Source organism: Camarhynchus parvulus, chromosome 3 (assembly GCF_901933205.1).
Source record: "Camarhynchus parvulus chromosome 3, STF_HiC, whole genome shotgun sequence".
NCBI classification, from domain to species: Eukaryota; Metazoa; Chordata; class Aves; order Passeriformes; family Thraupidae; genus Camarhynchus; species Camarhynchus parvulus.
In genome coordinates this window covers 109,601,741-109,662,649 of record NC_044573.1, presented here as the reverse complement: position 1 = coordinate 109,662,649, position 60,909 = coordinate 109,601,741, and the positions used below count along the sequence as shown (strand labels likewise).

Genomic DNA, 60,909 nt, shown 5'->3' with positions numbered 1-60,909 from the left:
ACAGGTAATTCGTGCACTGACATTTTCACATGACTTATTTGACCTGGAGAGAAAACAAATGTGTTTGCAAGTAAGAAACAAACTGCAAACAGACCCCAAAGGAGCCTAAATTCACCAAATGATGTATGGATGGGTGAGAAATAATCCACCCACATACAGCTCTGCGGTAAGGATAGAGGGGGAAAGGATTTGTAAGGATTCATGGATCAAAAATGCATAAATATTGGTTAAGTGAGCCACAAAGGTTTCAGCAGAAAGCCTCAAGTTTAAAGCAATTAAGAAAAGAGGGGGAAGAAAGATTAATAACACTGGCTTAAGGACACACATCCTTCACTTACACAGCTACTGTGCTGCCTCTGAACTAATTAACCCCATTAATTAATGGGGGTTCAGGTATCAACCCCCTGAGAGCTGATTTTTGTGGAGGTAGGGGATCTTTTTGCCAACCCTGATCTGAGCTGCCATACCCAGGCTGGACCTTCAGCTGGAACGTGCAGCCAGAGCTGGCCAGGAAAACCCAGAGGGAAACATTTCCTGCTGTGAAAGGCTCTCCCATCCAAACTGGAACATTTCAGGAGAGACGTTGCTGATTTCACTGAGGTTGGCGTTTTTTCCTTTTTTTAAAGAAAAATAATGAGGGGAAGGAGAGGAAAGTTTTCCTGACTCTGTTCCATCCTTTTTATCAGAAGCTAGGACTATAAGAAGGTGCCTCGCGGCTCAAATCCAGGCCGGTGCTATCTCACTATTTGACATTATTTGTCATTTGGGGAAGAATTTCAAAATGTTTAGATTTCGTTATGGTTCAAAATGAAGCCCCAAACTCAACTTTTCCTCCCCCTCCTCACCAAGCAGTGTTTGCCACCCTTCCCCAGCCACATTTTTAGGGTCTGCAGAAATCCCCAAAACAGATTTTTTTGGGGACAACGTCTGAAGCGCAACCGGGTGCTGCATTTGCTCACTCGGATCCAGCCCCAGGCAGCCTCTGCCTCCCCTCTACGGGGGAGTCCTGTCCCTGCCAGCTCTGGACGTCACATCTCCAGCGGGTTCTTCCACCTTGGACGTTGTGCTGAAGGTCAGTGTGGCCAGCAGCCCCTGCTTTCGCACGCCGCCTTCGCCGCGCGATGCTGGGAGGGGACGGGATGGTCACAATATTGGGAAAGCTCAGCCCAAGCAAGAGCAGGGTTTATAAACTCCTGGCCTACCCCGCAGGCTTGCAAGGTCGCCCCTTATCTGAGTTTGCAGAGGGTTTGCAAAGTGCTGGCGGCCCTCCAAATATGTTTGGGAGGTTTTTTTTACTCGAACCTAAGGCTGCCGGACTCCCACGTTTGACATTTTCCAAGTGCCGCGGGACGGCGAGGGAACAATGTGTGATTATGGCAGCTGGCTGGGATCTGCAGAGCTGCTGGCTGAGGCTTTCCTAGAGCCAGAGCAAGTGTGAAGGCTCAGCAGCCCTGCAGGAGCCACCTTCCTCAGGGATGCTGCAGGGTGGGCAAAGCCAGTGCTCACCACTTGGAAGCCTTTAAATTGCAGATGGAATAATGAAGTTTTGCAAACCTTTATCTCTGCCTGTACCTCTGCTTTGCCTGCACCCTTGTGTTGTGAGATCCTGCAAGATGCCATGTGCTGTTCAGCCCCATTTAACAAAGAAATGAGAGAAAAAGTGGCCACATGGATGATTTGGGGTCCTAAAGGAACTCATAGACTCGAACCAGGGCTTCTCCAGGTCTACTCTAACCCCTTCATTGACTTTTTTTCCCTTTTGTGCCTTAATTAATCCATTAGTAGCAAGGGCTTACCCTAATTAAAGAGCTGGATTCACTAATGGACGTGGTCAATATTGCACAATAATGTAAGTGAGCTGACGTGCCCTTATTCTTAGCTGGGAATATTTCCATTATTTGAGGGGGAAAAGGGAAGAGAGGAAAAGCACGCTGAAGACAGATAAAAATACAAACTCACTTGTTGTTTTATTTCCCCCTTTTCTTCCGTTTATCTCACTGGAAAACTGAGTGTGCAGGACAGGGAGTAAAAGAAAACAAAAGAAAGAGGAAGGAAAACCAAAAAACAAAAGTGAGTGTTTCTCCTTCTTTCTCAAGAAAACAAGTCCAGTAAATTTCTTCCAAAACTGTTTTCCACCCAACAGCTGCCTGCACTGAAAAATAACTTTTTTTGGAGGAGGAATGAAAGGAGAGGAATGACTGGGGAGAAATGGGATGTGCTTAAATACAAATTGCACTGGAAGTGCAAAGGGGGTTATTAGTCAGATAGGGAGGATTATTTTACATCTCAACCACCTCCACAACCACGCGTGCAAGCGCTGCATGAAATGTTGCCTTAATCATCCTGGTCAAAGTCCTTTGGCTACAAGCAAGGCCTTGTTGTACTGGGGATTAACAGCGGGGAGAAATAATAAGGGATTCTATATATACAATTTTCTGGCTTTGGTTGGAAACCCCAGGGTCAGAGCAAAGCTCTGATTTCAAACAACTGTATTTTGAGTGATCCTGTTTATCCCAAGTGTCTGCTGAGGCTTTGACTCCGAGCTATTAATACAAAATAAATAATTTTTGCACGAGCTGTTTTTACCTCCCTTGCCAGAAAAACAAAGCAGAAGCGACACGTGTGAACAGCACAGAGGCAGTGAGGTGGGGCCTTGGGCTTCTGGGAGTTTTTAGGCTGCTGGATGACACATGGAGCACTGCTGGCAGAGGATGCTGAGGAAGACCATCAGCCAGCCCAGTGAAAAATGCTTCTGCAGCACACATGGCATGGTGGGGGGGTTCCCAAGGTGTTTTATGGCATTCTAACTGCTGATGTTTGAGGGAGGGTCTGACCTGACCCTCTGTGTGCAGTGTGTGAGCCCACACGATGCAGATATGCTGGTACAATACCTGGGGGTGTTGCAGATGCATCCACAGGACTGTCTTTCAGGGGCTCAGTGAAAATGTGGTTTTTTGGGAAGCAGGGATCCCTCAAAGACTCTCATTACCTGTGGTGTGGGACCCATCCAGGCTGGTGGAATGCACTTGGACCCAGAGTATTTGGATGCTCAGGGCAGGGAGCAGGAGGTCAGGAGATAAAGGCAGGGAATCCCTGCTCAGCTGTGCCCCCAGCAGATGCCAGGGATGAGCTGTATTTGCACACCTGGGGCTGAGCCCCCTCCCATGCCAATGCCTGCGCAGTCACTGCCCACTTCCCTTCTCCAGCTGCTTCCCTGATCCCCTTTTTGCAAATTGATGTCTTGAGCTCACCAGGTCTCTGCACCTTGGTGAAGGATTTCAGGTGTGGTGATGGAGTGAAATGGGAGGGAAGCTTAAATGGTGCCAGGCACTCCAGGAATGAGGGCCTCAGGGACAGGAAATAATCCTGCAAAGCCTCTGCAGAGACCACTTGGCTTCCTGAGGTGTACCTGAAGGGCAATGTCCTGCTATTGTTCTCCAAAACACACTTTAAAGTCTCTATCACTTGTTGTGCACCTTGTAATGAAGGGGCTTCATGCGGGTTTAGGGGTTCAGAAGTGAGGGTGGGACTGGGGGCACCAGCGAGGCAAGGAGAAGGCAGCTGGTGAAGGTGCCAAGTGATTGCCTCTCAAAATTCCAGCCCTCAATAACAAATTCTTCCCTGTGAGGGTAGGGAGGCCCTGGCACAGGCTGACCAGAGAAGATGTGGCTGCCCCTGGATCCCTGGAAGTGTCCAAAGCCAGGTTGGATGGGGTTTGGAGCAATCTGGGATAGTGGAAGGTGTCTCTGCCCATGGCAGGGGGTGAAACTGGGTGAGCTTTAATGTCCCTCCCAACCCAAACCATTCTGTGATTCTGTGATTTACCCCTGTCCATGTCAGGAATTCAAAACAGCCTGGGAAAAGAGGAAGTCCCTGCTCCCACCATGGCCCCTCCACCCAAATAAGCCCCAGATCTCTCCCATCCGTGCTGGATGTGGGTCAGGCAGGGATGCAGCTGACCCCGGGGTGTTTTCCATGCTCAGACTCACACAGGTACAAGGAAGGACCTTCAAAGCTGCTGCCCCAAGGAGCTGGAGTGCAAGGCTCCCCCAGGGCAGGCGGGGGAGGCACTCACTGCTGCAGGGACTGGGGAGGCACTCACTGGAGTCTGGGAGCCTGCAGGGAGAGCAAGCAGCTGGACAAGTGCCTGGCATTCATGTCTGGGCCCTGTCCCTTTGGTGCTGGGCTTGAAGGATCTATTGAACTCTGTACTGATCAACAGAGAAAACTACCTTAAATTATCAGATTACATAAAAATACAAAATTTTTTAAGCTGTAAGATGTCCAAGACAGAACTGTGTGCCACAGTGGTGTGAAATCTCTGTTAAACTACTGGGATGCAGAAGCACACAAGGCTTTAGATACCCAGGTGCTTCTTAAAGGAAAAAAAATTGAAGATAAGGATTTAAACACATCCATGTTGATTCTGGTTCTGGATATCCATTGCTTGTAATCTTCTCTATTCTTTTATATTCTTATATATAAATATAAGAATATTTACAGATAAATCTATTAAATATAATATATTTATTATATTTATATATCATATAAATATAAATATATTATATATTACAATATATACTATATTTATATTATAGATTACAATATATAATGTATAATATATTCTTATATATAAATATAAGAATTCTTACAGATAAATCTATTACATTTATAAATCACTGCAAGATCAACTCCATCTCATCTTTTCCCACCAACATCTCTTTCCAGTTTGGAGGAAGGAAGTGTGAGCCCAGTTCATCACTGCCACAAGTTACACATTTCGGTTTTCCATGTTTGGCAAAGTCAGGGCTCAGCTTAACCCTATTGCAAAGCACCAGCTTGATTTCATTGTCACCCCTGGAGATCCCAGTTACCATGTTAACAAGGCCTGGATCTCAAATAGCACCTGGACATACAATAATGTAAATAAATACCAATAAAATAACGTAGATCCTGCCCATCATTCCTGACGCAGCTCAGGATTTCCAAAGGAAAACTAGGAATAACCCAAATCTGGGGTCCCACCAGTGCCCAGGCAGGAGAGCAGAGGGGCCAGCTGGCTTTCCATGAGCCACAGGCATCCATTAACAACCAGCTCCTGGGCTCCTCTAAGTGTGCTCAGCCTGACTTGGTTTTATTGGCATCACCCATCTCCCAGTAAATGTGATAAGAGAGGCTGATTAGCCATGGCCATCAGACTGGGCTCGGAACAAGTCTCCAGCTGGGCTTTCCTGACCACATGTGCTTCCCATGCCACACTTCCAGGCCCAGGAGGCTCCAATGAAGATTGTCCCTGGACCTCATTGTTTACTTTTAGGCCAGCATCAGAATTAAGACCAATTTAGCTGCTCCTTCTTTTCCTTTTGTTTCTTCTCCCGGCTCAGTCTAAACATGCATCTTCAGAAAGAGACATTTTTATTGCCAAGACAACGTGTGATAAGGAAAGATCATCTGTCTGCAAGAAAATGACTTCTGTGGGGTTCAGAAAGTGGTCCCAAGGGGCTGATTCCAGCACAGGAACAGCCCCTGGGGGACATTAAGGAATTACAACCCTCCCGATAAGGCACTTTTCTTTTATAGTTTTTTATTTCATAGCAATAGGCACAGCTTACAGATAAGGGCAACATACATTTTGTTTAACTAGGCTCTTGTTCCTTGGTGTGGGGCTCAGAGTGAACTGGCATCCATCAAACTCTTTTGTGATTTACATGAATACCTGATTCTCCTGATAAGGGAAAGTGTAAGTCAACACAGTTCTGTTGTAATTGGGTGTTACCTGTGCAGATACTGAGCTGCTATCTCGGCATCAGCTCAGAGCCAGCTCCACTTTACCTTTCCTTGCTAGGTGCACAGAGAATGCCTCCTGCTTCTGCACTGGCCCCAGGTGTTGCAAGAAGCTGCCCTGGGTGCTCTCAGTCTCATCCACAGGATGCTGGGGATGCTAAAAGTCCATGAGCATTCAAAGAGTGACCAGAAAAAATGACAGAATTAAAATCCCCATCTAAACCCCAAATCCCCACTTCTGGTTCAGCACAACCCTTGGCACCTCTCTGTGTGTTCTACCAAAGATGTGCTACCAGATTCTTATTTTTCTGATATAATTGTTTATCTTAGTAAGCAATATTTCATGTTTATAGTATAAAATAAATATTCCTAAAGTTTGTATGACTGTAGCAATCTCGCCCCTCGGCATACCAGGACTCCTTTGCAGTAGATGATAGGGATACTAAGACAACTCAAAACATGAGAAATTTGCAGCCTAAAATCAAACAGAAACAGATCCCAGTAAAGGATTTGATGACTTCCACAAACCAGGGCTTCTCAGAGGAGAGTCTGTAGCTTCTGCTACCTTTAATGAGATGTCAGTGCCCAGGAGAAAACTGCTTTACTTCTAAAAGCACCTGGACTTCCATAACAAGAATAACCTGAAACAAAAAAAAAAAACAAGGAAAGAAAGACCACAAAAGGCCCAAATCTCCTACCTCTGAGCCTCTGAGAGCCAGAGGATTGAAGAAATTAAATGTAAATCTAATCAAACCCACTCATTTTGGGTAAAAAATTACCCAGAGGCTGCTCTGGGTTTTCTTTCTGCCTGACATCTTCAGGAGAGTTGAGCTCAGGAACCTGAAATAGAGAAACAGAGTGGAATTTGTCCAGGTTTTAGTACCAGCCTGCCACAATTCTGATCTGCCTGGCCTAAGTGACACAAAGCTGCAGGGCCCTCTCAGCAGCTGCTGGTGGAGGGGTCAGGAGACCAGATCCCAGTGAGGTGCACACTGGGAAGACCCCAAGGGATATGGATATGGGATATGGAGTGGATATTTGGATGTATCTCCATCCCCAAATCCAAAAATTAATTGGAGCAATTTGCCAGCTCCGAGCTGGGACAATACAGGAACACCCAAAGGTCTTTTATGAAACCAAATTATCCTCTTGAAGTTGCATCACCTCTTTGCCATGAATGGGCTGCTCATGGCAGATCTCCCCAAACCCCAGGGATATTCCTTGTGCTCATCCTTCATGGCAGATCTCCCCAAACCCCAGGGAAATTCCTTGTGCTCATCCTTCATGGCAGATCTCCCAAGATCCCAGGGATATTCCTCGTGCTGTGCAGGATTTTATAGCAGTACTGAGAAAGGCAGATGTTTAGATATGCATTTCTATAAAATGCATATTTCATATGTTAATATGCAGGTTTAAGAGGCAATTTCCTGGCTTAGTCTAATTCTCCTATTAGATGTTTTCCTTCACACTCCACCTTCATGGCAGATGTCCCCAAACCCCAGTGACATCCCTGTGTCAATCCTACACCACTGCCCACATGGAAAAAATGTTGTTTTCTGCCAGCAAACATCCAGGGCTGGATGAATGAGAGGGGAGGCAGAGCAGATGCAGCCTTCTTCTTCCCTGATATGGGATCCAGGACTCCAGCAAGAGTCAGATTCAAAGCCTGATCCCTCCTCAGCCTCCCCATAAACTTCTGCTCAATGCAAAGCCTTGATGGTGCCTCCTCATTTGGGGTATGCATCCCTTAAAACACCATTGTGGCCACATCTGGCCAAGACCCCTCTCTGTGGAGCTCAAAATGGGTCGGGTGGGCACCTCTGGGCAAGGGGAGATCATGGCTCTGTTGGCTTCAGTTGCCCTTGGAGCCTGGGAATATTTGAAACTGGGAGAGACCTGGAAAAACGCTCCAGCCCATGTGGTTGAAAAGGCTGTGTTGGCTTGTGTTTATGAGTTTAAAAGAATTTCTCAGCCACTTTGCTAAGAGCAGGGTTTTATGGTGGTACTAAGAAAGGCAGATGTGTAGATATGTATTTATATAAAATGCTGACTGTGCCAGCACAGGAGAGCTCAGGTTTAAGAGGCAATTTCCTGGCTTAGTCTAATTCTCCTATTAGATGTTTTCCTTCACACTAAGTGAAATTCTGACTGAATTAAAGACCCGCTTTTCCTCTTATCTGCTGCTGCTCTTATCTAACTCTGAGGAAAGGCTGGGAGCAGAGACAGCCAGGGCTTGCCATTTTACAGCTCTCCTTCCCACTTTTCCCCTGGGCTCACATCAAATGCCTGGAAGATTTGTTAAAAACCAGCCTGTTATGCTCAACACAACCGTACAAAGGGAACAGTAATGGAAAAGCCACAAAGTAGATCCATTTCCTGAATATATATTTTTTTTTTTTTCCCTAGGGAAATCTCCCAAAATCTCCTACAAACCCCAGTGAAATTGTCTCCCTGGAGCAGGGACCATCCTTTTATTAAAAGATGCAGGTCTATTCACTTGTGTGAGTCTCCAAGGGCATCATGAAAAAGGAAAGAGTAAAAAAACCCAATTCTGCTCATTATTTATTGTCACTGCTCCTTTTGGGGTCCTGAGCCAGGTCAGTACAACCAGCAGGAGCCAAGACGCCTCAGCCCCCTCCCTGACTCCACCACTGACTCACTGCTGAGCCCTGGGCAAGTCCCTTCACTTATTTCCATAAAATCACAAAATAATGTGGGTTGGAAGGGACTTCTTAAAGGTTTTACCTCTTTCTCAGCAAAGTCTCTGCCTTGATTACAGAGTTTGTCAGCTTTAAGGGAGCAGGATTTGTTGGTCCAGCACCAAACTGCTTCCAGCTGATCCTCTTCATGCCACGGTGAAGCAATGCTTGTTCTTAACTAAGAACCATCTTTTGTCCTTGGATTTTTCTCCAGAGTCTTGTCCCGCTGTTATTGAGTTTAATCCGGTTTTTCTCTAAGCCCTCCCTTGTCCCAAGCCTCTGCCACCCTCTGTGCTTGAGTGTCCCAGACTTTGCAATGGAGTTGGCTCTGCCAAGAGCTGCACTTCTCACTCAGCCCAGCTTTATCAGGGCCACATTTCCACTGTGTGACATCTCTGTTCCCTAAATTCCCAACACACTTCCAGGCACAGAGGCGTTTAGAGCCCTTGAAACCAAAGTAGCCACCCTCCATTTTGCTCACTTGCAGGTTTTTTATATTTACCCCTAATTCAGAGCCCCTTCCAGGGCCTAAAGCGGCTCCAGGAGAGCTGGAGAGGGACTTGGGACAAGGGATGGAGGGACAGGGCACAGGGAATGATTGGATATTCTGCTTGTCCTCCCAGCCTCTTCCCTCACCTCCTGGCAAATTTTAGGAAAATATCCTCCTTTTATTCTCCCCCTCCCATAAAACCCAAGAGAAATCTGCTTCCCCTGAGGCTGTAGTGAAAAGGGATGTACAGCATGATGAAATGATGGCTGCTGGGTGGACATGCCTCTTCCCGCTTGGAACAGATACAGATCTGGCCCAAAAATTCCACAAAAAAAAAAAAAAGTTTAATATCTTTAATACACTGGTCTGATTTAAAAAGAAACAGAAACCTGGAGTCAAAAAGCAGGTGGGTTTTATCACCTCTTTCATTATATAATTTGGCTGGAATGTCCTTCTCTTTTTAAGATGAATGAACCTTCTTGCTGACAGCAACTCCCTTACTTTCTGCTTGCAAACCAAAATTGATGGGATTTTAGGGGCTTTTCTGCTAGGAAAAAATAAAATACCTTCCTCATTGGAAAGTGTGTTCACCTGTGGTTATGAAAAGCTCTGGAAAACCAGAATAGCCTTCTGGGGAAGTTACACCATTTAGAGTAGAATCATGGAATGGGTTGGGCTGGAAAAGAGCTTAAAGATCACCTTGTTCCAATCTCCTGCCACAGGCAGGGATACCTTCCACACTTCCACCTTCCAGGTTGCTCAGAGCTCCACCCAAAATGGCCTTGAGCACTTCCAGGGACGGGGCACCCACAGCCCAGGACACTTCTGGTGTCTCCTGTTCCAGCTTAGGATAGCCAGTCCCTATAAATTGGGCCATGAAAAGGACAGTTTTAGGGGTCCTGGGATCAGGTGAGCACCCCTGCAGCTACATCAGGGCTTGGACCTCTTCAAAGGTCACATGGATCAGATTTTGGGCACTTTGGTCAGTGCCAGCCAAGTGCGCATGAGCCCCATGCTGGATCATCACAAGCATCACCTCAGTGACAGCTGAGCAGGGATAAACCTCTGGATTCCTGGTATTTGCTGCGTAAAGTTCTGTTTTTAGCAGAAAATTTGTGGCTTAACCTCTACACAAATATCCTTCCAAGAACAGGTATGAGGACTCAAAGTCCTCCATCCAGCACAGCATAAGCTGGAAATCTTCAGAGCTTTCCTGAACAACCTTAGATTCTTTTATTAGAAAATAAAATTTTCATTTCTTCTACTTCATCACATGGGCCTGAATAAAAATACAGAAGCCAGCTACATATTTTCTTTAGACAAGGCTTATCCCAGACAGCTGGAGCCTGGACTTTGCTTCTTCCCATCCTGTGGATTATGCAGGTTTTTTCTTGCTCCAGCAATAGCCTGTGCTTGCTAGAAGCCACCTCTGCATTTCAAGGGCTCTGCCAAGAGGACAGGAAATTAATGAAGTTTAAATGAAGAGCTGCTCCCTCTTCCAGCCGTTTGATCCTTTCTTTTGATTCAGTAAAACCCTGGCAGAGGACTCCTGATCTAATCACGGGAGCTTGGACTTGGTGATCCAATTACTGCCAAGTTTCTGGACATTTGTTTCTCCTCTGATGAGAACATTTAAAGGTGTGAACTTTTCAGGGGCTGTCTCGGCTCTGGGATCTCATTTGGGAAAGGCAGGAATAAAGTGCTGTGATTTTCTACAGATTTGAGCTGTCTTCAGCCAGTCTGTGAACCCTGATAGCCAGTGCTTATTTCTGCTCTTACCTACAGTTCTCCACCCCTCTGCCAAGCCTGGCTTGAACAAATCAGTCAATGCAAATCTCATCTGGAGGGACGTGCAGCCAGCACATTCACCCAACCTCATTTTTAAAGGGGAGGCTACAGACAGATAACACAGAGACTCTTTTCCAACAGCCTTCTCCAGCCCAGATGTGCACAAGTTTACAAGAAGCAGTGGCCATAAACTAAAACACAAGAAGTTCCACCTCAACATGAGGAAGAAATTCTTCATGTTGAGGGTGGGAGAGCACGGAAACAGCTGCCCAAAGAGGGCCTGGAGTCTCCCTCTCTGGACACATTCCTGCTCCTGGTGACTCTGCCCTGGCTGGGTGTTGGACTAATGACCTCCAGAGGTCCCTTCCAACCCTAAAAATTCTGTGATTCTGTGGAAGCTGGGCTGAGAATTGATGATTTCATTTCATGAGAGAGTGCAGGACTTCTGCTCTGCCCATTGATTTCCCAGCATTGTTGCCCAAACACCCTCACGTTGCACACTCAGTCTTTCACGTCCGAAGGTTGCCGCAGTCACCGATCCCACCATGCAGGGGAAAGAGGCTCCCAGGGTCTGCCTGTGAGATAACATCACCCCAGTGACTCCCAGAGCCTTTCTTGAGGTGCCACTGCCCAGTGTTTGCTCATGTCCTGCATTGTCCCCAGCCCTGATAACTCCTCTGGTCAAGGCTATCAACTCATCAGCGCAGCGGCATCAGCCCCCCACGTTTGGACACCAAACCCTCTCTGCTGATAGACTTATCCCTAATCCCATTCAGGACCTTTTTGATCAATGGACAAATCTCTGTTTGTGTGGCCAAATCCCTCCTGCCTTGTCTGTGGGCTGGGTGTGGGGATAAATGTCCTCAATGTCTCCCTGGGCTCCTCGTGCCATCTCAGATCCTGACGATGCAGAGAGCACGTCGCAGTCAAGGCTTAACCTCACAGGGCTTTTTTACCTTTATTTGAGCAGATGGACAGCTGAGGTCCCAAAAAAAGGGTACTGTGGCCACTGCAGAATCCCAGGACAATTTAAAATTGAGCTGGGAATTCCCAAAGTGTAAGGACATCCTTCTCTTCCAACAGCATTGCACCAACTCAGGGTGTTTTTGTGCTGGCAGCTGAACACAGAAGCTTTGGCCAGAGACACTTTTCCATCTAAATTCCCAATATCTTTTTAAAGACGTGACCATTTTCTAAGCTTTTATTTACCCAGCAACCCTCTTCCAGTCAGTGGAGAGGAGATAAGGACATATGAGGAGACCTTGATGAGATCAGGACCCACCTGACGGGACAACAATGGGGTGGAAAAGAAGAAAGAACAAAAAGGAAAAATAAAAGCTCTTGATGATCCAGGCTCAAAGAGAGGACAAATCTGAAAGGAAGAGTTCTCCCCTAAATAATTCTCTTTTATTTCTTTCACAAATGTCAGTATAAGGATTTGGGCTCCAGCATCAAACCAGCAGCAGAGAGAAAAAAATTAGAGAGGGGGAAAAGAGAAATCAGAAAAAAAAGAGAAAAATAGGAAAAAATCTATATACATTTTCCTTACTTTTTTTTTTGACCCAAAATGAAATTGATCCCAAATTACAAAAAAAAAAAAGAAATCCCATCACCAACAGAAGATGTTTGCACCACATGGTCAATATTGGCGATCAACTACAAGGGGAGGAAGCAAAGAGAATTTCACAAAAGGCTCTGTCCTTGAGGCCCAGCTGGATCCTCTTCAGATGCTTCCCAGTGGTGTCCAAATTTTTGTCAGTAACTGGGGGAGAGGGACAATCATTGGAGGTGTCCGGGGGGCGACTGGATGTGGCACCCAGTGCTCTGGGCTGGTGACAAAGTGGGGATCAGTCACAGGTTGGACTCGATGGTCTTGGAGGTCCTTTCCAACCTGAATGATTCTGTGATTCCATGATCCTCTGGTGTGAACTCGTGGCATCTTAACTCCCATCACCTCTGATCTGGGGATGAAATCCCAAGGACAAAGGGCAGGAAATGAGGCAGGTGCAGATGAGGCCCCAAGATGTTCTTCACACAACCAACCACTGGGAAATGGAAGATTCTGGGGTGTCATCAAAAAAACCCGTGATTTGATCCAAATGGGACATGAAATGTGGAAATCCAAGAACCATAGAACCATGAAATCATAGAATGGTCTGGGTTGGAAGGGACCTCAAAGTTCCTCCAGTCCCACCCCAGCCATGGGCAGGGACACCTTCCACTGTCCCAGGCTGCTCCTGTCCAACCTGGCCTTGGACACCTCCAGGGAGCAAATCCCCTGTTCTTCCTAAGAGATCCTTGCCTACAACCTGAAGGAACAATGCAACCCCTCTGTGATGCTGGAATTTGCTCAAGAAGAGGTCAGTAAAAGAAACACCTACAAGGGGTGACAGTGTTATAGAAAGTTTGGCCTCGTTCATATTCATAACAATGGTAGAAACAGGAATCTGATGCCAAAATAAAAAAGCATTGGGGACTTTTCATATATCCTGGTATTTGTGATGGAGTTCTGTGGTTCTCATATTTTTAATTTTCCATGTAAGAGGAAAAGCGAGGAAGGAATAGTTAAATACAAACAGCTCCATTGTTTTTTGGCTTTTTATTTTTTCCCTTTGTGTATTTTGGTTTTGCTTGAAATTATATAAAATGTAACAACTTTTGCCCCTGATGTGGTTTTCCCACTGCACACTGTGAACAGTCAAGGCTTTTTTAAGGCTGAATTCTGAAAATGTTCTTTATTCTCTATACTAATCACCCTCCCCCAAAACAACAAGTTGAAGAATTCAGTTTTTTTCATCTATAATTAGTAAAATTATTAGAAACATTTAAACTTCTTGCTTAGAGCAGTTCAAGCCCAGCTTTTCTTTTTATTGAGTTGAAACAGCAATTCATCCAGAAAGGTCTTAGAATTTTATTTTCTTAAAGCAAGCAAACCAACCAAAACCAAACCAAAAAGCCCAAAGTGAAAGTAAAATTCAATGAAATTAAAAAGAAAATTAAAAAAACCCAACTAATAAACTTTGGCGCTTCGTCCAGACAGAAACAACAAATAATGAACATTCCAGTTTGCTGGTTTTGTATTTCCACCTCTTCCAGATGGAACACAAATAACATTTTCTTTGATTTTGGGAGGATTTTCCACTAAAAAAAAAAAAAAAAAAAAAGAAAGGCGTTCTTTAATGAGTTCTACTTCTTTCATGTGTGCTTTCCTGGAATGAACATTACACACGCAGTTTTACCACAGATCGGATGGAAAGGTGTTAAAAATGAACCTTTATTTTTATTTCATTGTCAGAAGAAGACAGTTCATCAGGAGCAGATATTTTGGGAAGGAGCCCTATGTGAGCTGCCTGCAACCATTTATCCATGCTGGTTTAGGTATCTTTGGGTGTTAACAACTGGAATATGCTCCAATGCCTGCGGTGTCCTGCTGGAATTACAGTGAGATTTCACAGCTGTTCTGCCAAAAATTCATAATCCTGTGAAAAGGCATGGGACTAAGTGCTCTGGGAGGGATGGGTCCTGTCCTGGATCTACTGTCCCCCAAAAGGCCTTTAATCCCCCTTCCCCTTGTCTTCCCACAGAATAAGATCCACCCACCCTGCAGTGCTGCTGGGAGGCTTCACGTGGTAATCTTTATAAAGTGCCATGGGATCTTTTGGAAAAGAGAAAATAAAAAGAAAATAAGAAAAAAAGCAGGATCCAGCCTGATTTTGATGTCACACAGCAAGGAGTGACTCCCAGGGAGATATAGATGATCTGTGAGTTCCCTTCCAGCCCAAACCATTCTGTGATTCCATGATTTTGTGGCAAAGACAAGCTCAGGAAGTTATCACTGCAGAGCCCAGCAGCCACTCGTCATTTATCTCCTGGCTGCCAGCGAGGATGACACTGCAGGGACATTTCTCCAGCCCATGGAAAGAGCTGTCCCTTTGAGATGTCTTTGCCTTGGCCAGAGACACTTTGGTACTGAACCAAATCTGAACCAGACATTTGGTGCTGAACCAAATCTGCTTTGTCCACATTGGCCCTGGTGGGCAGGACAGGATGGAGCTGAGCCTGAGCTGCTCTGTCATGCAAACCAAAAACCAATTTCTGGAGAAGGGAATTCTATGGGGAGATCTTAGAGCCCCTTTCAGAGCCTAAAGAGGCTCCAGGAGAGCTGGAGATGGACTTGGGATAAGGGATGGAGGGACAGGACACAGGGAATGACTGCTCACTGCCAGAGGGCAGGGATGAATGGGAATTTGGGAAGGAATTCTTGGCTTTGAGGGTGGAGAGGCCCCGGAACAGGTTGCCCAGAGAAGCTGTGGCTGCTTCTGGATCCCTGGAAGTGTCCAAGGCCAGGTTGGATGGGCTTTGGAGCAGCCTGGGACAGTGGAAGGTGTCCCTGCACATGGCCAGGGTGTGGAACTGGGTAATCTTTAAGGTCCCTTCCAACCCAAATCTTTCCATGATTCCCTGATTCTGTACAACAGCCAGAACTACACATTCAAGTCCAGAATTCTCCCGTCTCTGTCTGGTTTGGTGGGATTTTTGTTAATTTCAGCTAAAACCCTCCAAAACTTAAACAATTGTCCAGGATTCTACCTCTCTCCTGCTGCACTGTGAGTCTTGGGAATCACATCATTCCTGACTTGTCCAGTGCTTGAAAACTCAGAGGTGCATCAGCTGCCCAACAGACACCACAGTTTATCAATAATATCAACACTGCAAAAATGATCCAAGAACGAGGGATAATTACACATAAATTTGGCAACATGCCTGAGTATTCTTTCCCCTTGCGCTGCACTGGAGTTTTGCCTGATGTTATTATCATTTTCTGATAAAATGAACTCTCATGTCATTGTGCCTTTTGCAATTACAGCCTGTGGTGTATTTTCTTGTTTTTCCCCATGGATGACAAAGTGCCACCTTCACCCAGGGTTTCCCATCCGGGACAGCATTCCTAGGTGGGTGTGAAGCTGCATGATGGGTCCAAAAGCCAAAGGCAGACTGGATTTCAGCAGATTTAAGGGAGCATCAACTCCGCTTCTCTCTGGTGCATCAAAAATATTACACCAGTGATATTTTTCTCTACAAATCCAAAAGAGGAGAAGAAGAAGGAGCAGGATGTTTCTGATGGTACAAGGAAACTGGGATCTTTATTTGTGCAGCCATAAGAATCTCAGTGGCATTGTCTGAATTCCTGCTGCCCTGAGAGACACCAGGGAAGGCTGCAATGTTCACTTGGCTGGAGAACAGCAGTACAAGGGGGATTTTGGTGGGATATTTCTGGAAAATTGGGTGGATGTTAATTAGGAAATTTAAAAAATCCCATGTTGCTGCCTCAGCTCCAGAAATTGTTGTGTGGATGACATGGAAATTAAATATAATCTGAAGGAACTCTGGCAGCACTTAACAGAACCATGGAATTGCTTAGGTTGGAAAAGCCCTCTAAAACCACTGAGTCCAACCATTCCCCCAAAACTGCCAAGGCCACCACTGAGCCCTGTCCCAGAGTTCCACACCCGCACACCTTTTACATCCCTCCAGGGATGGAGATGCCACCACTGTCCTGGGCAGTTGTGCCAGGGCTGGGCAGCCCTTTGAGTCCTCCTTTCCTTTGCAAAGTTGAGGGGATCTGGGAGAGGCTGAGTTCCAGCCCAGCGTCCAAAGTTCAGGGAATTCATCTCCCAGGGAATTCAACCATTTGCAAATCCAGGTGAAGAGAGGAAGATTCCCAGAAATTCCCATCTGTCCCTAGTGTCCCTTGCTGGAGGACATTGCCAACCTCAGATCGCAAATTCACCCTGCACCAGGGAGTTTTTTCCTTTTTGGAAAAGACCAGACATTTTTTTCCACCTTTTTTTTTTCAAACTTTCCTTTTAAAATTGTCAATATTTTGGGGTTTTTTGACTGGCATCTTGTCCAAGGTCAAACCATCCTCCTGCTTTACTGCTCAGTCCCGCCAGCACTGCCTGCACATGAAACCCTGCTTGTCCTTTGCTCATGTGAGTGCATTTCACATGGATTTGGGCTTGGAAATTCAGTGCTTGGACATCTTGGCATGAAAAACTATTTTGGCTTCATAGCTTTACTTTAATGTGAGATCTACCTCTTTTATTTTTGCTTTTCTCTCCAGAATAAGTGCATTAATTCAACCACTGCGCAATTCAACCATTGGTGCAGAGAGAGAAACAATTTTTTCAGCACAGAAGGAACTCAGCCACAAAACCTCTTTCCTCACCCACAGGGCATAAGATTTGGGTCAGGACTGGCTTTTTTTGGTTTTTTTTCCATCACTGCATCCAACCTCGGCGCTGCATCTCCCGGCACGGGGTGCGTGATGCTGGAAGGGAGCGCAGGGGCGTCGGAGGGAGCGCAGGGGCATCGGAGGGAGCGCAGGGGCATCGGGCTCCGGCCCTGCAGCCCTTCCCTTCCTTTCCCTTCCCTTCCCGGCGGCGCTGCCCGGGGCAGTGACCCCAGCGCCGGGGAGTCTGGAGCGGAGCCGGCGGCCGCCGCTCGCCGCCGTCAGCCCACACCTCATCAATAGGGGCTGACAGCCCCGGCCCCGCCGCCCCGACGGCACCGCCGCCGGCACGGCACGGCTTGGCACGGCCCGGAGCGCGGGCTGCGAGCAGGGAGAGCCCCGAAGGTGGGGCTGGAGGCAGCGCCATGCAGCCGGGATGTATCTGGGGAGAGAAGTTGGGGTGCAGAGAGCCCCACGGGGGTCAGGCTGCAGTAACCCCGTAGGATTACCAGGATTATCCAGGGATCCCGGCATTCCCACCATGGGTCTGGGATAAATGCAGCATCATTGTGAGGGGCTACGAACATCCCAGTGGGGCTGGAAGGGGGGTACAGGGGTGTAGGGGACCCCACAGTGACAGGTAAGGGCACACAGTGAGTGGTACAGGCGAGTAGGAAGGTAAGACAAGTTGGTGAGAGAGATACAGACACGTGGATAAATAGATGGATGAATAAATGGATGTTCTGTCAAAGTAGATGGGCACACAAAAGCAAATAAGACGTAGGAATGAGAACGGAGTTACAGAGATGTGTGGATATAGGGATATATGGCTAGATGATGGATTTAGGGATAGATGGATAAATGATGGAAAAATGGATGTATGGATAGATGATGGATAAATGGATGTATGGATAGATGATGGATAAATGGATGTATGTATAGATTAGGGATGTAGGGATGGATAGATGATGGATAGATGGACAGATGATAGATATAGGGATATATAGATAAATGATGGATAAATGGATATATGGACAGAGGATGGATAAAGTGATGTGTGGATAGATGATGGATATATGGAAAAATGATGGATATAGGGATATATGCATAGATTATGGATATAGAGATATATAGATAAATGATGGATGAATGGATTTATGGCTAGAAGATGGGTGGTGATGCTGGCTGGGGTTCCACATTCCCAGGGCTCCATCCCAGGCATTTCCAGGCACAGCACCCTTCCCCGCCTGACGCACGAGCCTTTTCCAGCCTCTCCAAGGATGGGAAGGGGTTTTCCATCACCGCTGCTGCTCCTGCCAGACACGCGGGGCTCCGCCGGGGCCGGTCAGTGCCCGGCAGCCGGGATGTCACAGCAGGTGCGCTCCGCACGGGTGGTTTCGCTGTCACTGCGTCAAAGGGCGGTGACAATGATGACAGCAAAGCCACACGCGTGCAGGGCGCTGCGAGTGGGCGACAGCAGCCCGGCTGGTGACGCTCCCCCTTCGTCCCCAGCGGGTTCCCCGCACTGCAGGTGATGTTTCCCCACTCGCCCCCGCGCTGGTGGCCCCGGGGGATCCCCCATCCACGGCCGACGTGTGTCCGCAGATGCCACGGAGACTTTCACCACCCAGCCGTGGCACAGCCCCTGTGTCCCCGGGGAAGGTCCCTCTGAGCTGGGCTTTCACTTCTCCCCACCAAGCCAGAGAATCCCAGAGCGGGAAATTCAAAGCCCTGACGTTTTAGGCTCAATTCACTCGATTTTGGCAGTAAAGCTGACAGGAATGCAGCGCATTGATCCAAGCTGTATTTTCAGTGTTCTATGGACACATGTGTGTCCCCCCCCCACGCACACACAGTGGCACAGACACGCAGGGCACCACATGTCCTGTGCTTCCCGTTCCCTAGAGATCCCTGCTTCCTAAAAACCCCCTTCCAGGTGGATTTTGGATTTTGTCTGTCCCCAAATTCCCACAGCACTGACTCTCACTTCTCAGCGTCTCCCCTCCCGCTGCATCAGGGCATGATCGCTGCTCCACGCACCTCTGCATCCCAAGGATTTGTCCCTGAGGAAGTCACTTGTACTTATTTCCACTGGGGGTAAAAAAAAGGGGGGAAAAACCCCAAGAAAAAGCAATAATGTGGTATTTGGGGGTAGAGGGGGTGGTCAGAAAGGATTTAGAAATTCCCCCGAAGCTCCGCTGAGCCCTGATGATGCTCGGCCACCCTCCTGCGAAGGGCAGTACCTGGCCTTTGGGATGGGGGAGGAGGCGGGGGGTTGGTGGCATTTTGGGACCACTGCCGTCCCATAAACAGACGTGACGTTTGTTTGGGAAAGCGTCTCCGAAAGGCGCGACAAGAGCTTCGGTTAAGCCGGGGCGGGGGTGGCAGCCACAGTGGGGTCCCTCTGTGCGGGGCTGTCCCTCTGTCCTTCCAGCCGTGCTCTCCGCATCGTCCCGTGGGTTTTCCTTGCTTTGGGGTGTCCCGAGAGGTGTCTGCGGGCAGGGGGGTGCAGAGGGGTCCCAGAGCGGGGACTCCAAGGCTCCGCAGAGAGGAGGGTCCAGTATCTGTCCCCCAGGAGGGCGGGGGATCCATCCTTCCCCCCGCACAGCTCCAGGAGGGGTTGGCGCTCGGGATTTCCCCCTTTTTTCTGGATCTGGAGAGGGCTGGAGGGGCAGCACCCCCCTGTCCATCCCCAGCCCCCCCAGACGGGTGGGAAGGGGGCGGGAGGAGGCGATGCCGTGCCGAGACGTCTCCTGGCTCGCAGGGAACCTCGTCCCCCACTCCCGGCCATTCCTCCCTTCCAAACCATCCCGGTCCTGCTGCACAGCCCCAAAAAATCGGGGGTGCAGCCGTGCCTTGCCCCCCCTTTCCCTTCCCAGTGGCACCGGCTGCTCTAACACAAGGCAGGGACAGCCTAGAGATACCCACAGATAGATACCTATGGATAGATACCCATAGATACCTATAGATAGATACCCATAGGTACCTATAGATAGATACCCATAGGTACCTATAGATAGATACCTATAGCTGATCCATACCGCCCGCAGATGCCACCCAGCCGTAGGCACCGGATTTTTTGGAGCCGATTTTTCCCCTCTCCGCTGTCCCGGGGTGGCCGATCCCCTCCCAGGGTCTGTAACTCTCAGATTCTCCCCAGCCCCCTCCTCCAGACCCTTCCCGGCTGAAGGAATAAATAAAAGAATTAAAGTAATACTAATAAAAATTCCAAATAATCCCAAATGCCCAACAGGCAGAAGCCGCCGGCCCCATTTATCCCTTTTGCTCTGCTAAAATCACATTTCCCCCGCTATTTTTCCCCCTATTTTTAACCACTTTTCTTCATGATTGTTTAAAAAATTCAACTTTTAGCACAGGTAAAAATTTAAATTCACTTTTTCCCCTCTTCCCCTCTGCCCCACTCCAGTTCCTAAAGGGTTTTTGAGTGATTTTTTTTGCTTTCTTGGAGGGGAAATTTGATTTTTCCCCCATGCATCAACACCGGGAGCTTTAACTCTAAAACTACCACGGAACTAAGTTCGATACGGGGAAATTAATAAAGCAAAACAAAAAAACTCTACAAAATAGGCAACGTATAGATTTTTTTCCTGTCCGGGGCAGAAGTGGAGGCTGGAAAGGAGAGAGGCAAGGCCAAAGTTTGTTTCCCTGGGTTATTTTCACACAGATTTCGTTAATCGCAAGGTAAAAAAAAAAAAAAAAAAAATAAAGCTCCACCGCGTGCAGAACAAAGTTTTGGGTTTGGTTTGGGTTTTTGTTTTGTTTTGTTTTTGTCGCTGCACTTTGCTGGGTCCCATCTGCTTTTTCCGGGAGAAATTGTGTCCCAAATCCTGTTGGGTCACGCCAGGCTGGGCTCGGTGCGGCTCCTCAGCCCTCCGAATTTCGGGATGAGCGTTCCCGCGATTCCCGGCTCCGCCGACCGATAATTCCCCGAAAAAAAAAGAAAGAGGCTGGATCCAGCCACACGCATGCGAAACAATCCACGGGAATTGATTTTGTACCTTTTTTCCTGCAAGCAGCAAAGCCAAAACAGGTCCTTGAAATCTTCTCTGCTTTGCTGCTTGAGTGGATTTAATCAGTTTAGATTGCATTTTTGATTTTTGTGACTTTTTTTAAAAAAATATTTCTTTTTAGTAAGGAAAGAGCTTCTTTTCTGTAGGAATTCAACGAATCTTTAGGAAATCTCTGCTTTGGGAGAGAAAACCGTCAGGAATTTTGCAAAGGAAGGAAAGACGAATATCCCGAACCTGGCACATCTGGATAGGCACTGCTATCAAAAGAGACATTGATATATTTAATTCTCTTTTCTTTCCCTGCTAGTCCCGTGTTCATAAGCGTATTTTTATATATAAAAATATTCATACATATTTTTAAATATACGCGTTTACATGTTTATATATTATAGGTGAATTATTAAACATTATACTTTATATGTTATATGTCTATTTTTATATATTTCATAATTTACATATATACAAAAACAATACCACAGGGCATTCTAGATTATGAACAATAAATTATTTCGATAAGACAGTACATCTATGTTTGCATGTAACACACGTTCCCGTGAATTATAACATACATTAAGTCCCATTTATACTTAATTTTTCTATCGATCTGTATAAAATCACACACCTTTTATTAATTACATATTTCCCCCCGTGTGCTGAAATTACAAATACACACAGAGACACCTTTGCTGATGTGTATTTCTTATGTATTTCTGCACCCATAATTTTATTTCTATACGGGGCTATAAATATTTTCATCCCAATATTTGGGGTAATCTCCAAATGCGTTTTCCCATTTTGGGGAGTTTCGGGAGTCCCTGTGCCCCCTGGGTATTCCAGAATAACGTGAGGGCAGAGGATGAGGGGATCCCACATCCCCGGGGATTCATTCCCAACCCTGGAGCATCGCCCTAAGTGCTCTCCTCACCCTTCAATAAATCGCTTTTCCCATACCCTCTTCCCCCTTACCCCGTGTCTTTCATATGGAGATTTGAAATTTTAATTCAATATTTTTATTTCCAAGCACTAAAATCCGCTGACCTCCCCCCACCGCTTCCCACAGACTTAGGGTAGGACCCCCAGATTTCCATGGGAAGCTCCAGAGTGTGGGAAATATTAATGGTGTGAGAGTTATTCCCGGGAAACAGGGCAGTGGGACCCCCTGGACGTCTGGAGAGACTCCAGGGCGAAATAAGCCCCTGGGGAGGGCGGGCTGTGGATGTGGGGCTGAACCCCACGTGGGACTGGGACCCCAAATTGCAGAGGGCTGCAGCACCCCCTCTGCTCTCCATCATTAACTTTAAACCCATCAGAGCATGGAGAGACAGGAAAGGGGTGTCCAGTTTGCGGGGAGCACCCCCAAAACTGGCTGGGACAGAGAGGAGAGCAGCTGCCACCTCCTCACTCTACCATTTGGGATCGCGATGTGGGGCAGAAGCACGGAAAAATCTCCCTTGTGCAATATCACCAACGAAAGGGGCTGACTCCAGCGGGATTGGTGGGCTGGGGGGTGTCTGTGCCCCTCAGAAAATCCCCAATTTCTTCTGGGAATTAGGCACGGGCATCCCTGGGGACGCTGATGAGGCCATGCCCACGGGTTTGATTTTATTATTTTATTTTATTCTTTTGTATTGGTTTTTTTCCCCCCCTCTCCTCCGCAGCCATGAAACCTGGCGCCCGGCTGATGGTGCAACAGATACCGGCCACCCCCTTCACCCCCCCTTCCCTCCCATCGCCGCCCACTTCCACGTGACGTGGGAAAACCAGTCAGCGAGTGGGACTGGGCAGCCTGGCCATACTGGGGAGCCTGGAGGGGGGCAGCGCTGCCCCCAATCCCCCCCCAAGGAAGCAGGAGCGGGGCATCTCTGAGCCCGCTGCCTGCCCCACAGCGAGGGGAGGGCGTTCCTGCCCCACGGCCGCGCCCCTCTCCACCCCTGTGCCCCCCCAGCACTGAAGGTGGGTAGCGCTTCCCTGTCCCCTCGCTCCTCTTCCTCGCTGTCACGTCGGGACCCCAGCGACCTCCCCGAAAGCTTCCTCCTATTGTCCCCTCGGGCTTGAAAAGTGACTCGATTTTGCTAATTTTTTGGTTATTTTTTTTATTATCACCACTGCTATTTGTAAAGCAAGAGGGGAACTCGCTCCTTGTTCCCCTCCTGTGAATCCTTGCTCCTCGTTAGGGAATCCTGTGGAAAAGCTCCGTCCTAGGGTGGTTACACGCCAACCATTCCCTGGGGGTCAGGGGGACACAAATCTCCCTTAAAGCCCCTTCTTCCCGGCTCGCTTCCATCCTTACCCCTTCCCAGCGCTGCCTCCGGCTTCTCTCCCTTTCCTCGGCCGCCTGCCCGTCTCCCGCTGTCCTCCCAGGGTATCAGCCCTTATCTGCTGGTTATCTCTTCTGCTGCTAAATTCAGCCCAGCGGAGGGGTTCAGCCGGGGGAATCTGTTGGTTAAACCTAAAGCAGTCCCAGGAGCCAACTCTCCGGCCATAATTCCCCCCCCTCCGTGCCCCATCCAGCTCTTCTCCCGGTGTGAGGTGGTTTTCATGGAATCCCACAATTCCAGAATGGTTTGGGTTAGAAAATACCTAAAGGCTCATCCAGTTCCGACCCCCCTGCCCTGGGCAGGGACACTTTCCACCAGACTGGGTTGTTCCAAGCCCTGCCCAAGAGGCTTCCTCCATGATTTGTAGAGAATCTCACATCTCAACTCATCTCACCCCCTCCCCGGACCCTCCTTGGGAAAGGGGTTTCACCCTGACCCCTTTCCACAAGTGGGTTTTGAGGTCTTGCCATTGCAAGTCATGCACAAGGCCCCAGTGGCATCCCAAGGCCCAAACCCACCCCAAATTCCCCCAAATTCCAAACCAACCCAACATGAGGTAAAGCCCCTCTTTCCCCCACCCTGTCCCACGACTCTGGGACGTTCCTCCCCACCCAGACCTACAGCACTCCCAGTGCCCAGTGGGTCACCCCACTGTGCTTCCAGCTTCTCCCAGTTCCCCACACGGGAAAAACGGGGGAGAGGGATAGAAAACACCTGGAAGAGGGAGTTGGGGTCGGGTCCCCACTTTGGACAGCACTAATGGGGCTGCAGTGGATAATGTGCCCCCCCCCTTCTCCTTTAAGCCCCTTCGGTCACGCCTGGCCAGGCTTTAGGGGGTGCGGACACGCGTGGGGCTGGAAAGGGGTGGGAGGGTCGATCCATCCTTCCCCTTTTCCCTCTTTCCCCCCTACTTTTCCCTAATTTAACTCCCCCCCACCCCAGCCCTCCCGCCGCCCACATCAAACGCCGGCCCCGGGGGCCATTAACAACTTAAAGCACCGATCGTACCTGCGGGACAAAGGTTTTTGCTGCGGGCCAGAGGAGAGAGCATCGCTGTCTCTCACCTTCCCGGCTGTGCCCCCTTCCTTTCACCTCCCCCCCCCTTCTCTAACCTCCTTATCTCCCCGCCCGGGGGGGTCCCGGCCCGGCCGCCGCCGCATCCCGCATCCCATCCCGGCAGCATCTCCCCCTGCTCCCCCGGGGGTGTTGGAAGGGGAGGGCGGGAGGGGAGGGAGGAGGAGACTGAGCGAGGGTTTTAAACAGCCCAGGCTGATGGTGGAGGGCGGGGGGGGGGGGGCGGGAGGTGATGGATGGAGCCCGGTGGGAGCAGCTAAATCCAGGCGGGAGCTAAATTTCCCCTCCGGAGGGACCCGGACTTCTTGCTCGGGGTCTGCAAGAGGCGGCGGGACCTGCTGAAGGTGGGGAAGGTGGGCGGTGGGGAAGAGAGGTGGGGGGGTGGTCGGAGGAAAAAATCGCATCGCTGGTGGTGTTTTGGTTTTGGCTGGAAGGCTTGCGCCCACGCGGGACCGCTCCGGGGGAAAAAAAGTGGAGCCGAGGGTTTTCCAGGCGCTCCCCATCGCTCTGGATCGCGGCTGGGCTTGGGGGAGGCCCCGCACGAGATGTACCAGAGCTTAGCCATGGCAGCCAACCCCGGCCCTCCGGCGTACGAGGGGGCAGGTGGCTTCATGCACAGCGCGGCCGCAGCGTCCCCGGTCTATGTGCCCACCACGAGGGTCACCTCCATGCTCCCCAGCCTGCCCTACCTGCAGAGCAGCGCCTCTTCCCAGCAAGGCAGCCCCGTCCACTCCAGCCACTCCATCTGGACTCAGCCCGGAGCCGAAAGCGCCGCTTACAACCCTGGATCTTCTCACCCTCCCGTGTCACCTCGGTTCTCCTTCTCCACCAGCACCCCCATCCCGGCCACCTCTTCCCGGGAAGCGGCGGCGGCTTACAGCAGCTCCTTGAACCTTTCTGCTAACGGGAGGGAGCAGTACGGCAGGGGCTTCGGCAGCTCCTATTCCAGCCCCTACCCGGCCTACATGAGCCCCGAAATGGCCACGACCTGGACTTCCTCGCCCTTTGACAGCCCCATGCTGCACAACCTGCAGAGCCGAGGGACGCCCGCGGCCGCCCGCCACGCCAACATCGGTGAGCACGGGGCTGGGAGATGGGAGGGGAGGTTTCACCACGTTACCCCTCCAGATTTTGGGGTAGGCACCCCTCCGTGCGTAGGTTTTGGTTTTTGGAGGGAGGAATTCGGAGTATTTGAGGTTGGTGCTGTCTGAGTGGTCTCTCTGGCTGGAAAACGTCGGGGTCCTTATTCTTAATTATACTGCAAAATCACCGTTGCAAAACATCCTCAAAGTTTCCAAAAAGTAAACGAAATTTAGGGCAGGCCCGGAGCGGCAACGAGTGATGAGCTGAGATCTGGCGCGAGGGCCTGCTGGCTCCTCGAATAGCTCAGAGGGGATTTAGGGGCTCTGATGGGGATAATTTGAATTATCCCCACCATGTTCCATGGACACGTAGGCAGCCCTTTCTTGAGCTGGCTTTAGGCGTTAAACTGGGAGCATTGAGAAAGCAAAGTTAGGTCCATGAATTCCAGATCTTCCCTTCGGGCTGTTTTACGTTCTGCTCTTTTAAAAAATTCTTTTGGAAAGGTCGGGCTACAAAAGGGAGAGCAAAGAGAAATTCAGAGTTGAGGTGGGAGAGATGATGGAGAAGGATTAAAAGAAATGCATCCACATTTATAATGGCGCTCTTCGGGGAACTCAGGCACATCTGAACCACGCAACCTTGGTATTTCAGTGTCTCCTTACCCCAAAAAACCTCACTCTGATCTCTCGTGCCGAGTCCAGTCTTGGAGCCTTTCATTTCATTAAATTCCTCTGGTTCCTACAATGAAGAATTGGTCCAAATGACTTAAAATATTGGTTTTATATTTCGTGAGGTGGAAGAGGGATAAAAGATGACAGAAATGCAGGCACATCTTTGCATGGTGGCTTCATAAACCCTTTTTTCCTTCCCGCCTCCTCTCCATAAAGGTATTTCTGTCGGCTTTGGGGTCGGGGTTAACAAAGAAAACACCTCAAATTTGTCTGCAGATCTATTTTACGATTGTGTTCTCTGACCTGAATTTTGGAGGATGATTTTTCCATCGTGTCCAGCGGGATTTGCGTTGTCTTTAGCATTATTTTAAGATGTTAAAAGAAGGAAAGTTGGGCGTCGGTGAAGGCTTGGCCTTGACAACATCTTGTGCTTTTCTTTATGCGCTAGAAAATTTCTCAAGATGAAGAACAGATTCAGGATAAAATTTTAGCCAATCGGGCAATTTTTTTTTTGAAGCCATGAGAAGGCAGATCGTAGAGGAAAAAATCAGGATGAATTAAACAGTCAAATATTAATTGAATATCAGTAAGCACATATGAATATTTGTATTTTACCATGGTGACATCTCTTCCTTGGGGGGGGAATCACCTTTTTTGCGGTGATTTCAGAAGGGCTCTTAGTAATAAAAATACCCTAAACCCAAAATAATGCAAATGAAGAATTGCAGTTGCAGAAACACCTATCAGCCTTTAAAGCGCTAGGGGATTTGGGGATTTTGAGCGTAGTGGTTTGTGCTGCAGCTCCGCATTTTGATGCCAAGAAAATGAGTTTTAAATAGCACTGGGCAGAAGGGACGAGTTGAGCCAGCGCAGAAAATGGTTTTTAATGAAGAAGGAAGGAGCCGGGATTCCACGGCCAGGTCCTGACTCGGGTGCCGGATTCTCGGCAGCGCGGCCGAACCCGCGGGATTCATTAGCATGGGGCTAATTACGCCTCTGCCTTGGATATGGAAAAGCGTTCGAATTTTAAAACAAAAGTGCTTGGGTTTTGGTTAAAAAAAAAAAAAAAAAGAGCTGCCTGAAAGCTGGTGAATTTTAAATGGATTTTCGGAAGGCAGCTCCTCCGGGAAGTAGTTTTAGGTCCAAACCTGCCCCGCTCCCACTTCTCCCTCCCTGAGTCGGGACGCGGCCGCTGCCGGGTCCCTCATTGAAGCCGAGCGATGCTTTGGGCATCGAGGGGGTTGAGTAAAGCATGTAGAGGCTGGCTGTGGGGTTCTGAGATGGGAAAGGGTTTTATTTTCATGATTTTAAGGGCTAAACCCCCTGAAAAACTGAAGGCATTGAAAGCTGTAGTGGGCGGGGGGGGGACACCGTTGTGGATTATTCCCATCACAGACCCACTTTAATTCCACATCCGAGCCTGGTCAGAAACTGAGAAATCCCTGGAACGGTGGAGTTGACTCTTTCTTTGCCTTTTCTTAGGGCTAAAAGTAATTTTATTCTCTGCACAGCGAGGAATCTCAAGGTGGAAATGCAATCCTTTTACATGTGTGAAATATAAATATTTTCAGCGCTCTCATTTTCTTTTCCAGATAAGTAGCCACCACCTTCGGGTAGTGCTAAATGCAGAGCACCCCTGAGGTCATTAAAATTTTAATTACTACGATTTTTTTTAAATAAAGATGAAGTATAGGCAGCTATAGCTAAATATGCAGACAGGAATTCACAGTCTGTACAACTGGGCATGACGTTTTCCTCAATGTTTCATAGAAATATATCCCTGTAACAATAAAGCAACGCACAGGGGAAAGAAGATTAGTGAAAACGTATTCGAAGAAAATAACACTAAAAGAAATACAAATCTTCTTGTTTATCGCTAAATTGAGGAATTTTTGCCTGGATTAAACCGTGGTATGAAGCGCTGGGAAGGATGGGTAAAACGCACGGGCCCGTTTAGAAAACTTTCCCTGGTGTGAGTTCAAAATGCCAAATTTGGGCTTTTCAGGGTAAGTTTGGTGACTGATTTCATTACCCTGAAGAGCAGAATCAGACCCTGTGGTCGAGGCAGTGAACTTGCCCCAGGCATTGCCTGGGATGGAGTTACTGTGAATTCCCGACTTAATGAGGCATGAAAAGGACCAGCTGCAGAATCCCCTCTCAAAAGACTTCCCCGCCAGCACCAAAAATCTCTTGAAATAGCTCCCAAAATTACCCTAGATGGGCAGTTTGGCTCTTGCCCCTTCCCCAGGCGGAGGGGAGCGGGGATGGAGGGCGGCACGGGGGTCCGAGCGCATCCATCCCGCAGCTCCTCGCTGCCTCCTGGATCTTTCCAGGCTGGGGAAGGACGCTCCGACCCCAGATTTCATTTTGCTCATAGCGGGGATTTTACTTTCGCTGTGGCATCGCGGAGGTATTGCTGTGGTTGGGGATAAATAGGGGCTGTGGGCATTCCTGGTGGGTGCTTTTTGGGTTGGTTTTTTGTTTTGTTTTTTTGGGGTTTTTTTTGGCTAAATCGAGGTCAGGGCTCCTCAAACAGACGCTGCTGGAACACAGCAGCAGCATCTGGGAAGATCAAAGCCTGGAGCAGACACTGGGTTGGAAAATGTTCTTTCTGCTGCTGGTGGGGGAGAGATTGGGAACCAGATCTTAAGCTTTGCCACAGGGATGCTAAGAGATCTGCCCTGTCGCATCCCGGGGCTGACATTTCCAGTGATTCATTGACATTTGTTACAACCCTCCGACCCTACAAGCAGTCCCTGACCTTCCCCACGCACCAAGGGACGAGGTGGCTGGTCCCTTTGGGGTGGCAGGCGATGAGGGGGGCCCAGCATCGTCCTGTCCCGGATCCTGGAGGAATGGGACCTTAGGACACAGGGATGGGGCTAAAGGACAGAGGGATGTGAGTGTAGGATGGCAGAAAAGGCTGTGGGACAGCGGGAAGGGGCTGTGGGACAGTGGGAAGGGGCTGTAGGACAGCGGGAAGGGGCTGTGGGACATCGGGAAGGGGTTGTAGGACAGCGGGAAGGGGCTGTAGGACAGCGGGAAGGGGCTGTTGGACTTGTATGCCTTTTCCTCCATCCCCCGTTTCGCAAGCGGCCGCATTTCTCACCCCAGCCCCGCCGGCGGCGAAGGTTCGCCCAGGGCTTTGTTCCCCCGCCCTCCGGGTCTGAATCCACCTTCTGCTCTCCCTCCTAATTTAATTGTCACCCGTCAGTCTGGGATTTGGGATGAAACCCATAGAGTGAGGGTTTCTAATCTCTGAGCAAGATCAAGCTTGAGCACATAAGTGTTTATTCCCCTCTCCAAGCCCCCCAAGCAGCAGAATTTAAATTTCAAATAAATCAGTGATAATAATAAAAATAACACCATCACGGGCACTCTGTCACCACTATTAATAATTCAGTTATTTACTTAAAAATTGCACTGTATTACCAAGTGCAGCTTATTTTGCACAGAACAGCCATGGGGTAGCATAATATATAAATGCTCACAAATCTTTGTAGAGAGTAAAACTTAAGGCAGCGGATGGTGGTGCTTAATCTAAGATTTTATTAAACCAGGATTAATTACTTTTTATCTATCCATGTGCATTTCTTTATCCCTGTAACAATATCAGCAATTTTTTTTTAAGAAACAACTTATATTTTGCTCTCTACATATTTTTTTTTTGCCAGAAATTTTAAGGGAAAGAGGAGAAATTCTTGGAAATAGATGAGAGTTTATCAGACAAAGTATTCCAAAGGAAACCAGGCCCAATCCTGACACCTCTGTGCTTTTCTGATGATGGGAAACCCTTGGCTTGGCCGTCAGAAAGGGGCTCCCCAAAACTCGTTCTGCCAAATGCAGAGAGGTATTTTGAAAGGGCAAACCATTTCTCTCTGAAAATTTAATGATGTATGGAAAAAACCACCAACAAAGCACCAAATATCAAATAAAATTCTAAACTGGGTGAAAAAGTGGCTTTTTACATGCCTGAAGGTGGGCAGCCCGTTGTTTCTGAGGGAGGATATTAAAAAAAAAGGTGCAATTTTAAAGAAAATTCAGTTTAAAAAAATTGGTTGTGTTGTCCCAAAACCTTCAGAAATTTTGTTTCTCATCGACGCGGGGCTCTGGGCTGAAACTTTTGCTCCTTGAGCCCGGCGGAGCTTTGCAAGCATACGGAAAAAAGGAATGCAAATATATCTACTTTGAGAGGTCTTATTCCCAAATCTGCCCACCAGCCCGGTGTTTCCTTCTCTCCCTGCAATTTCCTTATTGGAAACGAGGTGCAGAAATGGGATTTTTGGGGATCTCCCCCTGCTCGGTGACGCTCCTGGGGATTTACGGGGCAGAGGAAGCTGAAATCTTGGGTTCTTCAAGGATTTTGCAACCAAACTATAAAAAATTTAACAAAGAGTCTGCTTCTCCTTTGGAGCTCAAAACCAGGTGGGAATCTACCTCAAGAGCTCAGTCCATAGGCTTAGGAAAGAAAGTTTTGCTGATGCTGGGAGGGATAGGCAGAAATGCAGATTTTTGCTGTGCCAGCCACAAGTTTTGGGGATGTGGGATCCCAAAAAATGCGATTATGCTGCCAAAACCCTTTGGTTGTAATGGCCAGGTTGGGTTGTTACAGGTCTGAGTTGCTTTGGAGCGGGGAATGTGTGTAATTATGCCTGTAGGATTGCAAAAGGAGATGGGAATATCTAGAAATGCAAAATATTCACCTTGCCGGCGGGTCGGAATCCACGCTGCCGTCTGGCAGGAAGGTGTAAATTCGCCTTTGGTGTGCGAGTGTGAAACGCTGCTTAAATAACCAGGGAAATAGGTGAGAATTTGCTCTGACCTCCCAAATTAACCCAAATTATCGAAGCAAATTTCATTATAAGGTTGGATTGAGGTTTTTTTTTTTAATTTTGAGAAAAACTGGTCTTTCTCCTTCATGGCACAGAACTCTTGCAGCTGTCTACGATCACATCCCACATAATGGCAAAATATGAAAACTTCTCCTGCCTTCCCAAGGCTTCCCCACATCACCGGTCACGGTGACCGGGCCTGAGCTGTAAATACATCTGTAATGACAAATTAAACCCAATTATCTACCAGGCCTGAGCACTGAGGTCTTCCCACACACGGGTGCTTGCACTTGCGTGACAGTGCTCGAAAATAATCCCAGCACCATTGGCACCAGTGGCATTAAAGGCTCTTTTGAAAACACCCTTGTTTTCAAACCTACTCCAAAATGTTGGAGTTTTTCCATTTTTTTCCCTTTTTTCCCCTTTTTTTTCCTTTTTTTCCTTTTTTCCAAGAGCTCCTTGCTGCAGGGTGCGTTGAGTTTGCAGCATTCCCCGCGCTCTTGCACCTTTCTAAATGCTCACGGCGCTCGGCAGTGATTTCTTTTTCAATACGATAAGCTCGGGCTGGATTTTCTCATCCCCCAAAAAAAGAACTGGCGGGTGCTGGGTGTGCTCCAAAAGAAGAGCCAGGCAGAGATTTTCCAAGTTGGATGCAGATCTGACCCCGTCGTCCGTGCTGAAATGTTTCAGCTTTGGGGTTTTGGCAAGACCTGGGTTTTAAAGCCAAATTTGGGGCAGCGTCAACTGGAAGCGAAAATAATTTTTTCTTTTCCAAGAAGTGCCCAGTGATTAATTTCTTTCTCAATAATTTGCTGGCACAGAGCGGTTTTTTTGCTTAATGAGGTGGATATCTAATTGTAGAATGAAGTCTTTGTTTGGGGGGATCAAGTTGGGTATTTCCAATGTCTTTTTGATTTCTCTGTATTTTTAAGGCCAAACTTGCTCAGGTTTTAGGATCAGCCACCCCTTAAAAAACCATAAAAAACAGCGACAAAATAAAAAACAACCTCAAAAATACCCACATTCCTTGCTCAGAGCTGAAGCTATCCCTGAATTAAGCACAGGGCAGTTCACTGGGAGCTGGTGCAGGATCAGGCCCATGCAAATAGATTCCATAGGGAAGAAACTCAGCCCACTGCAAATTACATGGGAATTTACATGTGTTCTCAGGGAGCTGAAACCCCAAAATCCAGTGGGACCTTCTTTTTTTTTCCTGAGAAGTGGTGGCTTCGTTTATATGCTGCAGCATGAAGGAATTCAGGATGTTTTTTTAATTATTTTTAGTCACCCCCAAAGCTTGTGAGAGCCTTATCAGAGCCAGCTGGGCTCGAACCACTCACACCAGACTTGGGAGAGACTCGGAAATTAATTTTGTTTGTGGAAGAGGAAAATAAATAACTCCTGGAAAGGCAAAAATTAATAATTTTTCCAGCAGAAGTGGGGTGAGGGCAGCCGGATGAGGGATCCCGCAGGGCTGATCTCCCGTCTCCACCAGGGACTGGTACTGGATTGCTTCTGAATCTGGGATAACAAAATTGCTGCCTGGAAATGCTTCCTCCTAATCCCTGGGAATTAAGTTGGTGTCTGCTAGGGGAGCATTTCAGGAGAGGTCCCATGGTGGGACGCCGCTCTCTGCTCCTGCTCTCCTTCCCAGAGCTCAGCCCTTTGCTGCTGGACAATGCTTCCAGCGCAGTGGATTTACAGGGAGCTGGGATGGGGCTGGGTTCCCATTGCCATCAGACACTCCTAAAAGGTTCAAACCCAAATTTGGGGGTAGAGCTGAAGCAGGGAGGGAAAACGAGGCCACGCCAGTCCCTCCAAGCAAGATTTTGCCAACTTTTCCTGGTTTTTCCATATGGAGCTCCCTGTGTTCATAATATTTAAGCAAATTCCAGGCTGTCCTCTGACCTCGAGGGCCTCCTTTGGCTCCACAAACACCTCCACACAGTTCAGGAGATATCTCCCTCTTGCTGGATTCCCAGCTACCCACCCCTTGCTGTTGCCAGCCCTTGTGCTTTGGTGCACCACAATTTTCCTTCAAGCTCCAGCTTCCGGAGTCCTGTTATCATATGTTGGGCTCTGCTCTCTCAGAAAGGGAAAGAAAAGCTTTCCTGGATAAGGGAGAGGCTGGAAAACCCTGATTCCTTCATGCTGAAATCCTAGACGAGGCAAAAAAAACCAAAAAAAAACCCCAACCTAATATTTATTATTCAAACTCCTATGACTTTCCAAGCCAGACTCTTGGATTTGCAAGCTGGGGAGCCACTATTATTCAACATCCAGGTCTCACAGTGATGGAGCTGTAAAAAAAAAAAAAATCAGCGAGGCCCTGAGCCCCAGACATCAGGACTCCTCCAAATGACGTACGGTCCCAGATGTCTGAGATTATTTTGGGAAGGGAGTGCTGGCCCCAGGGGCTGTCTGCCTGGGGGGCTGGCTGCTGGGAAGGACTCTGGGTTGGGACATGCCTGGGTGGTGTGGAGCATGAGAGGGGCAGCTGGTTTGGGGGTGGGATGTCTCTTCCTCACACTCCTCTGGGCTGGGATGATGCTCTGGATGCTGGGTATGACTATTCCCATGTTTCAGTCCTTCATTATTTCCCTGATAAGTGATGCTGTAATTTATCCTGCCCCTCTGGACATAAAGATCTGGGCTTGAGGGTCCTTTCACTTCCCAAAATAAGTGGGAGTACAAGCAGGAGGGGGATTTCACCCTGTTCCCTTTGCCTCGAGCCAGGTAAGGGTCTCACTCTTTCCTGCTCTCCTCGAGCACTTCTCTTCCCAAACCCACATCCCAGTCAGGCTCTGGCACCTCCCTCCACACAAATCAATAACAACGGGTGAGCAGGTTAATTATAATCACAGAATAAACGCCGCAGTCTCAAAGTTCACCCAACTTCAGCAGCATTTCAAAACGAGCGGACGGCGCCAAGAAACTTTCATTGATTCCTCTGGGGCAGGTGTGGGAGTTTGAACCTGTCCCCAGGCTGATCTTGATTCGAGGCTACTCAATTTTCCTCCTTATCTCGACTTTCGCCTATCTTATAATGCCTGTTATTTTAGATAAAAAGTCCAATCAATTGAGTTAGAAAAACTGCAAGTTATATGTGGCTCTGATAAGTTCGGTACCTGCCGTTTTATTGGCCTGGGCTGCGAAGTGACCTTTGCAGACGCTTTATCATCCCCTCCTCCCGCCCCGCTCGGGGGCTGAGTTGACTTAACATCCAGAATAACTAATAAAAGAGGAAAAGAGAAGGGCCAGGGGTTAGACAAACTCACTGTCCCCTCTAACGTGATGAGCCCTAGTAAACACCTTTTTGTTTGTCCCTGGCTGGAGTCCCGCTGGGAGGCCGGGATCTGGCCTGGCTTGTGCTGGTGCAGCTCCTGTGAGTGGGATTTATCAGTGGAACAGCTCTGAACTGGAGGCAGAGCCTGTGTCTAAATCAGGGAAATTAGAACAAAACTGGGACAGGGGTTTGGAATTTGGATATATCACAGTATTGTCTGTGCTGTCGTGCTCAGGGAGGGATTGGATATATGGAGCAGTCCTACATATTCCATATATTTCTGCACATAGTATAGATGTATTTTAAATTTATAAAGTGAGGTGTTTTAATATATCATATGTATTTTACATATATAAAATGAGTTTTTAAAATATACACGTGTGCATTCTTGCACATATATATAAATATATATTCACACCACACACCATTCTATATAGCTAAGTTCTATACGGACACACAATAATAATAATAATAATAATAATAATAATAATAATAATAATAATAATAATAATAATAATAATAATTTTAATAGCAAAACCAGAAAGAATTGATTGGACATGATTCCTAACTTGCTACAATGGCATTCTCAAGGACATCCCAGACATCCCTGCCTATGGAAGAGGGTCTGGAACTAAATGATGTTTAAGATCCTTTCCAACCCAAACCATTCTGTGATTCTAGGACATGTTATGTTTATATATGCAAATATATATGTTTATATATATGTAGACCACATGCCCACAAATATAATAACAATAATACAATTGCACTATTGCAATTCCACAAGAAAGATTTTGCCCATTTGCTTTACATAAATGTCTATCCTTCTGATCTGGGGGGAAAAAAAACCTCACCCCAAAATTGGAGTTTCTGGAGTTGTAGGACTGTAGAAATGTACATTTTAAGATCCCTAGCTGGACAACCAACTCAGCAGTGGCTGAGGGCATGTGGATGAGGCTTTGGAATGCCCAAGGATGGACAGTCCCCCATTTCCTAATGAAAACCCAACAGACCATAATCTTCAGTCACTGGAGAAGAATCATCTTGGGGTTGTCCTGTGCAGAGGCAGGAGTTGAACTCAATGTTCCTTGTGGATCCCTTCTAGCTCAGGATATTCTGTGATTCTGTGATAATTGTTAGCCCCTGGCATGATCCAAGCACAGACCATCTCAGCCTGAGCCCAGCATCTCCTGGTGCAGCTCCTGGGAGGAAGTCTGGATGTGATTGGGGTCTCAGAACACTTGAAAATGGCCAGACTCTGCTGGCTGGGCTTAGGGTTAGGCTTCACCACCTACCCAGGAGCTGGCCCCGGCTCACTGGTTACCCTGTAGTCATAAGGCCAATTCCCATGGCTCAGCCACAGAGCAGCAGCCTGGCAGGACTCCACAGCACACCTGCTTGTGGTCCCCTGTGGGGACACCAAGAATGGCTGCACATGATCCATTACCTGCTCCCAGCTCAGAGACAGCTGCCCAGGAGGGATCATGGCACTGTAAATCCCAAGCTTTTCTGATCCTCTTCATTTTTTCCCCACTGTCCCTTCCCTGAGGCCATCAAAGAAGAGTCTCAACGGGCACATCCACTTGGAGATAGGCCAGATTTCAAGGAGGGCAAGGCTGTGGCTCTTTTTTCTTTGTCAAAAGAGAGAAAGACCATTTCCAGGTGCCTCCTGCCAAGCAGACCCTAGGCTGTGGCTGACCCCATCTTGCCCATTCCCTGGGCTCTCCATGCTAATCTGAGATTTGTTAAAAAATATTTGGACAGTCGATAAGCGGAGGAATCTTCTGTTTATCAGAGGAGCCTTGGATATTTACAAGCGTAAGAACTGCAAGGAGGAGTAAGGAAGGGGAGGTCACCTTGGTGGGTGGGAGTTCACTCAGGCACAACTTGACAGTCAGCAGAAGCTGCTGTTGGACACCAGGTTGGTCTCTAAAAGGTGGCCAAGAGGCTCCCACCAACAGACCCTCAGGGATGTCTGCATTCCTGTCTCCTTCAGAGCAGGCTGCGCACCTTTGGGATGTGGGACATGGTCCTTCAGTGTGTGTGTGGACTGTCTCTCCACTCAGCTCTGGGATAACCATGGGGCTGGATGGTTTGGGCTCTGGTGGTTTTTGTGTGCTGAAGAGCTGTCAGTGCTTTACCAAGCAACCAGGTTGGCCATCCCCCCAGCTCCTGCCCCTTCCCAAAGTACTGTTTAGATCTGATTTAGAGGAATCCAGCTTGTTTCCACCCATCCTTCTTCCATCCATTTCTTATCTCCAGCTGTGGCTTTTGAAAGCTGTCCTCTTGCCCCCCTCCAGTGTCACTCCTTGTCATGGGGAAAGGACAGTGTCACCACGAGATGAAAAGCCTTGCTCAAGGGCATCCTAATGCAGAACCAAGACTGAACTCCAAGCCAGAACCAGAATTTGCCCAACCTTCCCATCGTGGCCCTCCTGCACATGATCTCAGCTGGTCCTTTGGCCGCTTCCACCTCCACCGTCCTTCAAAGCACAGAAAACATATCCATGAAGGAAAAGGAGTATTCCTGGCTGCTGGCAATGGTGTGTGCCACAGACCTTGGCTTGCTGCAGGCAGAGCAGGGAGTGCTGCAGGGGAGGGACACAATGTTCCCTTTGCCTTGACGTGAAACATTTGGCCTGGGAAGGGTTGCACGGGAAATGTCTCGCCGTGGTGTTTCGCGGAGCCGGGGAAAAAGCAGATTTCTTTGCCTTCTGGAAAGCCAGACTGTAGGATGAATGTTTTCTCAGCAATAAGTAGGGTCTTTATGTTTTCAGAGGGAAAACTGTTTGGCCCAGGCAGCTAACTGGGTACACAGCCATTTTCTCCACCACAGATGTGGCAGATAAACCCTAAAACTTTCTAGGATGGCACCAAGCCATTTCTGTGAGGCTGCACAATGATGCTTTTTGCTTGAAAGCATATTTCTGGCTAAGTGTGGGGAATTTACCTGGTTCCCCACTTCCTGCAGATCCTCAATCACATGGGTGATGCCTTCTTTTAACCCAGATCAGGGGAGAGCAGGGAGCCACATTCCCACAGCTCCCAGCCCAGAGATGGGCACTGCTCAGACAGGCACTGTCCTGCTCTCCCTGTGTTTAGATCCCATTAATCTCTAAAGCCCTGGGTGAATTTTCCCCAAATTCTGTCTGAGAGGAGACAGGAAGAGAAGAGGGAGAAGAGGGGGAAAAGCCAATGAGCAAACTCTGTTTTTATAGAAACACCCTTGGATCCATTAGCTCCATCTTCACTTTCTGATCCCAGTCGGTGTGCCAAGATGGTGATGTCCTCATGGACAAAAGAAAGCTCAATGACAGCTTTCCTTTGGCTACAGAGCTCCCCCATGCACAAATCTGGCATTTTAAAATTTGCCCACTCTCTCCCTGCCCATTCCCCTTCTGTCTCTCCTCTTTTTTTTTTCTTCTGTGCCACAATCCTGGATCAACCAGTCCTTTTAGCCAGGATGTGATCTGATCAGAAACTTTTTGGTGGGTTTTTCCCCTTGAAACTTCAGCTTCTGGAATAATGCAATTCATGGAAACACCTCAACCCATCCCAAAGAAACAGAAGATGTGACTTTCAGATCCTCTAGCTGCAGCAAAGTGCTGGTTTAAAGGACCCCAAAAGGCTGGAAGGATTTCCAAACTGCCACTTTTTTAATGGGAACAATTTTGGGATTTGGGACAGAGTGGCTGGGAATGGTAAATCCCGCTTCCCCTGGCGTGCTGTTGTGGCTGTCCCTTGAAGCAGAAGGTGAGGGTGTCCTGGGTGGGATTCCAGGGTGTCCATGTCCTTTGCCTCAGCTGCGAGTGCCCCCGAGAGTCCATTTGGGGTTTGTGTATACACAGGATCGTGGCTCTCACCTCTTATCATAACAAATTGTTTTAGGAAACTGCTTCTCTGCTGGGAAAACTGCTCTCAGGCTGTGTTTAGAGCCTCTAAGTGGCCTGGCTGTGTTTGAAGGACAGTTCCTCCTTTGCTGAGTTGCTTCATTGGGTTGAGGAGACACTTCTGCAGGGGGAACTGTTGATATCAAATATCTCTCCAGCTGTAAACAAAACTCCAGTGCTATATTAATGGAAGTCTCTTTCCATCCAGAGAGGGTGAAAGCAGGAGGGGGTTGGAGGGAAGAAGAAGACAATCTCGTTGTTTCTCATGCAGGAGGGTCTGATCCAAACCAGGGTAGGGAGGGCTCTTTGTCCCCTTCCACAGGATGGTTTGGGAAGAGAAATTCATAAACTGGATGCTGGCTCTGAACTGAAGTATTCAAAACTCTTCCTTTTTCTGTTATTATTCCTTAAGCTCCTGATCCATCAGGTTTATGCATTCAAGATGATCTCTGCTGTGCAAACAGATTTAATCACAGAATCCCAGAATGGTTTGGGTTGGAAGGGACATTAAAGCTCATCCAGTTCCACCCCCTGCCATGGGCAGGGATACCTTCCACTATCCTAGGTTGCTCCAAGCCCCATCCAACCTGGCCTGGACCACTTCCAGGGACGGGTTCCTAAAGAAAACCCAAAGGTCTGGACTCAGGAATGGATGTAGTGCCAGGCTGGCAGAGTTGGGGTTTGCAGAGATGGTAGGAAAAAGTCACTTCAAGCCACGCTCCAGGCTGAAGCCTTGGGTTGAGCTGCAAGTGGGTATCTGGTTCTGTTTGGGAAGACAAAATTCCTCAGACTTTTGGTGAGCCAGAGGTGCTGGAGGTGTGGGCTGGCAGGACCACCTCCAATCTGCTTTTTTGACGACCTCAGCATTGTCCGTACAGGCCGATCTCAGTGGATGTGAAGGATCCCACCCAGTGACAAAGTGTCACGAAGGGCCACATCCAAGAATTCTTTTTTTCCCTACCAGACCCCTGTGTCCCACTCAGGAGTCACTCCTGGCTCCCTGGGGACTGGATATCCCATTGTGGAAAGTATTTCTGACATGAGCATACTCAAGGCCTCACCCAAGATTAGCAGACTGTTGTGCAACACACAAATGACATTTCCTGCCCTGGGGACCTTGCAGTGCTCATAAACAGTAGATGTGAGGGGGAAAAAATCTCAATTTACACAGCAAGTTGATGACCAGGATAGGGATGCGACACAATCCATCGGCTCCGCTGGTCATTCAGTGAGATTTCATGATCTGCTTTCATGTGAGAAGCTCCTTCATTGACTAAAGGCAGGGTTTTATGAAGAATTAAGCAGAAGGCCATCAGGATTAGCCAACACCAGGGACCCAGCCCATAAAAAGGACTGAATGATCCCAAGATACAAGATAAGGGCTTGGCAAAGGCACGTGGGGAAGCTGAACATTCAAAGAGGAGGATGAGGCCACTCAGCACACATGAGGCTGCCCCAGCCACGGGCTGACGTCCTTCTCAGCCTGATCAGCAAATCCTTCCCTCAACCCTGTCCCAGTGCTGGCTGTACCTGGCTTTGGCAGAGGGAGTAAATCTTTCCAGCAGAAAGGCCATTCCAGAGGTCACCGGATGGACCCATAAATCTCCATTATCAGGCAGCGGCTCCTGTGCCACAGAACGGAAATTATTGCCCTGAGTGCGACTGGGGGAGCCTTTCCTTCCCCCCTCATTGTTCAGGGCCCTCCGGGAGCCGCTCGGGCCATTTGCTGCCTGAATAAACGTTTCCTTTCCCGGCTGCAAAGTACAAGGAATAAGTGTCAGGGGATCTCATAATGCCAGGATTTAGAGCTCCAGCCCCGAGCCAGAAGCCAAGGAAACACTTTGCTGCTTTTTCCTAGTGAGTCTCCTTAATCCCCATTATTAATAACAGTGACAAATTAAACAATGAGAGTATTTGAAGCCCAGTGACCTCCATGCCCAATTTAGCTCAGCCTGATTGGAGATCCCAGCTCCTGTGGGCTCTGAACCCTGGGAACATTTTGGTTTCCTGGGTCCTGAACACCCACCCACATCAAACTGCACAGGCTGCAGGTCTTCAGGTGAGCCTTTCTCATTATTTTGTAGATCTTCAGGGTTCTTCAGAGCAGGGTGGATGTGTGGCCAGAAGGACAGCTCAGAAAGCCCCTCCTTGGCAACTTCATCCAGGAGTTCACTGATAGTGTGAATGTATATATAATTGTATATATACAAAATAATTATAAAAATATAATTTATTCTAGAAAGAAATCCAATCCCTTGTTTCCCACTTCCTTAGGGCCCAAACACCCTTTGTTCAATAAATGACACGCACCAAGCCCATATCATCATCTCTAAACCAACTTCCAGCAGCGTTCAAGACACCTCCTGCGCCATCCCAAAGCATTCTTTGAGGCAGGTGAGGATATCTCTCCTCCAGGTGATATCTCCCGAGGTCAATGAGCTCTCCCTGCTCTGTCAGGGCTGCAGGAATATTTTTAATGAGGTTGTGCTTGGCGGGTGTCATCTGACTCAGCACTGGGTGGTGCCCGGAGGGGACACACCCATCTGATAGGGGCTGTGATTAGGGAGAGCCGCCCATTGCCGGAGCCTCGGTGTCCCCAGGGAACAAAGTCTGTCCCTTCCCTGACTCAAACACCAATGATTCCTGTTTATGAACCTTCACAAGGATCACCTTTGCCTGCAGCTGAGAGGGAAAAGTCTCACAAATGTTATTGCCACGGAAGCAGAAGGGGACTTTTGGAAACTTCAACCAATGAAAGTTTGGATGGGGCTTGGAGCAAGCTGGGATAGTTTAAGGTGTCCCTGCCCATGGCAGAGGGTTGGAATGAGATGGGCTTTAAGGTCTCTTCCTACCCAAACCATTCTGTGATTCTGTGGAAGTCCCTTGAGTTCTGTCTGACATCTGACCTAATCCCTTGAGTTCCAGTCTAAATCCCACGAAAACTGAGAAAAAAAACCAAAATCCAACCAAAGAAATAGGGAAGAATATCAGTCAAATGCAGATGGGAAAGGAGAGCAGGTCTCAAGGCAGGTTTGTACTGGTGTTTGGATGTTGATGAGAAACCAACACTGAAAATAACGTGGCACTGGAGCTGGGTGTCCCCCTCTTGGGAAATAACACTCAACTCTTGGCAACAAATTATTGCCAGTAGGTAGGAGACTTACATTTTTCTAAAAGCAGAAATATATCCATACTTGACATTTTTTTGAGGGACTTTCTTGTTCAAGAACTAGTCCAATTCTTAACATTTCTGAGGGACTGTTAGAAATTTTCTCCTTTGTCTTTGATTAAAAACTTTTATATTTTGGCTTCCTGGTGGAAAAATTTCCAAGAAAGACCATATTTTGTAATTAGTCACAGGCACAATTCAAATCACTCAAGTTTTAACTGCTACCTTTTGATTACCTCTGCTCTGCATAAATCCCTGGATTATGTCCACATCTCTGTACTGAATTATTTTTGAAGAAGAAGGCATTTTTTACAGGAAAAAAATTTGCAAAAATATTTTGGCTTTTTCTTTGGAAAATTATAATCAAAAACCTCAACAACTTCTAAGATGAAAAAAAAAAAAAAGTGAAATGTTTTCCTTTCTTGAGATTTTTCAAGGAAACGAGTTCTTTCCTGACCAGCTGTTCCAATCCCTTCTCTTTTCAAAGGAAGTTTATTTGATCTAGATTTTGGCTGTGACTCAATTGTCATTTTAAGGGTGAAAGTGAGGGTTATGGTATCACTGAATCCATGTGGACAAAAATCACCTGGAGGGATTCCCATCTTTTTCAAACCACCAGAACTGCCCCAGGGTAGTGAGATTTTCCTAAACTGCTGGGAAGATACTGGATTCCTGCTTTTTGGATCCAGAGCTGCTTGGGTACAAAAAATTAGTGGTCTCTACCATTTCCCCATGGGCACACAGTGTAATCTCCTGCCATTTTTAGCCAGATTTCCTAGGGAGAATTAGGCTCACGTGAATATTTGTCTCTGCTAACTGGCGCCACTTCATTAATTTTTTTGTCCTTTGGCTGCTTCACAGTTATGCAGTTTCCTGCAGATTTTCCAAAAATAGTCTGGGGAAAAGAGAAAATAAGGCCACGTCTGAACATAACCCTTGCTAGACATCAGAGAATCCACATGGGACTGAGGCACAACTCAGCCAGAAGCCAAATTTTGTTGGTTTGCTCCTTGGGGAGCAATTGTCTTCCAGCAGAAAGCTGAGATTTTTGTGTTAAAAGCAGGTGGACAAGCAAAAAATACAGTGAAGTTCTTGGTTTCTGGAAGGGTTTGTATGGAATGGGGAGGGACCTGTGCCTTTCCAAAGGATGATGCAGTTGAGCTGTGTTGTGCTGACCTTTGAGCCTCCTGGTTCTGTCACAGCCAGAGGGATTGGACTGGCCCAGCCCAGGGCAGAATGACAGAATGGTTTGGGTTGGAAGGGACCTTAGAGTTCATCTCATTCCACACCCCTTGCCATGGGCAGGGACACCTTCCACCCTCCCAGGTTGCTCCAAGCCCCATCCAACCTGGTCTTGGACACTTCCAGGGACGGAACAGCCACAGCTTCTCTGTGAAACCTGTACCAGGGACTCCCCACCCTCACAGGGAAGAATTTCTTCCTAACATCTGACCTAATCCTGCCCTCTGTCAGTTTAAATGCATTCCCCCTTCTCCTATCACTCTATTCCCAGTTATCCCTCAAATCCCAGCTGCAGCCAAGCCCCAGTGCAGGATGTACCAGGAATGCAGCGGGTGAATGCAGCAAGTCCTGGAGTGTGGCATCAAGCACAATACAGATTTCCATCAAAAACTGAGCCTCTAACACACATGAATTCCCAACAATCCCTGTTAGCTGTCAGACTGAGCTGGGGTTTGAATCCCAGAACCCTGGAATGGTTTGGGTTGGGAGAGTCCTTAAAGATCATCCATTTCCAGCCCCCTTCCATGGGCAGGGAACCTTCAACTTGTACCTGTGGATTCCTGCACCTCAGGAGATGTTTTCTGTGCAGAGAATGGGGTGAAGGCACACGAACCTCCCCTTGGCTCTCTGCAGCCATTCCCCCCAGCAGAAGGGCAGGGTGAGGAGCCTTCCCATGGGGAGCAGGGAACATGGAATGGTTTTCCCTGCCCAGCTGAGATGCAGCTGCCTGACCTCTGGGCAGTTCTGCTCTGCGGGGTTTGTTTTTATCCATGGTCACAGGAATCTGCCTTGATTGTAACCAAGGTTGTTCACCTGCCCTGATCTGCTTGCCCTGGCTATGGCCAATCTTGAAAATTGGATAACATCAGAGCAGAAGGGAAAGGTTTCTATTTCTGCCTCCTGGTATCTGTGTCCCAGCACATCCCTGCTGCCACAGAAGTCCTGCAGTCATGGCAAGGAAAGTAGTCCCTCTTCCCAAGAATCATGGTGGGGGGCTTCCTTGGGAAAGGAAGAGCTGTTTCTTGCAACCCATAAAATCTGAATATTTGTGATTTCTTGAAATATCCCTTCTGGCTAAACTCAACCCATAAAATCTGAATATTTGTGATTTCTTGAAATATCCCTTCTGGCTAAACTGAGAAGCAGAGCAGCAATTACAGGTACAGCCAACTAATTAACGAAGTCTTTTCCCTTCTCTCCCATCCTGGCAGCAGAATTTTTTGATGATTATTCCGAGGGGCGAGAATGTGTCAACTGTGGGGCCATGTCCACGCCGCTGTGGAGGAGGGACGGCACGGGGCACTACCTCTGCAACGCCTGCGGGCTCTACCACAAGATGAACGGCATCAACCGGCCCCTGTTCAAACCCCAGAGGAGGCTGGTAAGTCAAGATCACACATGTGGGAGGAGGAGGCAAAGAAATCTCGGCCAGCTGGAGATGCCAGGGGTGTTTCGACTCCCATCTGCCCAGCTGAGGTCCAGACTTTCAAAACAAGCCAGATTTTCTCATGCTTGGGATACTCCAAGCCCTGGTCCTGTCCAGTGGAGTTCTCCAGACGCTCAGCCAGGTGGTGGAAGGGGCTGTAGGACACAGGGTGATTTTGGGATATTTGGAGGAATGGCAACTCTTTCCAGTTCTAGCACAGCACCATTCCATCTTCTCTTACACACAGGGATCCCTGGTCACTGCTGGGTGAGCCCCTCACTTCATGGTGACTTTTCTGGATACTTTTTTTGGATACTCTGCTCCCAGATCTGTTGGGTGAGGTGAAGCCCCCATTGTAGGGCAGGCCAGGGCATCCCAAAGCCTCTGGGGTCAGGGTGGGGTATGCACAAGGAACCTGGGGGGCATGAACAGGATTGTTCAGCCTGGAAAAGAGAAAAATTTGGGTTGACCTAACTGCAGCTTTCCTGAAGGAAGCACACAGGAAAGATGGAGAGACACCATTTTCAAGGATGACAGGACAACAGGGAATGGTTTCAAACTGACAGAGCAGTTTAGATGGGATATGAGGAAGAAATTCCTCCCTGTGAGGGTGCTGAGACCCTGGCACAGGTTGCCCAGAGAAGCTGTGGCTGCCCCTGGATCCCTGGAAGTGACCAAGGCAAGTTTGGATGGGGCTTGGAGCAACCTGGGATAGTGGAAGGTGTCCCAGCCCATGGCAGGGGGTGGAACTTGATCTTTAAAGTCCCTCCCAACCCAAACCACTCCATGATTCTGTGAGCTCAGTGTTGATAAGCTGCTGCTCCCTGCATGTTTTGGTGAGGGGTTTTGGGAAGGTCTCTGTGTCCCCAATGACATGAGTCCATCACAACAGGATGAGAAGGTTGGGACTGTTCAGCCTGGAGAAGAGAAGGTCTTGTAAAGACCTCACAGCCCTCTCCAGTATCTGAAGGGTCCTACAGGGAATCTGTGACGCTTCATCAGGAACTGGAGTGACAGGAAAGGAGAAATAGGTACAACTTCAAAGAGGGGAAATTTAGGTTTGGTATTAGGAAGAATTTTTCTCTGTGAGGGTGGTGAGACTCTGGAATAGGTTACCCAGGGAGGCTGTGGATGCTCCAATCCTGAGAGTATTCAAAGCCAGGCTGGATAAAGCCTTGAGCAACCTGGTCTAGTGAAGGTGTCCCTGCCCATGGCAGGGGAGTGGGGCTAGATAAACTTTAAGATCCCTTCTATCCCCTTACAATTATATCCTACAACATTCTATGATTCCATAACATTCTGTGATCATGAACCCAAGTTAAAAGCAGCCACCGGAAAGCCAGATTGCCACACTCCTTTGTTTTCCTCGAGGCTCCATCCCCACACTGCCCTGTCCTTTGCATCGCTCAGCCCTGTCTGTGCCCAAACCCAGACGTCCCCTGCCAGTGACAAAAGTGACACGGGCAGCCTGAGCGCTGCCAGCTGCCACGGGCACCGAGCGCCCTCTTGTGAAACGCCTTTCCAGAGTCCGACTGATCCAGGCAGGATCTCACCCCGGCACCCAGGACCTTCCCTCTCTCATTTACTGGCCTCTACGGCCTGAGCTTTGAAGGATGATGGCAAAAGCCAGGCAGGTGTGGAGGATGTGGCTTTTCCTTCCTCCACCTCCCGCTGTTTCCCAGCTCAAAACTTGTATTTTATATGGCTTCAAGCCTGTTGCTTTCTCCTGTTGCCTTCTGAGCCTGACTAAACCAGTTCACCCAGAAAAGGAACTTTGGGTCTGCCCCCTGCACTAATTCATTAGTGAGACTTCCTATTAATTATCCCTCTTTATCAAGAGGAGGAAAACGCTGCTGGAAGCTTATCTTTTTTTTATCTTCCCCTTGAGCTCTATAAACAACATAGCACAAAGCCAGCAAGGAATATGCAACATTTATGGAATTGATAACATTTTCTTGGGATAGCCACGATGCCTGGAAAGGCTTGGGAGCTGGAAAAGGCAGGATGGTCTGGGATCCAGACTCCTTAGGGTAGGTGTGTACACGTGCAGGGGGTCTCTAAGCTGCCACTAGAGCTGCTGGAGATCTGGGGCTCCGTTCAGGTGATGTGGGATTCTGGAGAAAAGGAGGCTCAGGGGGAACCTTCTGGCCCTCCACAACTCCCTGACAGGAGGGGGCAGCCAGGTGGGAATTGGGCTCTGCTCCCAGGAAACAGGGACAGGATGAGAGGACAGAACCTCAGGCTGTGCCAGGAAAGGTTCACTTTGGACATCCAGAAGAATTTCCTCACTGAAACAGTGGTCAGGCATTGGCTGGGGCTGCCCAGGGAGGTGCTGGAGTCACCATCCCTGAAGGTGTCCAAGGTACAACTGGAAGGGGCCCTCAGTGCTCTGGGCAGGGTGACAGGGTGGTGATCAGGGATCACAGGTTGGACTCGATGGTCTTGGAGGTCTTTTCCAATGATTCTATTTCATGTCTCTGGTGCCACCTGAGATGGTCCAGGAGAGCTGAGACCTCCTGGAGTCAGTGGAAAGGCAAGAGGGGCAGAAAGATGCAGCTGGACAACTGCAAAGGGGCAAAAAGATAAAAACCCAGAAAAATACGAGAGGCAAGAGGAGAGGGAACCCTGAGGCGTGGTGGAGCAAGCTGGTTGGGATGTGGGGCACTGCTGGTGAGGGCATTGCAGGGCTGATGTGTTTCCTTGCTCTCTTGTCCCCACAGTCAGCATCTCGCCGTGTTGGGCTCTCCTGTGCCAACTGCCACACGACCACCACCACACTCTGGCGCAGGAACGCTGAGGGGGAGCCCGTCTGCAACGCCTGCGGGCTCTACATGAAGCTCCACGGGGTAAATCCTGGCTGTGGGAGGCTGCTCGTGGCACCAGGCTGGGGGCTGGGTTCTTTACATAGCTCTGTGCTCTTCTGGAGCTGCTTCTCCTGCTGTCCTTTTGGGTTTAGTCCCTTCAAGGTTACGTCGTGTTTATATCTGCAAGGGGGTGTACACGCTGGGTATTTCTCACTTACTAATTGGGTCCCCTTTGTAAATAAGTCTTAAAACTCTAATAAAACAAGGTCTAGATTCTTCCCACATAAATTCAGGCATTTTAGTAAAAAAGCCAAGTCAGAAGCACAAACACATGAGCTGTAGCTCCCTAAAGCCCTAAAACACTCAATACCATGGTGTGATCTTCTTATTCCCATTTGGATGCACATCTTGTTGTTGTTTTCAATTAAACCAGCTCAACCACAAGATAGAATTGGAATCATGTTCTCTTAGATGACCTTAAGGACATTCAGAGACCAATGTGCTGTTCTGTTTGGACCCACAGGTCCCAAGGCCTTTAGCCATGAGAAAAGAGGGAATTCAGACGAGGAAACGCAAGCCTAAGAACCTTAACAAAACAAAGGCACCAGCAGGTAAGTGTTAAATGAAGGAATTTATTTTATTATGTGTATTTGTGTGGGCACTTGTATTTCTAACCACAGTGCCCTCAAATAAGAGAGATCCAATGACAAAACAGGCCAATTTTTTTAAAAATGGGGGATGTCTAAATACCTGAATATCCTTCCAACTATTTAAAAATTTATTTTTACCACACACTTCAGCATAACTCTGTGCTGAAAGGTCTTTGGAAAGAGCCTTTTTTACCCTCTGGTTTTACCCCAGGCCCATCCAGCAGTGAGAGTCTTACCCCGACCACCAGCTCCACCAGCAGCAGCAGCAGCAGCACCACGACCACCGAGGAAATGCGCCCCATCAAAACAGAACCTGGGCTCTCATCTCACTATGGGCACCCCAGCCCTGTTTCTCAGGTACTGAGGGGTGGTGTTAGCAGTGGGAAAAAAAAAAAAAAAAAGGGAAATAGGGTGGTAGACATGGGGAGAACATCCTCATAACTTTATTTAGGTACTTAAAGACAAGCACCTGAAGGGAAGCTGCAGGAAAAGATGGAGAGAGACTACTGGAGGTCTGGAGTGATAGGACAAAGGGAAATGGCTTCAAACTGAAAGAGAGAGGTTTAGATGGGATATTGGGAAGCAATTCTTCCTTGTGAGGGTGGTGAGGCCCTGGCACAGGGTGCCCCGAGAAGCTGTGGGTGCCCCATCCCTTAAAGTGTCCAAGGTCAGGCTGGACAGGAGCAACCTGGGATGGTGGAAGGTGTCCCTGCCCATGGCAGGGGGTGGGAAGGAGATGATCATTAAGGTCTCTTCAAACCCAAACCATTCTGTGTTTCTAGAACTAGAAAGAAAGGGAGACAGGAGGAAAGAGCCTGCCCAAAGTATCCCACATAGGGTGCAATCTCCAGCCCTGCAGCAAATCCAGACACATTTTTACAACAGCATCAGCCCATCCTAAAGGGATTCACATGGTCTTCTAAGGTATGAAGCTTTTTTCACAGCAATCTCCCTTTTCCATAGGCATTCTCCGTCTCTGCCATGTCCGGACACGGATCATCCATTCACCCTGCGATCTCAGCTCTGAAGCTTTCCCCCCAGGCTTACCAGTCAGCCATGAGCCAGTCTCCCCAAACCAGCTCCAAACAGGACTCCTGGAACAGCCTGGTGCTGGCTGAGAACCACGGGGACATCATAACTGCATAACCTGGCCCTTTCCCTATGAACTCCAGGCTGATCTGCTTGAGAGATGAAGAAGATGCCACGTAATCATCAAGCCAATGTTGTCTCCACCTCCCCTGCTCTCCTGCCTTCTCTCCCCTTGTGAGATGTTCCAGCAGAGGTAAAGAGAACTTATCTGAGGTGTAGGGGAGCTCTTATGAAATGAACAGAGAAGACTCAAATCTCAGAGTACCTCAAGGATTTGAAGCCTTTTTTCCCTGCTTTTAATGAGCCTCTCTATTTGACTGTCACCACTTACTATGAAACAGCCAGAAACACAGAGATGGACACAGTTCTTGAGTTTTATTTAACAATATCTGGCATTTTAAGACTCAGACAGTGGTGGAACAGAGACACTTCTTCTGCCACCACCCATTCTTTTCCCAAACAGAAGAAAATGCCATTGTCCTCTCATGACCCAAATTCAGTGATCTTCCACCAAATGGAGTCAGTTCCAGGACAGTTTGCTGAACAGACTTCACTAGAGATTCTTTAGTGGCTTTAGTGGATTTGATATGATGTAGGGCAGAGAAAAAAAGAGACATCCCCCTTGCTCCTCAGCTCACACATGTAGAGCATTGTCTTCATTTTTCTAGATGGTCTGGAAAGCTCATGAATGTCTGTATTTAATAGTAACTCCTTTCCTATTTATCACTACGAAATCATGGGACTGTGTTTCCAAAAGGTTGTTGGTTGAGCCTGGAGTAGGTCTGTCCAAAGTCAAAGGAGGATTTTGGAAGAAGGAACCTTCTGGAAGAAGGTAGATGAGACCCATGCTGGTCATCAAATCCTGGAGGAAATGGCTGGGCTCTTCCCTGATGGATAGCAACAAGCCAGGTTTAGAAATGACTCAAGAGCACAGCAAGTGAAAGATGCTCTTCTAACGCTGCTGGGCCACTGCTTTTCAGACAGATAATTTAATTATTTTGTCTATTTTTATGTTGGTTTGGATGCCACTGATGAAATCTGACTGTCACTTATTTTTGGCTGTACTGGGAGTGCCCACTTTTCCCCTAACAGCTGGCTCGTGACCATTTCCCACATCTAATCCTTTAGGATTTCACTTTTTTTGCAACAAGCAGTGGCTTCAGCCCCTACTGGAGGTGGCAGGGGCTGTTTTCCTTATCAAGCATGTGCACAGACTTGCTTGCCTGCAAGAGAAACACAACTCCATTACACAAGACTCGACAGTTTGCTTGCCCATAAGGCTCTCAGCTACCAGGGAATCCTGGCAAATGGTGTTGGAAGAGATGCTAAGAGCAGGACTCATTCCCTTTTCCCAAAGGGATCAATCCTGCCTAATCCAGCCCTGACTGCTCTGCCTCTGGTTTAACAAACTCAAACTCCAGCACGGCAGACGCCACAGCTCCCCTGGGCAGCCCAAGTGCTTCACCAGATGCTTCCCATGACGATTGCATCAACATTTCCAAGGAAGGACAGCTTTGCTTGTCCATGCAGAGAGTTCCTGGGAGACCTCATCCTGCAAGATTCTTCACTCTGGTTTCTGTCTGCTCCCAAGCTCTGTTACCCTTCTTGCCTTCCCAGCTCCTCTCTTTTCCTCCCTGCATCCAGAACTCAAGTACAGAACTAACAAGTGAAAAATCTCTAAGGGGGACTGTGTAACCCTCCCAAATGTGCCTCCCTCTGCCTCCCACTGTTTAACACTCCCACAAGGAGTGTTCTTCCACACAAACTAAGGCACGTGACTTGGTGAAGAGGAGAGCCACGGACAGGTTTGGAGCAAAAGAATGGCATTGTGTTGTCTTTGCTTCAACTCACCCTTTTCCTCCCTATGGTGTAAAAGCTTCTCTAAGGAGAAGGATTCAACTGGACTGGTCATGACTGGAGAGTCCTGAACCCTCCCACATTTCCTGTTCTCTCCATAGATCAGATTTGCAGGGTTTTGTTGAGGTGACAGAGCCTCCACACTCCCTAGGGAAACGCACCATGGCAAGGGTGCCATGGGAACAGCTAGGTGGTGTTTGCACCAGTTCCCACTGTTTTGTGGAGCTAATGCAGTGTTTAGCCTCATTAGTGCTAATTACAGATGAGGGGAAGACATTCATGAAACATGAATATAAAGAAATTAAATTCTGTGATTTTGTTCAGACCTGCTAGGCTGTAGAGAAGAGGCCAGAAATAGCCCTGAAAAAAAATGAATTTGAGGTGAAAACACAAAGGTGTTTCTCCATTGGCAGGAAGATCTTCAGCCAAACTCCTCCTCAAGTAAATCCCTTTGTAAATGGCAGTTGAGCTCTCCTGGGATCTGGCTGTGAATTCCTGGCCATAACACAGCAGCCTGCACCTCATGCCACATGGCTCATGCCAACTTTTGAGATCCAACTAACCTGGAAAGCCCCAAGAGGGAGTGGAGCCTCCTGATAAGGACTAAAAGTCCAGACCAACCACAGCCCTATTTCTCCTTCCATCTGGAGGCTCACATTGGTTCTCCCTTCCTTTCCCTATTGCTGTGCTCCTCCTCCTTCCCTCAAAGCCAAATTCCCCAGTAGAATTTTTCTCCTGCCCTTAAAACCCACTCAGAGATGCCAGAAAGAACTCTGCTTATAATGCCAGAAGGAAAAAAACCCAGCAGAACATATCTGCCTTATGTCCCCTTGGTAGGGATTTATTAACTGGATTTTAGCCTTCCTCAAAGCCTGAAAAAAATTCTTGAAACAGGGTGAGAAGCATTTACAAGTCCCTGATAACAGAACAAGGTATCTGATTTCAAAAGGTGAAACTCTGGAGGACAGCTCTAGGGGTAGAGGACAACTCTTTAGGGGTAGAAATTAGCTCTTTTGTCCCTCTTTCTGCACCAGAAGCAGAAGTTCAGATACACCAGGTTCTGTGGTTCTTTTCAATCACCCAAAACTGTTGTAGAGCTGCTGTTGGCCCAGGAGATTTTGTCTTTTTCAGGCCAGTGCTGGTATCAGGATGGTGAGAGACTGATCTCAGATGAGCATCAGCATTTCAGGTGGGGTACAAACACACCATAATTGATGGGTCCCCTTCTTCAGGGCTTCTGATGATCAAATTACAGAATAATTTAACTCACAAGGGATGAGATCAGGTCTCTCAAGGCCTTGTTCAGGCAACTTTTGAATATTCCCAAGGATGGAAATCCCAGCAGCCCTCTGGGTTCCTGTTCTAGTGTTTGACTGCTCTCATGCTGGAAATGTTTCCCCAAGAATCACTGGCAAATTAATGACTCACATTTGGGGATTCCCATGTAAGGAGTCATTGTGGGAGGCTGAATGTGGTTTCCAAGCCCAGGAATCACTCAGAGCCATGTCTTGCAGGGGTGGCAAATGCAGGATGACAAACTCCAGAGGTGACAGGCCAAGGGATACTCACAGGACAGGAGGATTTAAGTGCTGCCACTGTCAGTTCACTCGGCTCCTTCCAGCAAAAGGAGCAATTACAAAATTACAGGTTCCACCTGAGCTCTGCTTCCCTGCCTGTGATGGGGGAGGCAGTTAAAGCCTGCTTTGGTAATGAATTAAGATACAATTATTAGAGACCCATTAAGGCAAAGTAATTATTGGTTTTATTACTGCTTTTATTGCTGGAGAACCTCATGAGACCCATACCAGGTCCTACACAAATACAGGACCAAGAACTATCCCTTCTCTGAGGAGCAAGAGGGAAGGGCCCACTCCTGCAAAACACCTCAGCACATTTAAAACTGCATTTGTGGGATTTGTTCCACTTGAGATCACCCATAATCAGGAAAATTTTGATGCTGAATGGTTTACAGCACAAGGTTTGGGTGTGTCAAACCAGACCTTGGCACTGGCCCAGTGGCCACCAAATTGAGATGGGCAGATGAGAACCAGGACAAGGGAGCCAAGAAAGGTCATTTAACCACTTCTAAATGTCTTTGCTCTTTGTGGAAGTGCATTATCTTGATTCACTTCAGTTATTCTTTGTAAATTGATCAGACAAGATGCACAGATCACTTGCAATCTTATGGGCTTGGATGGAGAGGGTGCAATCAGGAGGAGCTCAGGAATATTGCAAGGGAGCTTTAAAACCAATCAACAACTCTCAATGTGACATTGAAGCTGTGACTATGTCAGGGGTGGTGTTTTGTTTTGCCTTTTTTTTTTTCTCCCCATGTATAAAGTTTGAAGCTTCCCAGGTCATCTGGGAAGGTCTCATGGAAACAGACACTTCTTTGTAAGGGGGAGAGGGAAACCAACCAACTGAACAAGCTGTAATTATTTAAAGATGTAAAAAAATATCTATTATGAAGTAGTATGGCTACCAATCCACGTAACTTCTACACCTTTAGAACTAATGGAAATAAAACAATGATAATAAAACCAGAAGGTTTCTGCTTGATTCTGTCTACCCTCGCAGGCTTCTTGGAGAGGGCAGGGGGTAAATGAAATACTGAAAACATGAAATGCACCTGGAGAAGAAATGGTGAAGTGGGTCCTGTCTCAGAGAGATCACAATGAAAAAACTACAGGGAATTTAAAGTCAGAAAAGATGAGATCAGGTTTCTCAGAGCTCTGTTCAGCCAAGTTTTGAACATATTCCAAGATGGAAATCTCACCAGCTCTCTGGGTTCCTGTTCAGTGTCTGACCACCCTCACAGTGGAAATGTTTTCCCAAATCATAGAATGTGAAGGTGTTGGAAGGAACCTTAAAGCTCACCAAGTCCCACCCCCTGCCATGAGCAGGGACAACTTCCACTAGACCAGTCTAGTTCAAGGCCTTATTGAACCTGGCCTTTGACACTTCCAGGGATGGGGCAGCCACAACCACCTTTGGCAACCTGTTCCCGTGTCTCAAAGTTAATTTCTGACCACCCTCAAAGTTAATAATTTCTTCCTAATATCTAATCTAAATTTCCCCTCCTTCAACTTGCACCCATTACTCCTTGTCCTATATAAAATTCCTATTTAATAAATATTAGGTTATAAATGAGAACCAAAATCTTTGGTAAATTAATTGCCTGGGAATTCCCAAGCAATGAGTCATTGCAGGAAAATCAATGTTGAGCCACACACAGCCCCCTTCTTTATGTAGGATTTGGGATGGCCAACACAGGATGAAAAACTCAGAGGTGACAGACCCAGTTTGAAGCAACTCAAAGCCAGGCTGGACAGTGCTTGGAGCAACCTGGTGTAGCAGGTCTCCCTGCCCATGGCAGAGAGGTGGAACTGGATGATCTCTAAGGTCTCTTCTAACCCAAACCAGTCTGTGACTGTGATTTTAATATAAATGAGGAAAAACCCCTGAACACAGCAGAGAGGGGAAAAGCCCTTGGGGGCACTTAAAAACCATCATGACTTAGTTTTTTGGTCTTCTCACTGAGTTTTACTCGGTAGGCCTTGTTCAGCCTGAGTGCTTCCAGCTGAACTCAGAGACAACAGCCTGGAGCTGAAACCAGGCTGTCAGCCAGGGCTGCGCTGCGAAAAACGCCAATCACTTGTTTTTAAAATGTGCTCAGCCACCTCCCACTCTGCAGGGGCACAGCCCTGCTCTGAGCACCCAATCACCCTGCCAGGTACTGCCCAGCTTCCTCCCCAGTGCAACCAGTTTCCAAACCGGTACAGCTGGTGGGGCGAGTGAGATCAGCACCTGGAACCGCCCATCCCTCCCCCAGCAGCCAACTGGGGAGCTCCCCTGCTTTTTGGGAAGGGGAGGGGAGGGAGGATCTTCCTCCCTTATAAAAAGAGGTGGGTGGAAGGGGTTTGGCTTTGTTCAGTCCAGTTGAGGGTGGGTGGAGGCAGAGGAAGGGCTGTGAGGAGTAGATGAGAGGTAATGAAGTAGGGAGGGAAGGCTGCCCAGCCTGCTCCCCAAATGGATGCACAGGGTGGGCCTGGGGAGAGCAGTGGATGAGAGCTGGATGCAGGAATGTGGGGCTTGGGGGAAAAGCAGTGGGTGCCTTCACTGCCCTGGGATGATGTGGGTGAGAATGGGGTGGGAAATCAATGTCTGTTTTCTGAGGATGGCTGCAAATTGATGCTTGGCTGAATGTGAGAAGATGGAGAGCTCTGCACCCCCCTGACTGCATGTGGAGGGTCAGAGCTGTGCCTTGAAGTCCCTGCAGGAGCCTTGCCCAGGGGTGTGAGGTCACAGGGAGCCTTCCTGCAATCCCTGGGTGCAGGCAGAGCTGGGGTGAGCAGCATGAGCCTCGTCCTTGCTCTGTTCTGCTGTGGGTGTTGGGCCTTTGTCTGGGCACAAGGACTGGGAATGAGCCCATACAGGGGGAGGGTTTGTCCTGGAGACCTGGCTCCCTGCCCCAGACCTGCAGAGGCACCAGCTCAGGTATCATGCTCATGGTGAGATGGGTGTTGTGCCCTGCAGAGGGCTGGGGATGGTTTTCCTCCTCTTCTTCCTTGGAGGGGGGAGTGCTTTGGATGAGACTGAAGTGGATCTAGAGTAAAAATGTGAAATAAGGAGGTACATGGAGATAAGGGAATCAGGTCCATGGGATAAGGATGGCAGATGCTGGTGGTTCTCGTATGGTGGGGAACAGGGCAGTCTTTCCTCTTGAGGAGGAGTGTTCCTTTGCTGTCAGGCTACAGCTGGGGCAGTGTGAACATTAATACCTTACAGAGCTCCCAGTACTTCCAATCTCTCACAAGAAGCTGATGAGAACTGACTTAGCAGCAGTCAGAGTTCTGCAGGTGATGAACTGGGATGTGAGCTCTGGGCTCACAGGGCTGTCCTGGTGCTCAATCTGTGCTGCTTGACACGAAGCCAGTGCCTGGATAGTCAGGACAGACTCCTTGTGCCCAGCTGTTTCCAGGGATCCAAACTGCTGCTGGTGCCTTTGGTAGCAGAAGCATCTCTTTAGCTGTCTCTTGATCAACATAATATGCAGATTTTTTGGATAAAATTGGAGCAGGCCTGTGAATAATCATTACATGCCCTTGAAGACAGAGGACTAAAGCACAGTCTTTTACCCTTGCTAAATCTAGTTTTGATGACCACTTAATATCTGTACCTGGATCTAAGACATTAATGTTCCCTAACATGTTTTCGCCTTGAGCCCTTCCAAAAGAGATTTGGTTTGTGCTGCAGCACAGGAATGGCTGGCATGAGATGGGAATGGCTCTTCTGGTGGGGAGCCCTAGGGTTGCTGTTGATTTTCTCATCAATCTGTCTCAGAGCTGTGCCAGGTGCCTCAGAGCCCTGTACTGAGTGCTGTGGAGCTTGAAGCTGAGCCTCTGATCAGTGTTGGTCCCTGGGATTAGTGTGCAGGGAGAACTGGCACTGTGGGATGAAAGCCAAGCTGAGCTTTCCTTGTACACCCACAGCCAGCAGGAGTCCTCAGAAGAACTGCAAGTAACTGGGGCTTCATGCCAGAAATAACTCTTATGTATTGGTGTGACTTCCTGGAAGGAGCTGCAGGATGGTGCTGCCTCATCTCCCCCTCACCCAGAGCCTTCTGCTCCCAGATACTCTTAGCAGAGTGCAGGAATGCTCCCCAACTGGTTCCATGCCATTGCAGTCAGTGGGGCAAGCCGTGGGTAAAGCCAGGGGTGGGGATGTTCTAATTCCAGGGCTGATCTTTGCATGGGAGCAGCACTCCCCATGGTGTATAGGGAAAAAGATGGGTCACTAATCATAAAATTACAGAATGGAATGGGTTGAAGGGAACTTAACGATCATCTACTTCCAACCCCAGTGATGTGGGCAGGGAAACCTCCCACTGCCCCAGGAAAAAAGGGACTTTGGGAGATTCCCCAGGCCAAATTCCCACTTGTAGCATGAAAACTGCCATTGGAGTATGTTATTCAGGGCTGTGTTGGATTAAATTATATAGATCTGCTAGGATGGAAACTCCTCCACCTCCCTGGTCCTATTTATCTTCATGGATTTTGCCACAGGAACTTAAGGAGGAAAACTAGGAGAATATTTTGTGTATTTCTGCTTCCCTTCAAGTCTAGGGCAGAGTGTGACAAGGACCTGCTAATCCCTCTGCAGCTGCTGGAGATGCCAGAGGGCCCTTCAGTGAGGAAGTTCCAGCTGCTGACCTCCCCTTTTGTGGGACAAGTGGTGGCCAAAGTGGGGGGAAGCAGCCGGAAGCTCAGTGTGAATGACCTGAATGCCCTGAGGCTCCAGGACTCCCAGGTGAGTTGAATTTACAGATCCATGACAAGTCTGAGGGCAGAAATCACCATTGTCCCACACCTGGGTGACAGAAGGTGCAGAACCTGTGAATGTTTCCCTGAGGGTTTCACCTGGCTAAGTTGAGATGTCTGTGCTGTGGGTACTTGTCAGAAGTCACACTGGGTCGGTCCTGTTGGGGCTTCACTGGCCTGACACCTCCAGATGATAATTTGGACCTGACTGGCCAAACCCTGGTGCAGCCTCACCTTTGATTAAAGGTGTGGAGCAAAATTAAAAGCACCAAATGTGCCCAGCACAAAGTGGGAAGAGGAATCAGAAGCGATGATGACAAATTTCAAACACCTGAAGGGAATACCTGTGAGGGATTCAGAATTGAGTGGCATCTAAACACCTTGTGCTTCAGGCAGGCAAAGAAAGGAATCTGCAAGGATGACCCCAGCTCTGCTGGGGATGGCTTGGATGCTGATGAATCCCATGTTCAGGGTGGGCTGATGTGCCCTCTAATAGAGGTTGTAGAAAATAAGTGATTTGTGTGGAAACAGCCAGATGTTTTATCCCTGGAAGTGTGCAAAATCAGGTTGGATGAGGGCTGAGCAACCTGGTCTAGTGGAGGTTGTCCCTGCCCATGGGTGGGGGCTTGGAATGAGATGAGCTTTAAGGTCCATTCAAACCCAGGTCTTTCTAGAATGCTAGGATCCTTTATGGATCATCAGCACATCCCACCTCTTTTCTCAGGTTCATGGGAAGAACTTGTACCTGGCATTTGTGGCAGCTGAAGGTCCTGTTGGACCAACTGCAGAAGAAACAGCGCTGCAAAGAGAGGCTGCTTGTGGGGCACGCTGTCCTGCCCTGGGACAGCAGGACAGGCTGGTGTTCCACATCCCCTTTCCCAGGATGAGGAGCTGCAGGAAGCCCAGCACTCAAGATCTGAAGCCCCAGAGGCAGCAGAGGGCCGGGGCAATTGGCTGCGCATCCACTTTGGCATGTTCGGCAGCGTCCGTGCAAACGAGTTCTCGAGGGCAAGCAGAGCCAATAAAAGGGGGGACTGGAAGGATCCTGTGCCCAGGTATTTCCTCTTTTCTCCCAAACCAAATCTGTGTGGGAATGCTCTTAGCCTTGATTTTCGCTGATAATTTTTAAGGCATGAGTGAATATGGGGTGTGTTCAACCAGAGAATCCACAGTGGAATTGTAAGATGCAGTTGTCTGGGGATTACAGTACCAGCTCTGCTAAGATTTTTATCTTGAAGAGAGAATTTTTAGGATGCCAGGCTGAATCATGCCCTAAAAATGCCAGTTTCTCCCAGTTAGGTGTTTTTAAAAAAGTCTTGGATAAATAATAAACATGTCATACACCTGGAATCATGGGCTGGAGTGATGCTGTAAAAGGCAGCAGTGAATTGAAAACATGGCCATGGTTTGTGTCCTGTATCCCACTGGAATTGTACAGAGCAAGGGAGAACAGCTTCCCAGAGAAGCTGTGACTGCCCTGGAAGTGTCCAAGGCCAGGCTGGATAGGGCTTGGAGCAACCTGGGGTGGGGGAAGGTGTCCCTGCCCATGGCAGAGGGTGGTCCAAGATGATCTTTGAGTTCTCTTCCAACCCAAACCATTCTATGATTCTGTGATTTTTTTGAATGATGACTTTATTTCTATACAAGTATTTTTAGACACAGTTTTTTGTGTTACTTTTAACATTCATTTGTCTGATTTGTGGACTGTCCTGCTGAAGGCTTTGTCAACCAGGGTCACAGGGCAGCAGAAGGAAAAGCTTTCCACCAGCTGTGTGGGTTCACCACCAAGCTTCATGGCTGCAGTTGTTAAAGATGCCACCTTGCCTTGAGACAGTGGCCAGCTGCAGAGCATAACAAGTAGTTCAGAGATGTTTCTGATGAGAGACTCCAACTTCTGTGCTTCTCCCAGGCTGGTTCTGCACTTTGAGAGCGGAGGCTTCCTTGTTTTCTACAACTGCCGGATGCTCTGGTGTTCCTCTCCCAGGGCTGATCCTGCTTCTGACATCCTGGCTGTGGAATTCCACCGAGACCGGGCGCTGCGTGCCCTCTGTGCACCTGATCCCATCTGCAACACCCTCCTAGACCAAAGATATTTTTCAGGGCTGGGTGAGTTCCAGGGAATAGGGGCAGAAGGAGAAATGGAGGAAGGTGGGTGGGATGTCTACAGATGCAGAAGTGCATGTCTGGGCAGTTTTCTCCTTAGTTGAAGAGCTTCTGGTTGATCTTCATGGTCTGTAACAACAGTAGAAGGAAGAGAACCTCTTCCAGTCCAGTCCCAGATCTAAGTCTACTCTTTGGATGTCACCTTTGGTACAGGGAGTGGTGTTGCTGGCTGTGATCCTTGAGGCAGAAGTCACAAGTTAGACAAGTTAGAGCCAGCAGCCGGCATTACCTTGATTAGAAATATCCTTGCTGTCTCCTTGTTTCTGACCCCTTCCAGGGAACATCATCAAGAACGAGATCTTGTACCTGGCCAGGATCCACCCGTTAACACCAGGCTCCCTCTTGGCTCTCTCAGATCTGGAGCGCCTGCTGGACTGTGCCCTTCAGTTCAGCTCTGAGTGGCTGCACAGCAAACTGCGAGGTCAAGGGCTGCATCCCCGGGTGTACCAGAAGGAGCAGTGTCCCCTGGGGCATCCCCTGATGAAGGGCACTTTTGGACCCTCGGGTGGCTTCAAGAGGCTGACGTGGTGGTGCCCTCAGTGCCAGCCTGCGGTGCTGCCATGGGATGGGGACCCTTCCCCAGTCACTGAGTGATCTGTCCTGCAGGGTGCTGGGTGGTCTCTGATCCATGCTCCTCGTTGTCCTAGAAGGTTTCTGTGGTTTCTTTTAGGTTGTTGAGTTTGGTCCTTAGGGAGTTGGCAGAGTTAAGTGCTCAGTGGAGGTCCCAGGTCCCCTGAGTGGCTGCAGAAAGGAAAAGGTGGCTGTCCATGTTTTTTTTTTTTTTTTGTCACAATTGCACCACAGTGTAAAGAGTTTGACCAGGTCTGAGGTGCGTTGGTCACCCTGTTCAGGTGGCAGTGGATGGGAAGTGTAAAGGGTTGAGCAGGGGATTGCTGTGGTCTGAAGTGACCCTGTCCCTTGATCCCGGAGGAGTCAGCAAAACAGAAGATATCCCTCTGCCTAAGCAGCTTGATTAATTAGGAATTAAATAATCCTGCCTCTGTTTGGAGCTGAATACCTGTGTGCTGGGCTGTGACTGGGTGTGGTTAAACATGAGGGGCTGTTCCCATGTAATCTGACAGGAACAGCTCCCTCCTCCTTCCACATCAACATGTACAAAATATACGTCAGCAATGCTTGCTGGAGCTCATCTCTGTGCCCACAGGTTTCAGCTTTGTGGCAAATTGCCAATTCCAGATCTTGCTGTAAAAATTAAAAAAAAAAAATTAGTGTGTGGCAGTGTTGCATACAACTCGGGATCTCCAAGGAAACCTGAAAGCAGAAAGGTTTGGAAATAGAGCTGTGTCTCTGCAGTAGGTGGGAACTGCTGCTGTTCTCTCTCCTTGGATTTGAGTTTATTTTAACAATAAGTTGTTGACTTGAGCAAAAAAATAAAAGCTGGACATAGAATCAGTGATGTTCATCTCAAGTGTGTCCTTTTGGTAGTTTCTTAGTTAAAAATGGGTGTACATGGAAATTCCAGCTGCCTGGAATTGGTTAACAGCTGCCTGTTGAGGATGGTACCAGTGACTTTCCTTAGCTATGTAAGTGGTCTCATTAATGGGAACTGGATTTAAAGATGGGTTGCAAATCAGCTGGGAATGCTGGAGATAAACACCTCTGCTGAAGGCAGCTGCTTCCTAGGCAAGACTTGCACAGCCTCTCCCTTGGGAACTGCAACAACTTTGAGTAGTTGCAGGTTATGGGATTGCTGAATAAACGAATTAATGGCGTTATGGGGCCAAAGTAGGTGGTTAATGTCCCTTCTGCAGAGTGTTGGCCAAGTGCCTATCCAAAACAAAGTATCACAGAATATCCTGAGTTGGAAGGGATCCACAATGGTGATCAAAACCCAGCTTCTGGAAGAAAGCCACTCACAAAAAAGAACCCCAAAAGCTGAATCTTGCACTTTGAAGGATGGGGATGGAGCTGGGTATATATTGGGTTCTCAGCACAGGAAGGGTGTGGACTGTGGAAGCGAGTCCAGAGGAGGCCATGGAGGTGCTCTAAG

The 60,909-nt window shown here is 48.2% G+C and overlaps 2 protein-coding genes across 3 annotated transcripts; both read left to right on the top strand.

Moving 5' to 3' along the window:
- The first annotated feature begins 24,652 nt into the window (after positions 1 to 24,652).
- On the top strand, positions 24,653 to 48,895 carry GATA4 (GATA binding protein 4). Of its 2 annotated transcripts, XM_030945650.1 has the most exons (7): positions 24,653 to 24,760; positions 24,851 to 25,490; positions 43,804 to 43,970; positions 46,736 to 46,861; positions 47,343 to 47,430; positions 47,681 to 47,826; positions 48,433 to 48,895. In XM_030945650.1, exons 2-7 carry the CDS (start codon positions 24,962 to 24,964, stop codon positions 48,613 to 48,615), a joined length of 1,239 nt encoding a protein of 412 aa, XP_030801510.1. In that variant the 5' UTR covers positions 24,653 to 24,760; positions 24,851 to 24,961; the 3' UTR covers positions 48,616 to 48,895. The 2 variants fall into 2 exon arrangements, with proteins under 2 accessions (XP_030801510.1, XP_030801511.1); XM_030945651.1 differs by lacking the exon at positions 24,653 to 24,760 and having other exon boundaries at positions 24,828 to 25,490.
- Positions 48,896 to 56,586: 7,691 nt separating this feature from the next.
- On the top strand, positions 56,587 to 59,492 carry NEIL2 (nei like DNA glycosylase 2). The gene is given in 5 exon segments (XM_030946243.1): positions 56,587 to 56,724; positions 57,460 to 57,592; positions 57,595 to 57,790; positions 58,645 to 58,841; positions 59,176 to 59,492. Coding segments are annotated over 5 exon segments (981 nt in total).
- Positions 59,493 to 60,909: the final 1,417 nt, after the last annotated feature.

Coding starts and splice junctions, on each gene's coding strand:
- GATA4 (XM_030945650.1), top strand. CDS start 24,962: ATGTACCAGAGCTTAGCCATGGCAGCCAACCCCGGCCCTCCGGCGTAC. Junction 46,862..47,342: donor TCTACATGAAGCTCCACGGG/GTAAATCCTGGC, acceptor TTGGACCCACAG/GTCCCAAGGCCTTTAGCCAT. Junction 47,431..47,680: donor CAAAACAAAGGCACCAGCAG/GTAAGTGTTAAA, acceptor GTTTTACCCCAG/GCCCATCCAGCAGTGAGAGT.